The sequence below is a fragment of the Emys orbicularis genome, chromosome 9 (assembly GCF_028017835.1).
Source record: "Emys orbicularis isolate rEmyOrb1 chromosome 9, rEmyOrb1.hap1, whole genome shotgun sequence".
NCBI classification, from domain to species: domain Eukaryota; kingdom Metazoa; phylum Chordata; order Testudines; family Emydidae; genus Emys; species Emys orbicularis.
The window spans coordinates 59740027-59812115 of NC_088691.1; positions in this window are offsets into that span (position 1 = coordinate 59740027).

Here is a 72089-nt window from a genome sequence, read left to right on the forward strand (position 1 = left end):
GGCTTACCATGGCTGCCTACAAGCCGAAATCTGTTGCCTGGCACTGCGTGAGTGATCTCTCACACCAAACCGGCAGGCCCTCAATATAAGAGGAAAAATGCGACCTTGTAACGAAAGCACATGTGCTGTGTAATGTGAACAGCAAAATTTAACGTGAAAGAGTGTACCCATTGTTCTCTAAAATGTGTCTTTTTTAACCACCTCTCCCTTCTCCTCCACCAGCTGCAAATGTTTCTCCTTCACAGAGGCTAGTGAAGATTAGAAGGAGAAAACGGCGGACTCGGGATGATATGTTCTCGGAGCTCCAGATGTCCTCCCACGCTGACAGAGCACAGCAGAATGCGTGGAGGCAGTCAATGTCAGACTACAGAAAAGCACAATATGAACGAGAGGAGAGGTGGCGGGCTGAATCGCGGGATGAACAGAGCAAGTGGCGGGCTGAAGATGATAGGTGGCGTCAGCTTGCAGACAGAAGGCAAGAGTCAATGCTCCGGCTGCTGGAGCATCAAACTGATATGCTCCAGCGTATGGTTGAGCTGCAGGAAAGGCAGCAGGAGCAGAGACCGCCGCTACAGCCCCTGTGTAACCAACAGCCCTCCTCCCCAAGTTCCATAGCCTCCTCACCCAGACGCCCAAGAACACGGTGGGGGGGCCTCCGGCCACCCAGTCACTCCACCCCAGATGATTGCCCGAGCATCAGAAGGCTGGCCTTCAATAAGAGTTAAAGTTTTAAACTGCAGTGTGTCCTTTTCCTTCCCTCCTCCCCCACCCCTCCCGGGCTACCTTGGCAATTATCCCACTAGTTGTGTGATGAATTAATAAAGAATGCATGAATGTGAAGTAACAATGACTTTATTGCCTCTGCAAGCGGTGCTCGAGGGGGGGAGGGGAGGGAGGGTGGTTGGTTTACAGGGAAGTAGAGTGAACCGGGTGGGGGGCGGGGGCGGAGGGTTCATCAAGGAGAAACAAACAGAAGTTTCACACCGTAGCCTGGCCAGTCACAAAACTCGTTTTCAAAGCTTCTCTGATGCGCACCGCGCCCTGCTGTGCTCTTCTAACCACCCTGGTGTCTGGCTGCGCGTAATCAGCAGCCAGGCGATTTGCCTCAACCTCCCACCCCGCCATAAATGTCTCCCCCTTACTCTCACAGATATTGTGGAGCGCACAGCAAGCAGCAATAACAATGGGGATATTCTTTTCGCTGAGGTCTGAGCGAGTCAGTAAGCTGTGCCAGCGACCTTTTAAACGGCCAAATGCACATTCTACCACCATTCTGCACTTCCTCAGCCTGTAGCTGAACAACTCCTGACTCCTGTCCAGGCTGCCTGTGTACGGCTTCATGAGACATGGCATTAAGGGGTAGGCTGGGTCCCCAAGGATCACGATAGGCATTTCAACATCCCCAACGGTTAGTTTCTGGTCCAGGAAGAAAGTCCCTTCCTCCAGCTTTCGAAACAGACCAGAGTGCCTGAAGACGCGAGCATCATGTACCTTTCCCGGCCATCCCACGTTGATGTTGGTGAAACGTCCCTTGTGATCCACCAGGGCTTGCAGCAGCATTGAAAAGTACCCCTTGCGGTTTATGTACTCGGTGGCTTGGTGATCCGGTGCCAAGATAGGGATATGGGTTCCGTCTATGGCCCCACCACAGTTTGGGAATCCCATTGCAGCAAAGCCATCCACTATGGCCTGCACGTTTCTCAGAGTCACCACCCTTGATATCACCAGGTCTTTCATTGCCCTGGCAACTTGGATCACAGCAGCCCCCACAGTAGATTTGCCCACTCCAAATTGATTCCCGACTGACCGGTAGCTGTCTGGCGTTGCAAGCTTCCACAGGGCTATCGCCACTCGCTTCTCAACTGTGAGGGCTGCTCTCATCCTGGTATTCTGGCGCTTCAGGGCAGGAGAAAGCAAGTCACAAAGTTCCATGAAAGTGCCCTTACGCATGCGAAAATTTCGCAGCCACTGGGAATCGTCCCACACCTGCAACACGATGCGGTCCCACCAGTCTGTGCTTGTTTCCCGGGCCCAGAATCGGCGTTCCACGGCATGAACCTGCCCCAGTAACACCATGATTTGCACATTGCTGGGGCCTGTGCCTTGTGAGAGGTCTATGTCTATGTCAATTTCCTCATCACTCTCGTCGCCGCGCTGCAATCGCCTCCTCGGCTGGTCCTGGTTTTGCTTTGGCATGTCCTGGCTCTGCATATACTCCAGGACAACGTGCGTGGTGTTCATAGTGCTCATAATTGCCGCGGTGATCTGAGCGGGCTCCATGAACCCAGTGCTATGGCGTCTGGTCTGAAAAAAGGCGCGAAACTAGTATCTGACGGACGGAGGGAGGGAGGGAGGGGCGAGTGACGACATGGCGTACCGGTACAGGGAATTAAAATCAACAAAGGTGGCTGTGCATCAGGGAGAAACACAAACAACTGTCACACAGAATGGCCCCCCCAAAGATTGAACTCAAAACCCTGGGTTTAGCAGGCTGTTGATTTCATGGAGGGAGGGGGAAGCAAATGAATACAGAACAAATCTATTTTTTACATCTTAAACTGGCAGACGACGGTGCAGCATGACTGATAGCCCTCGGCATCTTCTGGGTGCTTGGCAGAAAATACTGGGCGCTTGGCAGAAAATAGCGTACTACGACTGATAGCCATCATCATCGTTGGGAAGGCAGCGACTGGGGGACATACGGAGTTTCAGCCACTGCAGTACGACGACGACGGATACCAGTCGTAATACACCATCTTCTACCAAAAGGCAAGGGGCTGCTGCTGTGTAGCAATGCAGTCCCACATCTGCCAGCACCCAGATCACCGATGAAGGCTACCAGTCATACTGCACCGTCTACTGCCAAAAGGCAATTAGCTGCTGCTGTGTAGCAATTCAGTACCACATCTGCCGGCACCCAGATGACATATGGTGACGGTGAGCTGAGCTGAGCTGAGCGGGCTCCATGCTTGGCGTGGTATGTTGTCTGCACAGGTAACCCAGGTAAAAAGGCGCGAATCGATTGTCTGCCGTTGCTCTGACGGAGGGGGAGGTGCCTGACGACATGTACCCAGAACCCCCCGCTACACTGTTTTGCATCATTCAGGCATTGGGATCTCAACCCAGAATTCCAATGGGCGGCGGAGACTGCGGGAACTGTGGGATAGCTACCCATAGTGCAACGCTCCGGAAGTCGACGCTAGCCTCAGTACTGTGGACGCGGTCCGCCGACTTAATGCACTTAGAGCATTTTATGTGGGGACACACACAATCGGCTGTATACAACCGATTTCTATAAAACCGGCTTCTATAAATTCGACCTAATTTCGTAGTGTAGACATACCCTTAGAAAGGGGCTTTGCTGTGCAGATGATGATCAAATACATGTACAGGAGCTGGACAATGTACTGAGAGCAGCCAGGAGTGAATGGTCTCATTGTGACCTACAGAGTGCCTGAGTCAGGCCTTCTTATGCTTGTTCACAGAACTCCTTAAAGCAACAATTCCCAGTTCAGTGGTTTGGGATTTTCAGAATATTTCATCTGGTTATAAGATTTAGTAAACATGGCATCTAATCCGTCTCCCTCTGAAGCTGGAGCCTGCATTGGTCAGTGTGTTATGCCTGCCTCAGCCACAGAGCATGTGAGTCAGTTATGGTAACTGTCACAGGGTCCTGGGCCCTTTAAAGGAGTCAGAGCCAGCCTACCTGTGATGGGCTCCACTGAAGGGAGGGAGCCAACCCAACTCCACCTGGGGATAGTTAATTGCCTAAATAGCTTCTAGGCAGTTGATAAAGTAAGGAGAACCTGGGCCTGATAAAAGGCTTAGGAGAGCTCAGCTAACAGGAACTCTGGAGGAGAGGAGTTTCTAGGGAGCCTGAACTAGCCACAAGCTTTCCATGCAGGGAGGCCTGGGGCAAACCTTGAACAAAGAGGGGAAAGACCACATTGCTCTGTAGGCAGCAGCAGCGAAGCCTGAAGCTGTACAGCAGAAAGAGCTGCTGCTGGAACCTAGAGACTTCTGTTTTGGGACTGTTAAGTTTCACCCAGGCTCTGAGGTAAGAGCCTTTAACCCTCATTCTAGTGCTGCTTTCAGAAGGCTTTATTAAAGGGAGATAGACTGCTGTAGAGCATTTTGGCTTCTCCTTCACCAAGCTATTTGTGACCTCCTTGTTTTCCCATTAAGAAAGGGAAACTGATTCAGGCCATCGCAGAGCTGCACTCAGCTGTGAAAAGGGGTGTTTGGGAAGCTATGTTGCTTCTTCTACAATAACCTTGAGCTGGGTTTCTGTTGTATCATTGGGCAATGTGTGTCTGCATGACTCCTCCCACCTTGGCAAAGACTACCTATGACCCAAATAACATGATTGTCCTGTATTATTCCAGTCCAATGTTTTAAACAGACATGGGCATAATTTTCATCCAAGGAGCTTGTACAATGCTTTTAGATTCCAACAAACTCCTTCCTACTCCACCACACATAACCGCATATAGCCTTCTGTTAGTTAGAAAAATTATCATTCATGTGCATTATGTTCTAATTTCTTGATTTTAAAATGCCTCATCGAGTCTTCAGTGACCATTGTCTAGTTTTGCCCTTTGGAACTGGATGAGCTGGTCAGTGTATTCTAATGAGACTATTCATGTAAATTAAGGAGAGTTTCTGAGGCTAATATCCATGTGGCTTTCAGTTAGCAATCATGAATATAATTTTTGGAAATCCAAGCTGAGAATGATCAAGAGGAGCATCCGTTTTTTGAAAATGGCAATTTATATTTCAAGGAAGCTATTTATGTTTTAATAGCCCTATCCTCTAAAGGTTCCTGGGGTCTGATACTTCTGATTAGGAAAGTGATCTCTGGACCCACACTTTGTATTTGGTATTCATTACACTAACAGCCCTAATAAAGCTATCTGGTATTAAGATGAATGCACATGATATGCAATTCCACTGTCCTTTAGTAATGAACCAACAGAGCATTACTTTAAAGTTAGAAATTTCCCCAAAGCATGCACAGAACAGCAAGTATCTAAAATAATTCTCGGGAAAAGGAGCAAACTGGGAAATATTTCATTTGCTTCTCTTAATCAGAGGGAAACTCTTACTGTTTTCTGCCTGGTTGCCGCTGTTTTCTGCCTGATTGCCAATGTAAAGTTTGCATCAGCTAACTGTGCTGTATGGGCAACGTGTTCAAATAGCCTAAGTCCCACTTTCAAAAGTCAATGAGACTTAGGTGCCTAAGTGATGTAACCTGATTTAGGGTGTACTGATAATATTAATTTGGATAACATGGGAATTTAATTTATTAATTTAATTTTAATTGATTTTAATAATGCTATTAATAATTATTAGCATCAATATTAATTAGTATGGGTTTTAGGCTCGCCAATCTGTTTGATCAGAAGATAAAAGTTCTTGTCCTGAATCAGGCTCCACAGAATTTATAAAGGACCCTTGGGGGTATGACAGGAAGCTCACACTGAGACAGATATAGCTTTAAAGGCTTTTTATTAAAATTAATAATAGTAAGTAAATAGTAAAATACCCAGAGTTACAAAGTTACAATTGCATTACTGCTATTCAAAAGATACATATGATAATATAGTATTATATGCAACAAAGCTTTGGTTTATTATATGCAACAAAGCTTTGGTTAATATACTCACACCCTTCCTTGATAACCTGGTGATAAGAGACACAGGAACAGCCTTGCGGTTTAGGTTTCTCAATTCTTGAGTGAGGGATGCAGTGCTTAGAAAATGCTAAGAGCTATCAAAGCTGACTAGGGTTTACTTGACTAACTTAAACTTAAATCAAAACCTAATAAACAACCTAAGAATAAAACTTAGGGAAACCAAGCTTAGCCTAGTTCCTTTGAAACTTAAAGTTTAAGAAGAACAAGTATAGCCTACTAATAGTAGCAGTCATCGGAGACAGATAGAATAGATAGAGTGGAGGAAGTAAGTGAGAATAGAGTAGAGTGAGAATGGAGATGGAGTAAAGTGAGAACTGGAGTAAGTGAGAAATGGAGTACTCTATTGAGGTGGGTCACCTCTTTTATAGGGCAAATGCCGGAAATCCTTCCTCTAATGCCCAAATTTCATTCCTCACCCAGAGAAATGTTAGGGTACACTTACCCCATAGGCTAATATGTATGTGCGTATTGATGACAGGTATGTACGCACATCAGTCTCTTGTGGTGTACTTGTTAAGTCTGTGGGTACAACATTGAAAACCCCCCCTATGCCATTCTCCATTGTCTATTGGTCTAAATAAAAGGTCATGGACATAGGCGTGGGTACTCATCTATTTAGGTAACAAGATATAGGTCAACTTTGCCTTCTGAGTAAAAGGTCTTAATATAGATATGCTAACTTTGCCTTAGCTTAACATACAGGATGTGGCCTGTAGGTCTCTTGCATTACAGCCAAACTTACTTTAATATAAATTTATAAACCTATTACAATAAACCAAATACTTAAACTATAAGAAAAGATATATATATATATATATATATATATATGCAAGCAAGCAGGTTAGTCCTATAGGCTACAGTAACTTGGACCCATTTGAAATCTTTTCCCATGTGCATTTGTTCAGCATGATGTCAGAACATTTATCTTTTCATTATCAAGAGAGCTTTGAATTCTTCTTCAATCTTTTGGGGGAACAGGAGTGTGTCTTGAAGTGTGTATGAATGATCCGTCTGAATGTGTGTAAAATGTACAGTTCCTAATGCACTGCTAATTCATCCCTGTGACATATTATGGGCATGGCTGGTATTTTCCATTATAAGGCCCTATTTTTAGTTGCTTTATAACTTTTTATCAAACTTCAACTGTTTATGTTTAACTTTCCATGTTGGGTGCCTGCCTCAGGCTGAAGTTTTCTGCAAAGATTTGAGACACAAAAGCTTAACTGTTTCAGAGAATGAGACAAGGGAAAAATACACTTTTCTTGCCCATGTGGTTTTTTTTTTAATTATTCTGGCAATGTTTTATTTGAAAAGCTCTAGCTCATCCATGTCTGGAGCCTGGACATGAAATTTGGTAGGGAGAAGGCCTTTGTGGCAGGAATGTGCCTTTTGTTCGGCCCCTGTGAAAATTCACCCAAATTTGTGGCCTTTGAAAAACTTGCAGATTGCACATGCTCAGTCAAGACTTCTTAAATTTAGGAACTAAACTTTCCAATTTTCCATGTTCCAGCCTGGAGCTAAGTAGGACTTTTCCTTCAATTGCAGCTCTGGGCTGCTGTGCTGGGTCCAGGCACTTGAACTGAGAGCAGGGAACCTATTGGAACTGGGAATCAGTGGGAACAGGGAATAGGAATAGGGAATGGCTATTGGAATAGGGAACAGGGAACTGGGATTGACTGGGTGGTGATGCTGGTATGGGGAATCCAAAGAATTGAAAGCAGGACTTGCTTGGCAATAAGACTGGGACTGGCTAGGTGAGGAGAATTAGACTGGAACAAAAAGCCAGGGTTGGGGAAGAGACAGGACTAGGACATGGACAGGTTATAGGAGACTGGGAAGTAGGAATCAAGCTTCAGGGGAATGGACAGAAGATGGTATGCCCACTAGCGCATACTCCCATCCAGAGCCTGGAATGGAACCCAAGATGCCTGAGTCTCACCATTCCTCTTTTGTCAGCAAATATCTGTGAAACCCACTGTCAGCATGTCTCTCTCATCCCCCCTCTACTGCTGGTCGGCATAGAGGATTACACCTACTTTTGCTAAAAGTTACTCTATTAGATCAAGCGGTAGAGGTCTGTGCAGTGGGTCTAAAGGTTCCAACCCTTAAGCTTGCAAAGTCAGGCACTCAACAGTTAGGAAATGCCAGAATTAAGGTTGCCTGGGCAGCCTTAACTTGCTACCTTTGTGCAAATTAGGTCTGATTACATGATCACCTTCTATATTTTTCCATAGAACCCCTGCCTCATTCAGTGCACAAGATGGCTGCTGCTCACCCAATGAGCAGTTATTCAATATTTTGTTTTCTCCTCATTGTTCAATGTGTGTCCCCAGGCCTTACTTACTACACACTAGTCAAACCCTTTCTGATTAAGGTCGGGGGGGAGGGGGGAATGCACACGAGGGAATTTATCAATGGTGCTCATCACTAAAGTATGAGAGAAATTCACTTATTTGTGAAGCCATCTTCAGAGCACCTCTGTGAGGTGTGGGAGGGTGGTGGTAGACTGGGACTGATTTTTCAGAGTACTTAGCATTATATAGCACTTCATATGTTCAAAGCCCAGCTTCCAGTGACGTCTGTTGCTGCTATGAGTGCTCTGCACTCTTTCACAACTAGTGACCACCTGGGAAAAGTTTGGTTTAAGTGACATGCCCAACAACACATAAAAACTCTGTGGTGGAGGCAGCGGTGCCAGGATAGGGGGGGACAGAGGGCCATGCCCCCAGCCCCACTTTTTACCAGCCATAAGGGCAAGTGTCGGTGGGAAGGGGTGGAGAGGAGCAAGCAGGAGGTGGGGCCTTCGGGGAAGAGGTGGCACAGGAGCAGAGCCATGGTTCAGGTGCCAGTGCCCCCCCACACACACTTTTAGGGACCTTCTGCTGCTCCTAGGTGAAGCCGGGAAAGAATTCAGTTCCCCAGGGCAGCATTCAACTGCTTTAACCATGAGACTGCCCTCCTGCCTCATTTACTGCATGCTTTTCAACTTCTGCAACAAATGACACAGGCTACACAACACTGATTCTTACCTAAGGCAGGTCCATCCTATGCACTGAATGAGGCAGAGGTCCTGTGGGAAAAAATAGCATGTAAGCATGTAATTAATGACTGCATCCTAATACATACACACAAGGGGGCCAAATTAGGGCTGCCCAGGGAACCTTAATTCTGGCATTTCCTAACTCTTGAGTGCTTGACTTTGCTACCTTAATAAAGTTTTTTTTAACTTAGGTTTCAGTATACAATTACATATATAAATCATGGGCCTTGTTCTGTGACTGCCCTATAAAAGACAGTGCATCAAAAGTCATATGGGGGGAAGGATAACTCAGTGGTTTGCGCATTGGCCTGCTAAACCCAGGGTTGTGAGTTCAATCGTTGGGGGGGGGGCATTTAGGGATCTGGGACAAAAATCTGTCTGGGGATCGGTCCTGCTTTGAGCAGGGAGTTGAACTAGATGACCTTCTGAGGTCCCTGATATTCTATGATTATGTTTCTTTAGACTTATATTAGCAGTAGAATTTGACTTTATTCTAATTTTGAAATTCTGAAATTAAAAAATTCATGGAAAAATTTGTTTTCCCAAATCCACCCTCCACCCCAATCTTTCCACCCACTATAGTTCATAGAAATTTTCAATGTTTCCATTTTCAGATTTCAAAAAGAGGAATTTTGAAAAAAGTTTTCCCCAGCCCTAATTAATAGTGGGTAAAAGTACATGAAGAGCTCCTGCAAAATATGGATTTCATCCAATATAAGTATTACCCATATTCCATATTACTGAATGTTATTCATTTCAATTTTAATATCCTTAAACTCTTGGGCAGGATCCTTCCATGTGGATCCATGAGCGGAGAAGATCTAGTCACATCAGGACCAGCATGACAGGGATTAGTATTGTTTCTTCAGTCACATCACCCCAGTCCCTTATTCCTTGCCTATGCATGAACAGAGCTCAGTAAAGTTCAGGGTGGCAGGAGGGTAGAGGAGCAGGGCGTTTCTGTTCACTGCAGCTCCATCTCTTAATAGTTCAGGAATTTCTGTGACTGGGAGCCATGCTACATGCCAGCCGCAGATATTGAGGTCAACCACAGAAGCATCCAGCTCAGGGCAGTGTCCCTCTTATTGGAACCATGCTGCCAGATGTTAGGGGGCAGCAGTTGGGCAGGTTCTACAGATCCCCTTCCTGCAGGTCTGAGATCCACTGGGCTGGGAAGAGGTGTGCCTTCCAAATCTCATTACCCCCCTCCAGCCAGAGATGAAGGATCAAAGATCCTTCTTTCTTCCTTCTCCTCTTTGCTCCAGTGGTTTCTCCATATGAGTGATGTGTGTTGGCCTTACTTTCTGTAATAGACATAGATGAAAAAATTATGATGAAAAATGTCTTGCTTTTTTAGGAAGACAAAACTTTAAGAACATAAGAATGGCCATAGTAGGTCAGACCAATGGTTCAAATAGCCCAGTATCCTGTCTTCCGACAGTGACCAGTGCCAGGTGCTTCAGAGGGAGTGAACAGAACAGGGTAATTATCAAGTGATACATCCCCTGTTGTCCAGTCTCAGCATCTGACAGTCTGAGGTTTAGGGGTACCCAGAGCATGCAGTAATTAACTTTCATGTTAACTTTCTGAGACACAAGGGTAGGTGAAGTAATATCTCTTATTGGACCAACTCCTGTTGGTGACAGAGACAAACTTTCGAGCTTATGCAGAGTTCTTTGTCAGGTCTGAGAGAGGCACTCAGTATCACAGATACATTTCCCAGGCCTGAAGAAGAGCTCTGTGCAAGCTTGAAAGCTTGTCTGTCACCAACAGGAGTTGGTCCAGTCAAAGATATTACCTCACCAACCTTTTGTCTCTAATATTCTGGGACCAACATGGCTACAACAACACTGCATACAATCTTAGTGTTCTGTTTTTTTCTAATAAAAACAACAAAAGATAAAACTCTAAAATTGAAGTTCCTTTCTAAATGTTTCCATAGAAAACAATAAGTACTTTCTGACCAGCTCTAACAGTGCGTAGCTCTGATATGGGAGGACAGAGGCAAGGTGACTTGCCGGGCTGTCACAGCTGGTCTGTGGCAGAGCCAGGAGTACAGCCCAGGTCTGCTGATACCGAGCCCTGTTCTGTTAGCAACCAGGCCTAAATAACTACACCTCTACCCCGCTATAACGTGACCCAATATAACACGGGTTCGCATATAGCGCAGTAGCAGCGGGGCTCCGGCGGCGCTTTAAAGGGTCCGGGGCTCCGGCTGCTGTGGGGAGCCCCCAGTCCTTTAAATCACCACTGGAGCCCTGCCGCTGCTACCCCGGGGCTGCAACAGTGGGGCTCAGGCGGCGCTTTAAAGGGTCCGGGCTCCCCGCAGCGGCCAGAGCCAGGAGCTCTTTAAATCACCGCCAGAGCCCTGCCGCCGCTACCCCGGGGCTGTGGCAGCGGGGTTTGCCGGCGATTTAAAGGGCCCGGGCTCCCCGCAGCGGCCGGAGCCCGGAGCTCTTTAAATCACCGCCAGAGCCCTGCCGCCCCTACCCCGATATAACGGGGTTTCAGCTATAACACGGTAAGGATTTTTGGCTCCCCGTGACCGCGTTATATCGGGGTAGAGGTGTACTGTCAAAATATGAATGTTGCCATTTTAATGGCAATCACTGTAAGAAGATTAGGCAGCTGTTTGAAGTCAGAAAATCATATCTCTAATTCATCCAAAACCAAGTATTTAAATATAATATGTGGAATAATGTACTTTTGTCCCTCATTCATGAGTAGCATGAGATTTAAAAAAATCCATGTTATGCATATTAAACCTCTTCACTTCTGTGCTCTGCTATAGCCACTCAGCCTCCATAGAATGTGGCAGCATTCATTTAAGCACTGCCAAATGCTGGTACTTCACTAGGTATATGAGACAGCAGTGGAGGTGAATTTTGACCCATGCACCTGTTTTGATAGGCAGCAATGACATAACACTCTCCAACAGCAGGAAAATAAGCAACTACTGTACTTCTGTGCACTAATTTACCTATTTTCATCTATCAGCAATCTATCCACCACAATACACCACTATTTAAATATAAAACTATTTGTGTCTCATTTAAATTATTTAGTTGTGCTGTATTCTCGTAAATCTTACATCCGGCACCCTTCTCTTAATAGTGAAGTAAAAATAAGTATACAGTCAACAACTTTGTCTATCTTTAATAAAATGTTGGTAACTAAAACTAGGATTTTCAAATATGCCTAAGGAGGTAGGTGCCCACCTCCTATTGAAAGTCCTCAGGCAGCTGAGAAAATTCTATCCTAAATTCTTATAAATTCCAAAAACATGTAGTGATGTGTTTATGTACCTGAGTGGAAGAGAGAACATAATTATAGTTCTAGGAAGCATCATTACACAGCTCAGTGGGTTAAAGTACTTATTTCTTACCTTTATTAGGGCAGGTCTACACTACCGGTTAAGTTGATCTAACTTACATCGCTCAGGGGTGTGAAAAAGACACCCTCCCCCCCCCATGCAACGCAAGTTACAGCAACCTAAGCACTGACACTAATCAGTTGCACACATACAAAATGGGAAATGACTGCCTAGGAAGGAGTACTGCAGAAAGGGATCTGGGGGTCATAGTGGACCACGAGCTAAATATGAGTCAACAGTGTAACACTGTTGCAAAAAAAGCAAACATCATTCTGTGATGTATTAGCAGGAGGGTTGTAGGCAAGACACGAGAAGTAATTCTTCTGCTCTTCTCCACGCTGATTAGGCCTCAACTGGAGTGTTGTGTCCAGTTCTGGGCACTGCATTTCAGGAAAGATGTGGACAAATTGAAGAAAGTCCAGAGAAGAGCAACAAAAATGATTAAAGGTCTAGAAAACATGACCTCTGAGGAAAGATTGAAAAAATTGGGTTTGGTTTAGTCTGGAGAAGAGAAGACTGAGGGAGGATATAACAGTTTTCAAATATATGAAAGGTTGTTACAAGGAGGAGGGAGGAAAAATTATTCCACTTAATCTCTGAGGATAGGATAAGAAGCAATGGGCTTAAATTGCAGCAAGGGTGGTTTAGGTTGGACATTAGGAAAAACTTCCTAACTGTCAGGGTGGTTAAGCACTGGAATAAATTGCCTAGGAGGTTGTGGAATTGCCATCATTGGAGATTTGTAAGAGCAGGTTAGACAAACACCTGTGAGGGATGGTCTAGCTAATACTTAGTCTTGCGTTGAGTGCAGGAGACTGGGCTAGATGATCTCTTGAGGTCCCTTCCAGTCCTACAATTCTGTGATTCGGCGGGAGACGCTCTCCGACTGACACATCTTCTGCCTCTCACAGCGGTGGAGTAATTATGCCAACAGGAGAGCGCTTTCCCTTTGGCCTAGAGTGTCTTCACCAAAAGCACTACAGTGCCACAGCTGCACTGATGAATTTGTGCCAATGTAGTGCTTCTAGTGTACACCTGCCCTTAGATTTCAAAGCAGACTGTCATCAGTACATTGAGTTTGGCAGCTAGGCCCCAGTGAACTTTGGTTTATCACAAAACCACCTAAAACTCTTTGCATGCAACATTGCTGTTGACATTCTCTATAGAAGAAAGATTCAGGACTGGAACAGCCCCGGGGAAGTGTATTGGAAGAGATGTCTGTGGTGACTTACAATGTACCTGTTTGTGCTATGGCCGACACTAGTTGATGCTGTCGGCATATCATTTTCAAGAGCACTAAAGACATAACCACATAGCTTTTTTTAGAAAAAAACCAACCAAGCAATTTTTGTGAGGGGTTCCAGGAAGGGTGGGAAGAGGGTCATATAAGTACTTTGGCAGTTAGGCATCTAATTCCTTCACCATTTATAAAGGCAAGGAACCAGAAAAATATAGAATGTTGAGTATCTTTTTATAGAGTTTTCTATGGCATTCATCCCCATGCTGCCGAGGACCTTACAAATGTGAATCACTTTACCTTTTATCCTCTTAGTCATCATCGTAGTAGCCCCATGTTACAGTGAGGGAGCTGAGGAACAGAAGGCCTGATCCAAAGTCTGTTGGAGTTTTTCCCACTTTCTTCAGTGCCCTTTGGATCAGTCCAGAAAGTGGGTGGCTTGCCCAGAGTCACACAGGCAGTCTGTGTTGGAGTCAGAAACGCAATCCCAATCTCCTGGGTCCCAGTTCAATGCGTTAGCCTCAACATTGTTTCCCACCAGATTTGGATTTGAAAAGCATTCTGATCTGAGTTACATAGGTTAAATCCTGCGTGGCTCTATTGACTACAGGGGAGTGATTCCAGATCTGACACCAATGTAACAGATGACAGAATCTGACTCATTGACTTTCATTACACAACAACACCTACAATCTTATATTACAGAAAATCATTGACCCAAATCACTATGGGAGAAAGATCCAAGTCTGTGTTGATTTCCCCCAGCAAGAATAAGTCCTGAGGCCTGCCTTATAAACCTGGAGGACTCCTGCATAAACAGTCTGCGTCTGAACGCTCTCTGTTCCTGGATGATCTCTTCCCTCCTCCCCCCACCCCCCACCCCAAGTGAGGCTCCATTGAACACTGACTCTGATTTCATTTGCACCACTTTTGCTTTAGTTACTCCTGCTGTTACTGTACACCAGTGTAAATACGATCAAAACCAGACTCTAAATTTATGCTAAACAAATACAACGTACAATAGTATAATTCATATTTTTATTCAACTTTAGATATATTCTTTTGAAAAAAGAAGTAACTTTTGTCCCCGAATCAATGTCTGTGCAGGTAATGAACAGTAATTGTATTGTTACTTCAGAAAATAGAACCATCTAGGTATCAGGATGGTTTTGAAGGCATCCATTTAAATACTGTGCCACATGCACAGTTTGTCTCCTGTATAATGTGAATATACTGGTCACACTATCCTGCATGTGCAGTATGTATTCACATCTATAGTAGTGTAGATCTGAAACTTGTATCTAGGTATTTTTCATATTTACAAGCTGTGAATATATAGATGAGTTTCAGTCTTGCAGAATTGTTCAGCATTGTGGAAATAAGTAGGTGTTATCACAGCTAAATGGCATGAGATACCCTTATACTGTAAGACTTTTCCTGATGTACAAGCCAAAAGTGTAGCAATTACTCCAGGCACCATTAATCAATTTCAGACTGTGAAGAAAACAGGAATAGTTACCTCCACTGCTTTATACTCTCCCTAATCGCATGTATTGGAAATGGGGAAGACTAGCAGCTCCCGCTGAAATCAGAGCCCCATTGTGTTAGGCCCTGTATGTACACACAGTAAGACAGTCCCTGCCCTGAAGAGCCTTCAGTCTAAATAGTCAAGATAGACAAAGGGTTGGAGGGGAAACAGGCAGAGAAATGAAGAGACTTGGCCAAGGTCACAGAGTAGATTAAGTCAAACCTTGGAATAAAACCCAGGTCCTTTTGATTCAGTCAACATTACCCCTTTCAAAGAAACAAGGGTTTAAAATATAATTGACCAGATTCAATCCTATTCTAACTTCACTGAAGTCAATGCACTTTAATACTATGAGAAGATTTAGACCCAGTGTAATTAGACTACAAGTTTAAATTCAACTTATATTTTGCATACTGAGGCCAGGCAGTTTTAACATGATGTTCTCTAACCCATCGTTTAAGGGTTATCTTAAAAAGGTTGGGCCAGATTCTCAGCTGATGCATATTGGCTACAGCTGGTCAGGAAATGGATTTCCTGTCCTGTGAAAAACATTTTTTTAAAAATGTATTGTCCTGAATTAGAACAAAAAGAAAAAATCTCAGTTTTTCACAAATGGAAAATCTGAAATTTCATTTGGGGTTAATTGAAATGTTTCTTTGTGACACATTTGAAATGTGTTTCTATTTTAATGTGGGAGAGGGAATGAATATGTTGAAATGGTCTGTTTTGAAGTTTTGGAACTTTTTCATTTGTTTTTTGAAATAAAATATCCATGAATCACACTGCATTCCTGTAGGAAGCCTTGGGTTTGACAAATTGGAATTTTCCAGTGACACAACCTTTTGTCAAAATTCCTGACCAGCTCTAGTATTGGCAACCCTCCACTCACTTCAGCAGAACTACATAATTTACATGGGCAGAGACTGTGGGCTGGTACTTCTGTCCCATTTCTTCAAAGGTCAGTTAGTCACTCTCCATCAATTTGCCACAGGACGGAAAAGTGAAGCAGCATTGTCTTTTCTGCACCTCAATATTTATAAGGAACTTCAATCTTTCCCGCCATGATCCATGCAGAAAATGGGGATGGGTGGACTCTGGAGGCCAGCCCTCTATCCTCCTACCCTCAAAGAACTCTCTAGTGTTGAAGGGATAGCCAGATGGATATGCATTGTTCCATCTCAACTTATGCTCAGGAAATCAATACAGCACTTTCTTGGGAGCTGGCCCAAGGCCATAGAATGAACTCCCCACAGGATCTAAGGATCTTCACAAGTCTCACCATCTTCCCCTCTAAATGCAAGGGGCATTTCTTTGACCGGGCCTTCTCTAACATAAACCTAGCAAATAAGAACACTCCCCTGCACACATTTCTTCCCCTGTGGAAGGATGAAAGAACAAACAGGTGACAGATGTTAGTCACGTTGCTTAATGCATTCCCGGAAGGTGCTCAGATTCTACAGTCATGAGAGTTATATAAGAACCTATACAGAACAGAATAAGATAGCCACAGCCTGTAGAATGTTTTACCCAGATCCTCCTCTGCTCTGTTGATGACTGCTTCATGGGTTCCCAGGTGTAGCTGCCTCTGCCTTTGGGACCCAATAAGTCTGTGCCCCTCCCCTTTCCTCCCCCTCCCACACAATATGGGTTCCTAGAAATGTAAATGTTAATATTCACTTTGATTAAAATACAAGTAAATTTCCAGCTGATGGCTCTTGCTCTTTACACAACAAATGTAATATGAAGGACCAGGCACAGTGGGGTGCATATAACTGTGCGCATTAACTACGCACAACAGGCAAGGCCTAGCTATGGGAGGACACTGCTGCTCTGGCAGACTTGCAAGGAACCACTAAATAGTTTTTCTGTTACTACCCAATTCCTGTGTACAAAACCAACCCTTTTTATTGTAAAGTGACTTTTGGACAAAATTAAACTGATGACTAGACAACGAAAGTTTGCCACTGACTCTTCCTAAAGATCACAATTACTTGTACCCTGTCCATAAAGGCTTTTATAAGACCACCCATCACCCTGGTATGAGAGTGCCTTTGAAAACCATGGACATGAGTATTGCTGTTTTGGGGAAGGCCTCAGGTTAGCTTATGATGGGGAGGGACAGCATTACCCAGGCTGCCAGTGATGGTGTCAGGTACACCACAGTCTCCCTACCATCTGAATGCCAACAGCTGAGCCAGCTGTTTTGCCAGAGAGGGCCTGATACAAAGTCAATTGAAGTCAATTACACCCTATGGGTTTTAATGTGCTTTGCATCAGACCCAGAGTGAGTCTGGTAGCTACCTTGGTTTCTGTGTTACTAATAAGGAACATCATTCCATAAAAATGGAGGCTGGCTGATGTCTGAAGTGCTATCCACCTCTTTAGGGAGTATAAGCTTTTGAACTATAATTGTTATGGGGATGTATTAGCACAGTTCCTCTTGTATGCAGTCTATCAGTAAATACACTTCATTTGAGATGCTCAGTTGCTGTTTTTAACTAAATATCCATATAATGTCTACACTGGAAAAGATTAGGTGGGCAAGCGTCCCCATTCCATGTTATTCAGAGTTTCAGCTTGTCTTTAATTAAGATGAATATTATGTTATGTTCTTCATTTTCAGCTCTGTTAATTTTTCATTAAGTTCCTATTCATAACTAAATCTGGTTCACATATTGCCTGGTGGTTTGCAGAGTGTATTGTATGTTTAAAATTTCATTTTGGAATGTTGTTGTCCCCTCCTCATTAGTCTGAGTGCATTTCTATGTCCTAAATAATCACAATCAGTAAATGTGAAGAATTGGAACTGGCCTTCTTTCAAACCATTGCTAATCAAGTTCAGATTATCAACGTACACACATGAATATATCAAAGCCAAGGTAGGAACTCATAGCATGCAAAGTAAGTCAGCAATTAAACTAACTAGGCTTATCTTGAATTCTGTGGGAGGCAACATTTTTTTTTATTTGAGGACAACTTATATATTCCAAATATTGTTTTAATTAAGCAGCTGTTCTGCAGATGTACCTGATCTGTTAAGCTATTTACACTTGTAAATGTTAAAGTTTGACTGTATTAGTAAAATTATATTCATTAATGCAAATTGGATGCAGTGAAAACTCAGTCTTTACTGTATTTATGTAAACAGTGTTCTTCGTTGTTCATATGCCATGCAGTTATTATGGATGAATTTGGGGTTTGACGCTTAATGCAATCTACGCTACCAATTGTTTGAACACTTCTAACTTTCCCACTTATTGGGAGAAAAACCTGTTCCTAGAGCACTTTAATGTGATATGTTTGGGCATTTTCTTTCTTTTTGGAGCTTCTGGCAGTCACTAAATTTCTCCTTTTTGGTGAATTATTCTGTGTTGGCCTAACTCAGTTTCTACTGAACGGGTAAAACTCCCATTGTCTTCAATGGAAGCAGAATTAGGATGACACTGAGTGGTTTTGAAAATCCCTATCCTCTTTATTTGGTTTTGATATTCTTATATGCATAAAGTGTGACAAATCTAGCCTAATATTTAACTATGCAGTTGGTGTTATAGTATTGCTGGGGTTTGCCTGTTAGAATATTTATGATATGTCTAAGTAGTCTATAACTCAGGTGTAATCAAAAAAATCCACATTCTGGTTCTGATGACTCTGCAAATCCCAAGAGTTTTTTCCACATAGTTTATGATTGATGCTTATCTGCTGCAAATCCTACCATGACTCCTACCATGACGCCTCAATGTGGCGCAGCAGTGAACCTGGCTGTTCGACAGCGATGGTAGCGGAGTGCATTCTCCGGCAAGTCTAACCATGCTATCAAGGTGTCGGACTCTCAGCCCAGAGAGGGGGTTGCTTCCTCTGTGAAGGGACGTATAATCCTTCTTTCCAAGGCTGTAAGCTAGCTAAATTGAGGAGGTAAATGCACCACTGACAGCCCAGCCAGTGGGTCGCTGAAAATAATGGCTAAAACAACATGGAAAACCAAGTCTCAGTTCTCGGCGTGTCCCTCGATCCCCACTCCGGAGGCAGTGAGGCATTCAAACAACGAGAGGCTGCAAAGAATCTCAGGTGCCAGGTCACCAAAAGGAAACCAGACAACTCTCTCAGTGTGCACTTATAACTGCAGAACACTGACAAGGGAGGAATCAATAAACCATCTCATGGAGGAAAAGGCAAAACCAGCCTGCGATGTGCTGGGTGTTTGCGAAACATGACGAAAGAAGGAGATGGAGGTCAGCTGGAGGGGTGGAAGCATGGTCATTTTATGAAAACGAGAAGGCACAAGGATAGTTGGAGGAGTCGGATTCATCATAAACAAGGAATGGTCTTCGAAAATTGTCTCATGCCATTTGAAGTCATCGTGTATCGGGGTGCTTTACCTCCGATTGAACCAAAATAGTACCCTCAAAATCATCCAGATCTATGCTCCCACAAGTGCATGCGAAAATGATGATGTGGAAGGATTCTATCAGGAACTGCAGGAAACCCTCGTTCAAAGTTCCACATATACGATTGTGATGGGAGATTTTAACGCCAAGGTTGGAACAGGGAGAGAGGGCGAAAAGTTCATAGGAAGGTACGGTATCGGAGGCTGAAACACGCGAGGAGAACGACTAGCTATATTGGCAGAGACGAGGAGAATGTTCATTGGTAACACCTGGTTCCGAAAGAAGGCCAACAGAAGATGGATCTGGATCGCACCAAACACGAAGACAAAAAATGAAATCGATTACTTTCTGATTGATAGACGATGCATCATGCAGGATATTTCAGTAGTGCCATCATTCAATATTGGTAGCGATCATCACCTACTGAGAACTAGACTCATGTTCACTATGAAGGTGGAGAAAAAGGCGCTGTGTATGGCGAACAGAAGGCACCAACCAGTAGCTTTTGATGAGGCAATCCTGAAGGAAAACATTTCTAGGGAAGGATTGGAGCCTCCTGGACGACTGTGATGACGATTATGAGAACTTCCGTAAGAGACTGAAATGGGGTGTGAAATCAGTTGAACGTGAAAGATCAAGAAGAGCTAGCAGAAGAATCTCGGAGAATACAAAGACTTTATTGGAGAAGAGGAGGAAAATGAACAGAAATGGTAGTGACAGGCTTGAGGACTCCCTTCTCTGCAAGCTCATACAAATGAAGTTGAAGGAAGACTTCGAGAAATTTCAAACCAAAAAGCTCCTAAAGGCTGCTGAAGATCATAAAAGTCTCAAAAAGTGCAAACGGGAACTGGCATTGTACAGGTCATCATTATCGGCTTTGAAGAACAGGGACGGAGAATCAGTAACCGATCGAACAGAGATGGAGGCAATCTGCAGGGATACCCAGCTGTTTGCATCCCGTATAGACGTCCCAATGCCATCACTTCAACAAACCGATGAACACATACTCCCGGTTCTCATTAGCGAAGTCCGCCACGCAGTCCATCAAATGAAAGAGGGGAAAGCTCCAGGTAAGGATGGTCTGACAGCAGAAGTGCTTAAGGTGGGAGGTAAGGAACTTTGGAAAGCTCTTGCCCAAAGGTTCAGCCGCTACCTGGAAATCCAGAAGATACAGTCCAGTTGGAAAGAATCCAATACCATCCTGTTGCATAAGAAAGGCGATCGAGAAAATCTAAAGAACTATTGCCCGATCTGCCTGCTTTCGCATATCTATAAATTGTTCACTAAAATAATAACAAATCGACTATTGCGAAACCTGGATGAATAGCAACCTAGAGAGCAGGCCGGCTTTCGAAGGAATTATAGCACAATAGACCACCTCCTCACTCTAAACCAACTACTAGAGTGTTCAAGGGAATATAAGTTCCCTTTGTGCATTGCCTTTGTGGTCTACGAGAAGGCGTTCGACAGCGTAGAGACTAACGCTGTTCTTGAAGCTCTTTCAGAACAGGGCATCAGCGTGAAATATATCACATTACTAAAGGAAGCGAACTCTGGCTGCAGCATGGACATATCGCTGTTCGATACTCGCCTCCGAATCCCCATTGAGAAAGGTGTGAAACAAGGAGATACAGTTTCACCAAAATTATTCACAGCCTGTCTTGAATTGGTTTTTCAACGAGCAGACTTGAAAGGTGGGATTAATATCAACGGCGAGTGGCTAAACCATCTCAGGTTCGCAGATTATATAGTGCTGATAGCCGAAAATACAGGCCAGCTTGAGAGAATGCTTAAAGAACTGAACGCGAAAGGTAGTCAAGTCGGATTAAAAATGAATCAGTCGAAAACGAAATACATGAGATCAGATGTTCTGCCAAGAACCCAAATAACTCTTGGAGCAGAGCAGATCCAAGAGGTTGATAAATATGTTTATTTGGGCCAGGAAGTCAACATATGCCACGATCAGAAAGGCGAACTGTCACGCAGGAAAAAAAGCTGGATGGTACGCATTCAATGACATCAAGGACATCCTCCAAGGAAAGATCAGCAAAACAACTCGTGCAAATCTTTATAATTCGACTGTACTTCCAGCGATTGTATATGGCAGCGAAACATGGTCGCTGACAAAGATTGAAGAACAGCAACTGTCTGTCACACAGAGGGCGATGGAATGAACATTTTTGGGCATTTCGCTCCGCAAAAACATCCCCAACGAAATAATTAGGCAGCAGTCTGGAGTGCGAGATGTTGTTGTTGAAAGCAGGCTCAGCAAAATGCAGTGGGCGGGACATGTGGCCTGACTCAGCGACAACAGATGGACCGCAGCTATATCCGAGTGGTATCCGTGAGAACAGAAATGGCCACGCGGTCGGCCTCCAAAGAGGTGGGATGATTTCCTAACAAGGAAATATGGATAAGCATGGCGAAGGATGGCCAGAGCGAGAGAAGATTGGAAGACATGTTGTGATCGGCTCAGTCCCAACTGGTGAAGGACCGACAGCCTACACAGTCTACGCTTATTTGTATTTATTTCTGGCAGCACCTACGATGTCCTAGGGACTTTCCAAACACTCAGTAAGGATGGACACTATCTAAGGACAGACAAGTGGATTAGGGTGTCACTAGAAACTTAAGGTGTCATCCTCATTATTCAGTTGCAGATCTAGTCTGCTTCCTTACTATCCAGTAGAGACTTTAAAATTGAGAAATTTGAGGGCAGGCAGTGGTTCATGTTTATCTTAGAAGCTAAATGGTTTCTAAATATGAAGTTTCTTCCTGTTCTTGTGTAACTTCCAGGACATGCCCCAATCCTGCAATGAGCACCATGTTGCCAGACCCCACATCTGCACAGAGTCCCGCTGGTTTGAGGGCCCCCCTATAGCAGAACAGTTTATCAGCAGGGTTGTCATGAATGTCGCCAGCGCTAACATTCTCAGTGCCTACCATCTGCATAGCGATTACTGTTTCCAGGTTAGTAACTGCTTGCCAATGCTGCCATCTCCTCTTTATTGCCTGTTGGATTCCTTACCCTGTAGCACCCTTCTCTACTCCTGACCAGGATTTAGGTATAACCAAAGAGGCTGCCCTCAGATAACCCTTCCCATATTTTACAGGGAGCCTGATGCATGCTGGAACAGGATTTTGGGGGAGGACAAATTCAGAGGCTTTGTGAAGTGGTGTAAGTTTTATGTTGGTATAAGCGGGTGTAAAGGAGAGAGTCTACATTGCCAGTGTAGTTTACATTGGGTCCGGCTGTGTCAGTCTGTATGTTGGGAGGGATGAGTCCAGAGGCATTCCCTCACAAATCCCAAGTGCAGGAACTGCTCCCTTGGAGGAGCAAACCACCCCAAGTGAGCTAGGGAGAAAGCAGGGCCATAGTTCTCTCAAGGGGATAGTTCACATCTCTTGGAGCTATTGCTTCACTCTCTGCAGACTCAGGTAGGCATCGGTTAGACTCTGCTCATGTGTTCAAGCTTTTGTTTTGCATCCATGAGGCTACACACCATTTTTCAAATGAGAGCTAAGATTTTGGCCTCATCATGGGACTCAGCAGCTGGGGCCTTATGCACAGGTCTCTAGTGCCAATGCTTTAATCCAGCCCTGCTTCTGCTGCTCCTCCTCCTCACAGCAGCTTTGGGTGCAGGAGGAGCAGGTGGCAACATCCTATTGAATGGTGCAGCCTGCATGCTCCCCCTCTGTATGGAGATGCCTTAATCCAGCCCTGCCAGAGATACAGCTGAGGTAATATGGCTCAACCCCATCCCGGTGCCTTAGAATCAGTCTCCTCCTTGCTGAGAGGCCAGAAAGGAGGATTGCGTCAGGAAATGCCGGAATTAAGGGGCTGCCCCCAGGTGCTGCTCATGGCGGTATTACTTTTGCTCAGTTTGCAGCAACTGCTCACCCAAGTCTCCCCCCACCCTTCTGGTGAGGCAAATCCCCCAAAAGAGGGTGCTGAGTAGGAACAAATACAGCTCTACCCTCCATCCACACTGGCCCTCAGAGCAGGGGGAGCACAAAAGAGGGGGGAGCAATCTGCTCCATTCCACTGCCTGTAGCAGGGGCTCTCCTGGCATGTGCAGGCACTAACTGTGGGAGGGAATGTGCCTCTCTGAGGCACAGATGCTGCAGTGTGCCTTTGGGGATGCTGTGCTCCGCAGTGGCCCCTGCTCAGGGATGGAGCTGACTAGCCACAATCTAGCTCTTGTCAGTCTCTTTTAGTTTCATCCAACTCTTCTTGAGACATGAGCCCGATTAGGCTGTTAAAAGCAGGACTGAGTGACTGGTCTGGCAAAGCACTTTAGACCTGCTCCTATAAAGGAGTCTGAATTTTCCATCCTTTCTGTGGCTCAGGATAGAGATTTTGATCATCAAAGGACTCCTCTGGCCCTTGAGAAATGCGGCATCTGGCTTTGAGATTTCCTTCCACCATTAGTCCTCTCCTGTAGTAGCATGCTAGCTGCTGTATTTTCAAAGCTGTATGCAGGGATACAACCACATGACTCCACTAATAACAGGAGAAGCAGCACAACTAACCCCACCCACTCCTTTGAAAACTTGCCCCTGGCTGTCTCAGGGTTATCGGTAGAAAAATAACATTTATTTTTAGCTGATCAAATTATCTTCTGCAAACTACTTCTGTATTGTCAGGAAAGTGACAATTCTGCTCTTCCCGCATGCCTCCAGTTGGATGATTTGTGGCTGTGAAATCTCTAAATTATCACTTATATCAATGAAACTTGCAGCTATGGAATAAATGAATGTTCTTGTCAGGATGTATTTGGATGTCGTTACAAACAGGCATTGGAAAACAGACCACTGAAATTAAAATGCAGAAGATGCCTGCTCTTTTTTGTGTGTATCCTCTGTCTGGGAAGCAAAGCACAATAAATGGATCTGCAGCCATACTTTCAAAACAGCACCCAGAGAGAAAAGTGAAATGGATGGCTGGGAATGAACCATAAAAAATTAAAGGCGAGTATTTGTGTTAGGATTTGTAAATCACTCGGCACTCTTGACAAGGTGTTAGCAATGTTGTCTGTAACAGTTTATGTTCTAGTCTGGAGGAAAGTCGAGAAGAATAGACACATGAGGAGAGAACAGAGCAGGAGTCTGGAAAGCACTTCAGGTGGCTCAGTGTAAGGCACCTTTTGAAGATGCAAGTTTAAATCTAACTGCATCTCAAATTAAGATAAATGTAGTGAGCTCATTGAGAATCTTAGTCTCTATTTACACACAAAGCCATCTCTCAGTTCTGCAGGAAAGCCAGGCCTTCCACTGTTCTCATTCTACGTGAGAAGCGAGTCAGGAAAGATTGAGATGCAGATCTGTGCGGAAGTTGGCATGCCATCCACCCACTTCAAAGGATTCTTGGTGTATTTCCAAAACAATGAAACATGCTCCCTGAAGTCCATATTTTCAAATGTGGCTGTGGGGGGGAAAGGAGGCAGTTTTCGAATGTGGCTGTGGGGGCAAGGAAGGTTGTTGGGTGCCTGGTGCCCAGTTTGAGACTTTAGGTCAATCAAAAACTTTAGCCAGTCTGTACATTTTGGACTAAACTACAGAAAACAGAGAAGGTTGCCCCCATACTTACACACCTCGATACTTCCTTCTAGTATTAGGTATGTTACTTATATGATGATGATAGTATGTGCAGTTACTAATAAACATTAAGGAGCTATCCTTTCTCATGCTCATGGTATGATCATCACCTGGGGACAGGTAGAGGTTTCAACATATGATATAGCATTCCATAATTGACCATCCATGTTATGTTCTGTTTTGTTTCAGGGTGTGTGAGGGGTTGTTTTTCTGGTTTTTTGTTGGGTTCCGCGCCCCCTTTCCCCCCCCCCCCAAAAAAAAAACTTCCGGTACAACTAACTCACTGGTGGAGACAGGTTATCAGCTTAGATGAACATCTAGAAGATGTATACAGAAATTATATGGCACCTGAATTTTGGCTATATCTGTTTCTATGTCTTTCTCCTGCTGTTCTCTGTATTTGATATACAGGGTGTGGTATACGTTTAACTAAAACTTTGCAAAGAAACAGGCTTGTGATGTGAGCTCAATAGCTGTGTCCTCAGGGACTTAACCGAAGCACCTGCCAGTTCTAAAGGGTTTAGATCGTGCTAAAAATGGTTTTATTATTCCTGGATGTAGTAAAACTGCATTCTCACTAGGCTGCCTAATTTCATCTTACTTCTGGGGCTCCATCTCTCTTTAGGTTGACTTAGGAGTTTTCCAGTGCTGTTTTTTTTTTTTTTATATATATACCTCAAGCCCCCAAGTGGTGGAGGATTGAGGAGGAAATAGATGAGAACTTTTTCTTTCCTTTTCAATGTTGGTTTGACTCCAGTTTCACCTCTCTGGCTAACTCTGCATTCAGCCCCACACCAGGTTTTATCTCTTCCCCGATCTCTCTAGACTGAGCATGGAGGCTGCCTTACAGTCCTGCCTTCTTGCTAAGAGCTTCAACAAGGAAGCCATTTGCAGAGCATAACTAACTTTATTGGTCATACAAACTTAAGAACAATGCTACGTGTTCATAAGTGCTGTTTGAGGGTGCTCTATATATGAACAATCTACACACATCATTGTATTGTTTTTATATGAAAGTCCCATAACAGACCCAACCCTGACTCTGGGCCAAAATCAGGACCAAGCTGTGCTGAGCCCCATCCACTTTTGCATGGGTCAGCAAAGCTAGAGTATTGCAATTGTGGGAAAGCCTATTAAACTCCCTGGAGGTGTGCAGCAGCAGAAGTCTCCAGAGCTCACTGTGCCTGAATCAGATGCAGTGCCACCTGGAGCTCTGGCTCGAGTGGTGCAGCTCCTCACCCCTCCAGTGCCAGCTGGTGCCTTAACAGCACATTGGAGCCCTCAGTCACTTTGCAGGAGCACAATTCTATCTGCTTCTGGAATCTCTACTTTAAAGTTGCTCATAAGGATGTTTGGGGCACAAAGAGAATAATGAGAAACCTGTTGCCTCATTGTAATGCATTATGACTAGAAGAACTTGCGTGCAGAGATGAGGGCTCAGAGGTGGACAGAAAAGTCATTTCCTGTGATAAATGAAGGGGCGGGGGTAGCTCACTTTTATGGACACCTAGCCAGCCAGTAGCTATAAAATCCCTCTTAGGGTATGTCTTCACTACCTGCTGGATCAGCGGACAGCGATCGATCCAGCAGGGATCGATTTATCGCATCTAGCCTAGACACGATAAATCGACCCCCGAGTGCTCTCCCATCGATTCCTGTACTCCAGCTCGGCGAGAGGTGCAAGCAGAGTCGACGGGGGAGCGGCAGCAGTCGACTCACCATGGTGAAGACACCACAGTAAGTTGATCTAAGTACGTCGACTTCAGAGGTCTTAAGAGGTTTGTGCATGTTGTTTAATTAGCTGGTAGCAACAGCTGATTGATTGATTTATTTCTCAGCTCTTCCCCAGAGGGGGGGTGAAAGGGCTTGAGGGTACCCCACAGGAAGAAATTCCCGAGTGCACCTTCCTTGGCTCTCAAAGGGGTTCTGCACGCGGGTCAGAGAGAAGCTGTAACCTTGGGAGTTTAATACAAGCCTGGAGTTTGGCCACTATTAATTTTTAGAATCCTTGCAGGCCCCCACCTTCTGCACTCAAAGTGCCAGAGCGGGGAATCAGCCTTGACACTTACAAACTAGGATCATTGCTCCTAAACAGACAACTGGCATGTTTGGATTATGCCATTCTAGGCTACAGCATGCTGTTTGCTATAGGTATGGCTGTGCTAGCAGCGGCATTGCTGATTTATTCAGGGCTGTTGATGGCCTTCCTGTTTCACCCCTTCCCCCTCCCCCCTCCCCATATAAACTTTTCATAACAGTAAAGAAGTCTTATTTCTAGAGCATCTGATCCCATCCCTTCAGGTCAACCCTAAAAATATTTCACCTCTTCACAATGTGTGTAGAATTAGTCACGCCGTGGGGGTAAGAAGGAGGAAAGGCGGGAGACTGGTGCAGCTCTAGACAAAATCTGTATTCATTTATCTTGTATGGACATCATGGTAAAGACAAGGACAATGAGATTTATAACCAAAAGTAATAGAAACTTAGGAAGCAGAATCCAAAATTGATTCTAATACACTTCCTGATTAGATATAATCAAAACTGCATTGCAGCTCCATGTGAATATTTCATTTTTCTCTAAGGAAGAGAGATTTTTGGAATACAAACGATGCTTATAGATGAACTGTCATCATGCACAACTAAACTCTAGAAGCAGATTTGGACCAAAGGCAATTTATGGCTTGTATACTTATTGCTATTTCCATCTCTAAATGTTATTGCTACTGAAGATAAATGTTTGTACACAGCAGATGTCTTCCTCAAATTCCCTTTCATGCTAGTTTGTCTGAATAAGTCAACACTTTCTCCTTTAGCCTTTAGATGCAGGACACTGCTGTGTAACTGATTTAGCTCTCTGATCAGAGCAGGAGAAAGTTACATTTTTTCCACAGAAACAGCATCAGAGGAATAACTTACAGCCAGAAGGGCCAGTGTTGCAATCCTTCCACATACATCATTGTATTGATATCTATGGGAGGTCTGTGGGCAGGATCAGGTCGGAAACTCTGTGGATTTGGACCTGCATATAATATTAAAAATTGGCTTGAGAACAAATACTTGAATTGTGTGTCATGGGTGACCCAGAGAACTCAGCCTGCCTCCAGATAAATAAAGATGGCCTTGCTTAAAACCTGTATCTTCCTCCCTTGCCACAAGATGACCTTACTCTCCATTGATAAAGTGTTAATCTGAATCATTGTAAGTTTCACTTTAACTTAAGAAGCTATCTCGAACATACATCTATAAATTAATCCCTCCCACTTTCCATTTACTTCTCTATATTATAGGCATGATATGTAAAGAAGTCACGGATGTATGGTCCTGTGCCGCTATCTACGAATGCGGGCACTTTATCTGTCCATTTCAATGATCACTTATAGTTTGAAGACTTCCCCTCCCCCCTCCGAAGATCAATGATGAGCAAAATGGAAGGAGGCCAGTGTCCTGAACAAAGACCTCATTAAGGATCCAACCAAAGAACCCAGTTGTTTTTCCCACAGGAAATACGGTCCACTTTGAACCACATCTGCACATCACATAGCAGATGTGCCTATTGTTGTTAAGTGCTGTGGAATGTTGTTGCTGCGGCAGTGCTGTGCAGGCTACTAAGCTGTTACAGCTGATCAATGCTCCTGTTCTTGGAGCTCTGGTGTTATCACCACTACCAGAGAGTGCAGCCTGCTAGTTCAGCAGACCTGGATGTTTCTTCTAAAGAAAGACCACAAGCTCAGTGCGGTGGTGAAGGCGCTTGGCCAGCTTTATTGTCGATGAAGCACAGTCCTAGCACCCTGGCTCTGGGGTTACAGGCACACTAACACATGTATGCCTGTGACAATAGACCAGCTCAGTCAGTAGTGGAGTTTCTGCTGCCCCCTAGGCTGGACAAAGGTGCCCCTCCTATGCCTTCTCCTTTTATACATTGATACAAACAAGTTACCTATAACACTGTGATGTGATTAGTTACCAACCCTACACCTTGTACCTGCTGGCTTGAACAAAACATCCCCATTCATTATTCTGTCCTCCCATCCTTATCTTATTGGGGGCAATGTAATATCTCCTGTAATATCTCCAAGGATTGTGTTCATGCCTTTACTTGAGAACTTTAGGTTGGGGTGTACCTGTGCTAGCCTTCCAGAATGTGTTCATATGAATACTCAGTATCTAGTACATCTTAGGAGTGCCTATGTTTTAGCAACACTAGCCATATCTTTGCCAAGTTCATATACCAGACAGTGAACCTGTAAGCAAGCTTCTGCTTTATGACAGGGCCTGACTTTTGCACATAGCATAGCCAGGCTTTGCTAACTGTGGCTCAGGCCTCAGGCCTTTGCACCAGGCCCCGGGGCTCCAAGCTCTCTCTCTACTATACCTACCTTCTGCATAAATGGGGACTGAGACACAATGCTCATTAACTAATGTCCCAAATGATCATATCCTGGTGATATTTCTGCTTTCCATTCTGTGTCTCTGAAGCAATCAATTGTATCTCTGACGTACACTTGGATATCTAACATTGCTGATCTTTAGCCATACAAAAGAAGTGATCATCTGCATAACCTGCACTGGACTGGTGCAGAATTTCTTCGTGGGAATCACATCACCTTACATTTTTTTTAGGAATTCTGCTAAGTGTTGTGATCCCAAATACACCAAAATATTCATTGTTGTATGACATATATATGGGTGTATGTCTCTTTCTGCGTATTTGCATCTGAGAGCGTCAGTAATAGCATGGATCAAGGCGCTTCAAGGATGGTGTGGGCCGAATTCTTCTGGGCCGCAATGGGGTAACTGAGAGCAGAATTTGGCTTGCACAAATATGCACTAACATATGGCTATGGCTTTGTAATTCTTATCTTATCTTGTCCAATATAATTTGAAAAGTTTATGGACAAAAACCAAAATGCTGACTACTTGTAAACAAGGATCCCTCAAGGTGTGAAAAGTGTCTTAGCATTAATAATTTGAATCTCCAGCAAGCACAGGATGTTTATCCACCTCCTCTCAGGACCTCTTGCAATATTAATACAAATGAAAAGGAGAATATATGAAACCAGCAACATAATAAAATGGGAAATCAAATGTGCCAAGTTGCTGAAGACTCTTGTAAGCATCAAAAGCTAGATAACTTGAAGGGGTAGAAGGCAATCAGCATCCAGAGACAGCGAGTTTATTAAGGACAGCACACTTCCTTGTTAAGCTGGAAAGATCACAGCTTGATCCTGCTGTGCTCATTAATTTTCCAGTTTTTCTTGTGGGGAAGTATTTTCTTTAAAAGAAAAATGAGATCAGAAGGTGGCTGAGCAATAGAGTTTATGGTAAGGAAGGATGTCTTATACTGTAATCAGCATGTGTAGATACACCCAAGCTAGCTTTGATCTAGCTACCTCAAATAATAATGACAGTGAAGCCACAGCAGCATGGGCTGTACAAGGCACCCTGATACCCTTCATATGTACTCAACCAGCTAGCCTAGGATGCCACAGCTTGACTGCTATTGTTGGAGCTAACTAGATCAAAGCTAGTTTGTGTAAGTCTACTGGTGCTGCAGTCACGCCTCTGATTGCAGCGTAGACCTATCCAATGTGGGCCACACCTTAATCAGGTGTCTCACTGAGACATTTCCCTCCTATTTGTGATCACACAGGCCAGGCTATCCCTAGTTCAATCTCATATCTTCCTGTGGCAACTACAGTAATCGCTTCTATGGAAAAATGGTAGTGGGGAAAGTATTCAATGGGCTAGTGTTTTAGTGATCTGTAGTAGCTGGGAATGAGGAGGAGCAGCCTGTGCCATGTGACCAGCCGTCTCTACAAACCAGTGATCCATGGATCACAACTGGTACCGCATGGGACATTTGTGGTAAGGTCTCACCGTGTTCGTTAAATTACCGTATTAAGAGGAGCTGGTCAGAAAATGGAGGAAATAATTCTCAAAGTCAAACTTTCGTTTGTTTCAAATTTCCTTTTGTCAAAGTTTTTCCTGTTAGCCCCAACTGACTGACAGCCCTCTTGCAAACTTGCCTCTCCATCTTCTGAGCAGGGACATGCCAAGTGTGCCCGCACTTTGCTTGAATGCATTCGCTACCTGCTTCCTGTTATGAAACGCTGCCTCGGTCACAACATGGCTTTAGTTTTAAGCAAGAATGATTTCTGGAGTTTTAACAGCTCCAGTGGGAGGGAAATAATCAGCTGTTGGAAAACAAAAATAGAGCCCTAAGGGGAAAAAAGCCAATAGGTGTCAGCTGAAGAAAATATTCATGTTGCATATGTGTAGATGACATAACTCATGCTTTCTTCTGGAAGCCAAAGCATGTGATCTACTGAGTTCTGTGAGGGGGTCTTATGAAATCATATTGCTGATGATTCTAAAATAATACATACACTCTTCAGTGACCTGTTTCCAGATCTATGAATGTATTTTACCTAGATGAATTATTTTGTAAATCTATGCTGACAGGAATGTGGTCAGATGCTTGAGACACGGATTACAAAGAGGGATGGGGTGCAAGGTTTGGATACATTTCTGTACTTCCAAAACATTGTATGTGTTTGGGATCTGGTATTTTGGCTTCAACATGGTAAAAAGAGGGACCCACTGCAAAGTGCTCATCCAAGCTTCCCCAGGATTCAGGGGGGTACTTGGAGCTGGGAGTGTGGTTTAAACCCACTTCTAATTCAGACTGAAATTCTTCATGTGTCTGGGGTGATGGTGCAGATAGGCTGATAGCTAGTTGAAGGACACGTTTCCAAACTCTCTAGCTTCATACTCTTTGCTATGCTGAGTTATTGAATTTATTTATTGGAAATGTTACTCGCCGAAATAGCTGCATAAGAAACCTAATTTCTGTGAGAGTCCCAGGAGGATGGCAGTCAGATAATCCTATTCTATTATACTTCAGACAACACGAACAATGAAATGCAGGACACTCAGATAGGACTCCAATTTTATAATTTATTCATCAGTTTGCATTTAGTAGTAATGGTGAGGAGCTGTGCTCTAAGTTTTAGTCATTCAGGGGATTCTTATTTGTATCTAGTGTCAGTCTAGCAAAAAACCCCACCATAAATTGGATGCATCATTTCATCTTGATGTACAAATACACAGCCACATCCTAGCCCATTACAGGTACTCATAGGAGTGGGATAGAGGGACCAGGAAGCTCCACAAGGTTCATATCTGGGTTTTTTTGGCTGTAGAGGAGATAGATAATTGTGTGACCTCCAGTCCTTGCATGTCCTGGGGATCCACAGAGATAGGAAGCTGCAGCATGCAGTCTTCTCTCCATATACAGAGCCTGATCTCTTTTCTCCTTGGCGGCGTGGCTGTTAGCTGCCATTTGACTTCTCATTTGGCATCTGCCCTGGCTGCAGTTCCAAGAACAGAGTAAATATTAATGCTGCTTGGACAAGTATTAATTCATACACATCTACTGGGATGTCTGCAGTTTGAAGACAGTACGCCATATGAATTCAGCTGCTCATCTGATCCCAACTCATCCCATTGGGACCAGAAGCCCCAACCCTGCAGGAGAGGGGTGGGACTGTATGAGACCAGCGAAGGAGAGTCTCCTGGGGTACTGCTGATTCCCCTCAGGCCAGTCCTGCTAGCTTTGTCCCCGCCCCTCACATTAGTGCAGGGCAGCAATGGACAAGTGAGTGGTCAAGGAACCAGGTAACCACAGGGTGCTTTCAGGTACCAGACAATACAAGTGTTATGGATGATTTTCCAGCCTTGGATGCACGTTATACAGATGATGCATCCAAGGCTTCTGGACTTTCTCAGGAGGATTCTGTATTCCGAGTTTTAAAAGGGCATGGTCATTTCATTCTTTCTTATTAAATCTTGGGAATTGGTGTGTTTTGTTTTAAAGAGATAGAAATGATCTGCTGGGGGAGAGCAATGCCACACTAGTGATTCACTAAGTGGTATATTTTGGAGTATATTTAATAGCTGGAGTGTTTCCCTCCAGGAGGATGGAGCAACTTCTACAAATATTGCTCCTCTTCCACTCAGTGCTTGGAGCTGAGGCACCCTTAGAGAAAAAGAGCCCTGCTGTGACCTGGCCATCAAAGGACTAGGACCTGTGTAATACATAGCGTGGCCACTCCCTAGGCACTTGCTCTGACCGGGCACTGCTGTTTGTCCTTTGTAAGGGGGTATGCCCTCTTACCTCCCACCCCTTACAGTGGACTTGCTGGTACAGACTGGACAGTCACTATAGAGGGTGAACTCGGCTGTCTGGATTCAACACAGCAATTAGCCCCAGTGAGAAGCCTTCACCTATTACTCACATGAGGTATGAGGGGGGGTCAGGGCCGGCTCTGGCTTTTTTGCCGCCCCAGGCAAAAAAGCCTCCCGCCGCCCGCCCCCCCCAGCGCGGCAGGGGAGGGCGCCGAGCCCGGCCGCGGGCCGCTCTCCCCGACCGGCTGGAGCGCCGGGGGGAGGGTGGCGAGCCCGCCGCGGCTCCGCTGGCGGCTGGAGCCCCGGGAGGAGGGCGGAGAGCCCGGCCGGGGCTCCGCTCTCCCCGGCGTCCAGAGCGCCGGGAGGAGGGCGGCGAGCCGGCTGGGGCTCCGCTCTCCCCGGCGGCCAGAGCACCGGGGGGAGGGCGGCGAGCCCACTGCGGCTCCGCTTTCCCCGGCGGCCGGAGCCGGAGGGCCGCGCCGCGCCGCCCCCCTCCAGGTGCCGCCCCAAGCACAAGCTTGGTGGGCTGGTGCCTGGAGCCGGCCCTGGGGGGGGGGTTACCCACAGAACTCAGCCTTTGCCTACTATTTTTACTTTCAGTCTCTTGTGCAAGAGAATTTGGAGAGTCAGGAAATCCAGTGTTGCTTGTAGTTGATTACAATTAAGAATTTTTTTGTTGTCAGCTCAAGTTAATTTTACTCACTCTGGGAATTTCTATAGGATGCTTCCGCCCAGGGTTTTCTGTGGGCTTGGACTCAGCTAGGATCTGTTCCCTCCACTCCCCCAGGGTCTCTGTCTCATAACTGCGTAAGGATAGAATATAGCTTTCTTCAGGTTGGAAGGAGCTCTAATTCCTGCGTCATGGCTGGAAGGGGAGCTCTGAGCAATGTGACTGTGAGATGCAGAGGCTTAGCGGAACACTAGGAGACTTAGTCAAGCTCCGAACATGACCTGTGCCATTACCCACTATCCCACCCCTTAAAAAAATCCAACAGTGAATTCCCTGCTCCCTCTGGAAAGGCATTAGGCTTCATCTCTCACTGAGGCACAGCGCTGACCTCAGTGCTGACCTCCGAGGCTTTGTGCTGTGGGTTGACATCACCATCAGAGCTGAGAGGCTCTCGGCCATCTTGCCTTTCAGATTTAGGCAATAGTGAGCATAGGGACTGGATTAACAGTCTGTGTCTCCCTTTCCTGCCTTTGGGTGGTATTCCTTAGACTTGGAATAGCCATACCACTACTAGTAGTAATGTCTTCAGCTTTTAAACTGCAGCCACTGTACAATCTCAGACCAGTGGTGGTGATCCAGGTCTCTCAAAGGATTGATTCATGCTTTTTTGGCTTCACATGGTTTTGCTATGAGGAGACAGCTTGCACCTGATTCTGCTTTAGGGTGTCCAGATGTCCTGATTTTATAGGGACAGTCCCGATTTTGGGGTCTTTTTCTTATATAGGCTCCTATTACGCCCCCCCACCCCCATCCCGATTTTTTACATTTGCTGTCTGGTCACCCTATTCTGCTTTCATTTTCTCTGGTGTAAATGCAGAAGTAATTCTGGAATGGTATGAAATTCACGTGATGGAAGAATCAGGCTTATAATATTTATATTTAAATCTAGCATTAGATGCAAGCTGAATAGTTACAAAATCAGACCTATAGTAGAGGGGCACTTTTGTTGTCCTTTTCATAGCTTTGCAGACAGAAATAAGATGTTGATGAGATGAGCCATGTGATGGTAAAGACTGAATACCTGGGAAGGGCATGACAGTGATATCTGTTGCCCTTAATGAAATTGGGGGGGGGGGTGTTAATTTCCAACCCCCTACCTGTAGGAATCAACAACCTTAATTCTGCCCATTCATGACCCCATGTATTTAACCACACAATTATGACTAAGACATTTAAATGTTTGTGGTCCCATATTGGAAGAAAATTGACTGTTAAAGATGCATATGATTTTCATATTTTTTCCCTTGTGGTGTCACTACAGGGCAGAGTTCAGGTTGGTTGGTGCCTCAACTGTACATTTTCATACCATAACATGGATTTCTTTTCAGTGTAATTTTAATTCTGATTTTCCTTTGTTTATAATACTTAGGTTTAGGATAATTACGGCAGCCCTGTAATGTGTTTTACCCCTACGATACTGATATGTACTTTCACGCTTAACTCCATTTTAATGTAAAGACTATAGAAGGGACAGACCATTGTCTGCTGTGGAAGATAGTTTATTTGGGTTTTCTTTATACTGCAGAAGGGGCAATCTTTGTGACTTAGCTGAAGTGCCAGCAAAGCATTAAAAAAATCCTGTAAAAGCACATCATGGCAGCTCCCAAGCACATGGAAGACACCTCAAGGGAAACCGAGGCAGTAGGTGCTCAGGAGGCAAGAACACGTTGTAATAATGTTGTGATGTTAATGAAATAATCAGTAGTTCTTTGTTTTTCATCGTAATGGTCAGACTACATAAACCATAACACATTCAGTGGGCGTAATTCTGCCCTTAACTTCATCCTGCTGTCCATGTCTATTGAAACCAGTGGAATAGGTTGTGTAGGGCTCCAGATCCGGATATGACTAACAGGGATGACACTATACTGGGTAATTGAAATAGGGCCAGAGTGGCATTCTGGTCAGCTGCTGTCACCAAATGGAACAAAATGACTCATGGCCCCTCTGAAAGCATCTTCCATAGAGGACTAATTTATGTCTCATGCATGAAGGAGCTGTGAGCACTGGAGGGAGAGAGGCCCATGCCTACCACCATACAGACTGGAAGCTGCTACTGAAGAGGGTGACCAAAGCTATGAGGGGGATGGTTCAGTGAGGGTTTATCACAAATAGTCAAGGACAGTGTGCTACCAGGCAGAGGGCTGCAGAAGGGTTAACAACTTTTGATAAAACCTCACCCCAAAAAAAAAAAATGTTTGGTTTAAGGTTCAGATAGGTGCCTACCCTTTTATATGCTAACTCAAAGCAAGGTCCTGATAGGACTACTCACATGTTTAAGATAGACATGTACTGAAGTATCTTGCTGAATCAAGGCCCAGACCTTTGCTAGCTATAGTGGAATTACCTGTTAACACCTTCAACACAATGCTGTGAAGCCATTATGGACTCTCAACTTCATTTTCTGTCGCAGTGCAGATAACTGGACAGAAACTGCTGGAGGCTTCATGCCAAGCACAGATAATTTCAGTCATTACCACTGTAATCAAAATAGACCAGTCTTCACAGGAATCTTCTTTTCAGACTGCAACTCAAGCACTGTTCTGGGAGAAGGTGGCCTCTGGCCCTCTTTATGGAGTTTCCATCCTGTCATATTAGAACCCTACTGCTTCTTTCAAGCCACTTTGACCACCAGATAATACTAATAGCAGAAAAAAATATACTATGGTTGAGCCATTAAAAAGTCCCAAGCACAACTGTCATTAGTGTGCCTATATAAATGGCTTATCTCAGGAAATGCAGCACTAAATTGCTCTAATAAAAACTTTAGGACCCCAGATGGCACTGGGGTTTGCTGACAAATACGGACCAGTGCTTGTCTTATTGAATCTTTAGCATCAATTTTCACTTATCTAATTTATGTAGTTGGATATTTAAAACTCATTTACCCCTAAATTACAAAATTAAGGCTGCAGAAAACATTTGCATCCATTAGAACTATGTGAAACACCAACATTTGGGTTTGCAGGAGTTAATGCAAATTGATTAATAGTTTCCAAAGAACATGGTGTTTTACAAAAGACTCTTTAAAAGGCTCTGCCTCTGTGCCTCCTACAAGATAATTCAGAGATACATGTTTTGTTAACCATCCAAATACACACAAGAAGGCATGGAGACATCACTGCTGTGAACAATGTAGAAAAGCTCTGCAAAAAAGTGTGTTTTAAAGGCCCTTGAAAGAGGAGCAGAAAGGCAGTCAGCTCTCATAAAGAACAGGAATCATAAATGAAAGCACAAAGCTGGAAAGGGGACCAAAGAAGCAGTTCGAGTAGAATAAGGTCTCACTGAGCCATTGAAGCCCATTGAATTCAATAGCAATCTTCCAGCTGACTTAATTAAGCTTGGATCAGGCCCATACAGAAGAGAGCAATCTGAGAAGTAATGTAGAACATGGTGATGCCAGAAGTGGAGTTGTGCAGCACTTTGAAGATGAGGGTGAGAGGCTGGAATTGTGGAAAGGCTGATGTTGCAGGAGCTTCAGGGGAAGATGATGAGGAATTTAGTGTGTTCTTGCACCCACTGAATTTTGCTTTGAGTTTGGTTGAACCCAGATACAGTGAAGCTTGCCTACAAGCTCCAAATTTTTGTCTGATACCTCAGATCAAATTGCAGGCAGTTGTGCTCCAGTGTTGCAGGGTTGGCAGATGGAAACCTAAGCCAACAAGTTGTTGCAAGTTGTTGCATGCAGGGAGGGATACATAAAGGATGAGGCCAACTGCTCCCCTCCTGTGCTGATTTTTGGCTATGTAGTTTGAATGATCCCACTGGACAAGACCCTAACATATCCACTGATCTTCTCTCCATGCTGCATGCTAGAGAGATTCCACTGAGATCTAATCTACAGGGCTCATGGAGGTTTGGAGTTCTTGCAGGGAAAGACTGTTGTCCTGCTATCGTCTCTGGTATCATTGGTGAATGGACTGGTCTCTTTCAGTGTATTCAGGCAGATATGCTGTCTCTTTTCTGTCCTTTAGAGACCTTCAGAAGGGTAATAAGTGTGTCAAGAGCCAAAACAAAGTTGCTCCCTATCACCAACCATTTTTTTTCTTATTTGGCCATTCCTTAGCAAATGAGTCATGGTTTGTGGCAACAATTCTAACTGTATGAGGCAGGGCTAACCAGTCAGGAAACCAGAGCCATTACCATGTGACATGCTACTAAATCCAATTAACCGAGCTAGACACTTAAAAATTAATGGGAACCTTTTGCCACTATGTTTGGGGTGAAGGAAAACCACACACACTTTCACTGACTATCAGATTTTCCGAACATTGCCTCCTGCTCTGCAATCTCAAGCACAAGCATATTTTAGGGGATGGAGGGAATTGTGAATATTTTCCCCAGTTCTACTGGAAATGCAAGTGCACAAGGAAAGGTGACATGCTGCCAGGTCTTCTTAGAAGAATTCCTGTTCATTCATATCCTGAGAGTGCTGGAAGTGTAAAGCTGAGCCTCATTATGCTCCTAATTCTAACATGATTAATAAACACACTTTCCCATAGGAATCCCAAGCCCATTCGGTATCCATACATCCACTGTCATTGAGACTGTTATAATAAGAGGTGTACTTTCAGAAATCAATCCCACGGCACCCCAAGCTTGTTCAGTCACTGTCTCCAATAACATTTAAAGGAGGTAGTAATAATAGGGGCACTTCCAGAAATCAGTCTCACTCCTCAGAAGGATTACAACGCTAATGAATTATACATAAGAAAAGCAGCTCTGTTTCAGTACTGCAGATGGCTGTATAATTGATTGACTATATTGGTGTTAGAGTAGGGTCTGATACAAAGCCTATTAGTCAATGGAAATCTTTCACTGACTGGAATGGGCTTTGGATCAGACTTTTAGACTCTTACTTTTTCATTGTGACGTTTACCTGGAGAAAGCCTCTTGATGGAAATGTCATTCTGTAGTGTTCCTCATCTATATGGGTTCTCAATTACGCAGGAATTCTAATAAAAAAACCTAGCTCTTCTCATCAGTACTTTTCATCCAGAGACTTCAACGTGATTCCCAGGAGAGGTAAGCATCATTATGCCCATTTTACAGATGGGAGAAACTGAGGCACAGGAAGGCAAAGACTCTTGCACCAGGTTACTCAGGAGTAGACAAGCTTGGAATAGAACCCAGGTTTCCTGATTCCTAGTCCAGTGCTCTATCCACTAGGCATCGCTGCCTCTGAACCTTTAAAATGGTTATATTCAGACATCCAAGGATCAGATGCCTTTCATCTCCCTGGCAGATGAGTAATGACTGAAAAGTGTCATCATCTGATAGCTCTTCAGTAGTCTATCTAAAGTGAGCTGTAGTCTGAATCTTGTTCCTAACAGACAGGTATCCACATTACAGCTAGGTCTGATTTGCATCCTTTTGGCAGCTTCAGTGGAGAAATTAAAAAATGCCTGGGTATGAGGCCTGACCAACCATGAGCCATAAAGCTATTCCTGGGTTGAGGTCTGTTAGTGGGATAGTATAGGGAGCCTCTTACTGTTACTGCCTGTGCTGCACCTGGGATATAGGGACTTAGTCAGCAGGGCACCTTATAGAAGCACTATATTCACTTTAGAAATACAGTATAGCTCGTAATGTTGCTCAAATATTTGCTATCCAGGGTACTTCATGAAGGACCGCGGCCCCGGTAGGTTGTGATTCATATTCTTATGCATTTCATCCAGGGATAACAGAGCAGGACACACCTGAGAATGTAAAATCCTGGGGAAATGATCAAGATCAAGGCAGGAGTGCACATTTAAACCCACCTGCTCTTTTACAAAGACACTCTTGATGTAGACTGCCCGAGTTTGCATGTGGTTATTGGCTCTTTTATATGGGTTGCCATATCACCTTATGTTGCTAAGCACCTTCATTTTCATTCACTAGTGAATATTTAGAATAAACTTCGTGCTGGACCACTCTTGCAAGTGTAATAAATCATTTACTCTTCCCTACAGAGGCCATACGGCAGGAGCAATATGATAACACCAAGTAACTTAAGTACATGACAAAGCATTTCTCCTGGTATTCTGAAATCACTAGTCTCTCTGCTCCCAAACAGGACAGATGCCTGCTTCAAGTGCAAACGGAAACATGGGGAGAAAAAGCCCAGTGCTTTGTCATTTAGAAAAGCAATGAAAGTAAAATTCATTCAGCTTAAAATTATGGCATAACAAGCTGGGGACAGTTCAACACAGTTGCTCTTTTACCACACTGTATATTCCCGGGTTCTCGGTAGTGAATGCCCAAGAGAATTAAGGGTGAGATTCAGGGCTGTGCCTCTAAGAAGCAATAGCACAGAATTTCAGAGAAGGTGTGGGAGGGAGCGGTTGGTAAAGTGACTTCAAGCCACCTTTGCACTCTGCTGTTCCCAGCATAATTTAGACTGCCCTGAGGGCCTATCTAAGAGTATGTCTATAGTGCAGTCATGGGGTGTGACTGCAGCTCAGGCTGATGTATCTATATAGGGTTGCCAATTTTGGTTGGACGTATTCCTGGAGGTTTCATCACATGACATTCCTGGAGACTCCCGGACAATCCTGGAGGGTTGGCAAGACAACCCTAATATCTGAGCTAGCTTTAGTCTAGCTAGCTTGGGTACTGGAGAAGTCAAGCTGCAGCAGCAAATGCTTCAATGCTGATTACTCCCGTGAGTGACTACCCAGCGTTCTGGGCGGGCTCATACACGTTGAAGCATGTGCACTCAGCTTCACTGCTGTGGTATCAGAGTGAGCTAGATTTACAGCCAGGGCTGGCTCCAGCTTTTTTGCCGCCCCAAGCGGCGAAGAGGAAAAAAATAAATAAATAAAGCCGCGATCGGCGGCACTTCGGCAGCAGCTCTCCCGCGCCACTTCATTCTTTGGTGGCAATTCGGCGACCGGTCCTTCCCTCCGAGAGGGACTGAGGGACCCGCCGCTGAATAGCTGCTGAAGACCCGGACGTGGCGCCCCCTTCCACTGGCCGCCCCAAGCACCTGCTTCCTGCACTGGTGCCTGGAGCCGGCCATGTTTATAGCTAGTTTGGGGAGCTGCAGTCACATCCCATGATTGCAGTATAGATATGCCCTAAATTGTGACAGCCTGTCCACAGCTGTTTATGGGCTACAGTGTTGCCCTGTATCTCCACAGCACTGCATAATAGGGCCCTGCTCTGCAAACACCCCCCTACAGTAAGGCTTTTGAGGGGGTCCTCAGAAGGAGGATTTATGGCTATCTTCCTCAGTTCCTGGGCCAGTGAAACTCTTATCTAGATAAAGGGGCCGACCTGGTGAGGAGGATCCAACTTAAGTGGTGAACAAAAACCTCTCCATGGATGTCTCTTTGAATTCAATAGGAGTCATTTATGTTACGTAGCAACAGCAAATGGCTGATATATGGAGCCATGTCACACAATAGGTTGAAAGAGCCTGGGGAGAGAAAGAATTGAAATAAAGCTGATGACTCCTCTCCCCCATGAGAGTAGCATACAAACAGCTCAGAGAAACCTTTGTAACTCTGGGCCCAGGACAGAGCTCACTGGATTCCTTTAATTGACTTCACTGGGGTTGGACCAGGTTCTATATATTAAGTTTGAAGGTAATCTGAAATATCTGACCCAACAGCCCCTTTCAGTATTCCCACTTCCAAGCAACCTTACATTTTCCCAACCAAATGCTTCCATTATAATTTTTTTATGCCCACATATCTTTACACTGTGTGTCTGACTGTAGTTATGTGCTAGAAAACAAACCACCAACACTGTTGCAAAAAAAGTGAACATTGTTCTGGGATGTATTACCAGGAGTGTTGTAAGCAACACACAAGATGTAATTCTTCTGCTCTACCCTGCACAGATAGGGCTTCAGCTGGCATATTGTGTCCAGTTCTGGGCACCACATTTCAGAAAAGATGTGGACAAATTGGAGAAAGTCCAAAGAAGAGCAACAGAAATGACTAAAGGTCTAGAAAACATGACCTATGAGGGAAGATTTTTTTTAAATGGTTTATTTAGTCAGGAGAAGAGAAAACTGAGGGTGGACATGGCAACAATTTTCAAGTATATAAAAGGTTGTTACAAGGAGGAGGATGAAAAATTGTTCTTATTAACCTCTGAGAATAAGACAAGAAGCAGTGGGCTTAAATTGCAGCAAGGGTGGTTTAGGTTGGACATTAGGAAAAACTTCCTAAATGTCAAGGTAGTTAAGAACTGGAACAAATTGCCTAGGGAGGTTGTGGGATCTCCATCATTGGTGGTTTTTAAGAACAGGTTAGACAAACACCTGTCAGGAATGGTTTAGTTATTATGTAGTTCCCCTGTGAATGCAGGTGGCTGGATGACCTACTGAGGTCCCTTCCAGTCCTATACGCCTATCGTTCTGTGATTTGTGATTACTGCCATTGAAAGTTGCAGTTCAAAACACTGACCAAATTTAATCAAAAATGCCAGCTTCAGAAAATTTTGAACAGCTCTAACAGTAAGTAAATGCAGCTTTATGAAGAAGTGGTTTTTAAGTAACCTAAGATGCAATTCAGCATTTCCAGTTTCATAAGACAAAAGCTCATCTTAAATATGCTCATCAAAAGAGTACTCATAAGTATGGTAAAATGTGACCACATGGTAGGCTTATTCTCATGTTTGATCCTAAAACTATACTGCATTTGCACCTTTCCTCTCACCCCCATCTCATCTTTGGCCCCAAAGAACTTCCGGTACTTTTGATAAAGATGTTGATGGCTGAAGATGTTGGACAGACTTATTTTTGCTGGGAGTGCTCCGGAGTGTACTTAAGTATCAGTTATTTCAAAGGTCTAGCATTATGACTGTCTGTAATAATTGCAATATTTTCCACTGAAAATGACAGTGGCAGACCTGCTGTTATTATAAGCATTCGTAGCGGAGTTAGAGGTGTGACAGTCCGCTTGCTCGAGGCAAGAACTATTGTCACTGGATTCAGAAAAAGGCACTCTGAAACCAACAGAGCTGCTATTGATGTTGATGCCAATTATTTAGCTTCCATCTGGCATTCGTTGCCTCCTGCTCTGAAAGGGGAGGGTGTCTGCGTTCCGCTCCACAGCTTTGGTGTTATAGGGAATCAAGCTGTCAATTCTTCCTTTTCATAGACTATTCTTCACTTCCTATAGGTGAAGGGTTTTCTTTTTCCCCCCAGGTCGTCTTTGGGAGATTGCCTGTTCATTTTGTATAACGAAAATTGAGGTGGGAGTCAAAGTATAAACGTTAACTTCAGTGATAATTGTGGAGGGGAAAAAAGCAACCATTGCCGACAATTGCTATGACCACATCTAATGACAGCAGTGCCTTGCCTGCCCTCTGCTTACAACAGGAAATTACTGCTATCAGAGATAATACAGGCAGGAAACTTTTGATAAATATAAACTTCTCGGTAGACTTTTGTGCTAATTGGACAAAAATATTTTCACTCTTCATTTACATGAGTGTCATAGTTTTATCAAATATTTTGGTTTGGTAAACAGAAAAAAAAAAGTGAGCTAAACAAATGGTATTTCTCCAACAGAGCAATTTCCCAGTGTATTCCTAACAACATTTAGGGGCCTGGTTTTTAGAAGGGCCAAGGACCTGCAACCCTCATTGGCTTCAGCAGGGGCTCAGCGCTTCTGAAAATCAAGGCTTAACTGCACCAGAGATATATTCTTAACAAGTTTATCCACTTATCAGGTGTTCATTTTTAAGAGATTCATGCTTTGGTTTGATGAAGAGAAATGTTCTAATTAGCATCTTGCTGGATATTCTTGAAGTGGTCTCAAGTGGAAGCAGTAGCAGAAGGCAAGAGCCATAGAGACTGAAATACGGAAGAGAACTTGTCTTCTATAGATTGAACAGGAGTTGGCATGGCTGGCTGCTTACCAATTCAGTTGACACAGTGGATTGTGAGCAGCTTTGCTACTGAAGCTGTTTGCTTGTCATTCAGAAGTAACTGTTGGTCAGCTTGAGGTTAGGATTTATCCATGTTAGGAAAATAAACTGATGTACAGGGCTCCCACTTGAATGCCAGAGATAAAGTATGAGATGGCCTGACTGGCTGTGATGCCGGCATGCTTGAATCCTGAAGCAGTGAACAACTTGACTGTAAATAGTAAAGGTTTAACTCAAGAGCAAAAGGGAAGAAAACCTTTTGCAAGTTTCCCTTCTCACCAAGTTTCAGGCTAGGTAAGGCAATCTGAGTAGAATGTGTGTATCGCTTCTTGCGCCATAACATAGCCCATAGCCCACTATCTTCAAATCAGTGTATATACCTGAGCTGACTGATGGCTGCACTGAACTAATGGTGTGCTTTTCAAAATGTACTCATTTGGGTTAATTTCTTCAAAGATTGGGAGCAGTCTCCTGGCCTACAGTAAACGGAGCCTTCTGTCAGCATGCCTCAGGCATGAGCTGTACCTTTCTGACTAGTGAGCAATGGGAGAAATGTATGAAAAATAAAATTGAAAGTTGAATTGGTGCATCCTATGCATGCAATAGATGTAGAAAATAAATATTAATGACGCTAGGGTTCAAGTTCATTGATGAGCATAAACAGTTCTCCAAAAATTGAAAGAAAACTTCCCTAAAGTGGTATTTTGGCATTTAAAAAATGGTAATATTTATCCAAAGACAAAAGGAATTCAAATGAACTGACAAACTCAACAGACACTATGAAATGTTGCACTTTATGTAAACTATATGTAAAAATGTCACTTCAATACTCAGTGGATTTGCTCCTGTGTGTAATCAGACATGTCTGCTGACCTTTGCGGTGAAGCTTTTACTGGTCTCTATGCCTCTGAGTACTGCACAGACAATACAGCTAAGGCAGAGGAGTTGGATTCTATCCCATCTTGCACATTAGCAACCAAACCTGCTAAGTTCCAGTTGATTACCCCGGGCAAGGCCACTGGAGACAGCTGGTTTGCAGAAGTGTAACTGAGTGAATAGTTTAGCCTGCAGAACCTTTTATCATAGATGATGTCACGAGATGGGGAAAAAACTAACCTGTGTTTCAGCCCAGGCTGAGTTTGCAGGGCTGGTGGCTGGGCTAAAATACCTTGTAAACTGAGTACACTTGATCTGGAAATCAATGAGGAATAATAAACATGGAACCCCATATTGTCATTTTTTGAGTCCCTTTTCAAAGTAGAACTACACTTTAAATGTTCGATTCTACTCTCAGTTATACCCAGACATTTCCCCCTGCAATCTGTTCTATTCTATACATGTTTCTAAACTATACTCATCACTGAAGCATCTGAGCGCCTTCCAGTAGTACATTAAGGTATGTCTACACTACAAAATTAGGTCGATTTTATAGAAGTTGATTTTTAGAAATTGATTTTATACAGTCGATTGTGTATGTCCCCACTAAGCGCATTAAGTTGGCGGACTGCATCATCTCTACCATGGCTAGCATTGACTCACGGAGCAGTGAACTGTGGGAAGCTATCCCACAGTTCCCGCAGTCTCCGTTGCCCATTGGAATTATGGGTTAAGCTCCCAATGCCTGATGGGGCAAAAACATTGTCGCAGGTGGTTTTGGGTACATGTCATCACTGTCCCCTCCCTCCCTCTGTCAAAGCAACTACAGACAATCATTTCGTGCCTTTTTGCCTGGGTTACCCATACAGATGCCATAGCATGGCAAGCACGGAGTCCACTCAGCTCACTGCTGCTGTTGCGAGCATTGTAAACACCTCGCGCATTATACTGCAGTATGTGCAGAACATGGCTAGGAGACGCCAGCACGAGGACAATTGTGAGGAGGACATGGACACAGACGTTCCTGAACCACAGGCTGTGGCAATTGGGATATCATGGCAGCAGTGGGGCAGGTTGATACAGTGGAATGCCGATTCTGGGCACAGCAAACAAGCACAGACTGGTGGGACCGCATAGTGTTGCAGGTATGGGATGATTCACAGTGGCTGCGAAACTTTCGCATGCGTAAGGCCACTTTCCTGGAACTCTGTGAGTTGCTTTCCCCCACCCTGTAGCGCAGGAATACCAAGATGAGAGCTGCCCTGACAGTTGAGAAGCGAGTGGCGATAGTCCTGTGGAAGCTTGCAACACCTGACTGCTACTGGTCAGTCGGGAATCAATTTGGAGTGGGCAAATCTACTCTGGGGACTGCTGTGATCCAAGTAGCCAATGGAATCACTGACGTTCTGCTATCAAGGGTAGTGACTCTGGGAAATGTGCAGGTCATACTGGATGGCTTTGCTGCAATGGGTTTCCCTAACTGTGGTGGGGCGATAGATGGAACCCATATCCCTATCTTGGCACCGGACCACCTTGCCAACCAATACATAAACCGCACGGGGTACTTCTCAATGGTGCTGCAAGCACTGGTGGATCACAAGGGATGTTTCACCAACATCAACGTGGGATGGTTGGGAAAGGTGCATGACGCTTGCATCTTTAGGAACTCCAGGCTGTTCGAGCAGCTGCAAGAAAGGACTTACTTCCCAGACCAGAAAATTACTGTTTGGGATGTTGAAATGCCAATAGTTATCCTTGGAGACCTAGCCTACCCCTTGCTCCCATGGCTCATGAAGCCATACACAGGCAGCCTGGACAGTAGTAAGGAGCAGTTCAACTATAAGCTGAGCAAGTGCAGAATGGTGGTAGAATGCGTCTTTGGACATTTAAAAGCTCGCTGGCACTGTTTGCTGACTAGGTTAGACATCAGGGCAACCAATATTCCCATTGTTATTACTGCTTGCTGTGTGCTCCATAATATCTGTGAGAGTAAGGGGGAGACGTTTATGGCGGGGTGGGAGGTTGAGGCAAATCGCCTGGCTGCCAATTTTGAACAGCCAGACACCAGGGTGATTAGAAGAGCACAGGTAGGCGCGCTGCACATCAGAGAGGCTTTGAAAACCAGTTTCATGACTGGCCAGGCTATGGTGTGACAGTTGTGTGTGTTTCTCCTTGATGCAAACCCGCCCTCTTTGTTGATTTTAACTCCTGTAAGCCAACCACCCTCCCCCCTTCGATCACAGCTGGCAAAGGAAATAAAGTCACTATTGTTTTGAAACCATGCATTCATTCTTTATTAATTAAAAAAAAGGGAGATAACTGATAAGGTATGGGGCAGGGTGGGGTGGGGGAGGAGGGAAGGACAAGGCCACATTGCTTATTGTAGCCACACTACAAATCAAAACTGTTTGAATGACAGCCTTCTGTTGCTTGGGCCATCCTTTGGAGTGCAGTGGTTGGGTGCCCGGAGCCTCCCCACCCACGTTCTTGGACGTCTGGGTGAGGAGGATATGAAACTTGGGGGGGAAGGTAGGCGGTTGTACAGTGGATGCAGCAGAGGTCTGTGCTCTTGTTGGCTTTCCTGCAGCTCCACCAGACACCTGAGCATGTTCGTTTTCTCCCCTATTAGCCTCAGCATTGCATCCTGCCTCTTCTCATCGCGGCCACTTAATGCTTTCCTGGACTCTGCCGCTGAATGCCTCCATGCATTCAGCTGTACCCTATCAGTGCGGGCGGACTGCATGAGCTCGGAAAACATGTCATCGCGAGTGCATTTTTTTTTCACCTTCTAATCTGCGATAACCTCAGGGATGGAGATGATAGGGGGAGCATAGAAACATTTGCACCTGCGGGGGGATAAAAAGGGAGAGTAAACTTTAGGATGATACATTTCTGAGAACAAAAGGGAGACTCTTTCACAGTGAATCAAGCAATTCACAGCAGACAGCACATGTGCTTTAGGTACAAGGTCGCATTTAGCCTTTTATATTGAGTGCCTGACGGTATGGTAACATCACACATGGCTGGGCAACAGAATTCGGTTTCCAGGCAGCCATGGTAAGCCAAATGGTATGCGGGTTTGGCTTCTAACGCCTTCATAATGTTTTCAAACTGCAGCACGCTCCTTTCCCATAGCAAGCAATGCCGGTTGGGTTTGCCATTTAAAAGGAGGGGCTGTGGTTTTTGGGTGGATGTGCAGCACACACCTCCACCCACCCCGCCGCGTGGCTATTTGGAATGAGCCCTTCACCCCTCCCCCCGATGCGTGGCTATTCTCAGGAATGATCCCTTTTAGCCAAGCGCGAACAGCCCAGCATGAACGGGGTCCTTTTACTGTTCCCTTACAAAAATTCCCCTATTTCAACCTGGTGACCATGAATGATATCACTCTCCTGAGGCTAACACAGAAAGTTATAGACCGAATGTTGCTTGAATTTGACCAAAACCCAGGACCATTCACTGCCATGCTTCGTGCTGCAATGATTCCAGACTACTTGCTACTGGCCTGGCGTGGTAAAGTGTCCTATCGTGGAGGACGAAATAAGGCAGCCCTCCCCAGAAACCTTCTGCAAAGGCTTTCAGAGTACCTCTAGGAGAGCTTCACGGCGATGTCCCTGGAGGATTCCCGCTCCATCCCCAGATACATTAACAGACTTTTCCAGTAGCTGTACTGGCCACGAATGCATCCCAAGTCTTCAGGGCAAATCAAACATTAAACACTATTGCTTTTAAACCCTGTACTGTAGTTACAAATGTGCACTCACCAGAGGGGCCTTCTCTGCCTTCAGGATCCTGCCTTGGGAGGGTATTGGCTCCAGGGTGATGAAAAGGTCCTGGCTGCTGGGGAGAATGGATTCACCGCTTGCCTGCTGCGCATTCTCCTCCTCCTCCTCTTTCTCATCCAAAAAATCCTCCTCCGTGTTGCATGAGACTCCCCCCTTGCAGGTGTCCACGGACAGTGGTGGGGTAGTGGTAGGGTCCCCCCCTAGAATGCCATGCAGCTGATCATAGAAGTGGCAGGTATGGGGCTCTGACCCAGAGTGACTGTTTGCCTCCTATGTCTTTTGGTAGGCTTGCCTGAGCTCCTTGACTTTCACGCGGCACTCCTGTGTATCCCTGTTGTAGCCTCTGTCCATCATCCCCCGTGCGATTTTGGCATATATATTAGCATTTCTTCTTTTTGATCAGAGTTCTGCCTGCACAGATTCTTCTCCCCATACAGTAATCAGATCCAGTGTCTCCCATTCGCTCCATGCTGGAGCTCGTTTACGATCCTGGGGGGACTGCATGGTCACCTGTGCTGCTGAGTTTGCCACGCTGACCAAACAGGAAATTAAATTCAAAAGTTCCCGGGGCTTTTCCTGTGTACCTGGCTAGTGCATCGGAGTTGAAAGTGCTGTCCAGAGTGATCACATTGGAGCACTCTGGGATAGCTCCCGGAGGCCAATAACATCGATTTGCGTCCGCACTACCCCAAATTCGACCCAGCAAGGTCGATTTTAGCGCTACTCCCCTGGTCGGGGAGGAGTACAGAAGTCAGTTTTAAGAGCCCTTTAGGTCGACGGAACGGGGTTGTTTGTGTAGATGCATTCATTATAAAATTGACCTAACGCAGCTAAATTCGACCTAACCCTGTAGTGTAGACCAGGGCCAAGTGACGTGACTAACTTCTGTCATTTTGTTTGTTTGTTCTCTGATCCTCTCCCCAGTGGGAGAAGTTTAGGCAGCAAAGTGTTTTATTTTCGGAGGAGGTTTTTTAACATATATACACATGTGGCTATGTATTTATTTTAGAGAAAGCCAGGGCAAAGAAGTGCTCCTGGCACTTGGAGTGGAAGGTAGGTAGGTTTGTGATCACCCTTAGTTCCCAGGGCAGTTCATTCTACTGCTTGTGACCGGCCCCCAAGAAAGTTCTGTCTTCTGCACAGATGAGCTTTACCCTTAGTGTCGAGAGTTCCATTGTGCCACAGGAATGAAATCATCAACCTGGTCTTCATCCCGAAGCTTCACGACCTCTTTTAGATCATAGAATCGTGGAAGATTAGGGTTGGAAGGGATCTAGGTCTACACTGCAGCGGGGGTCCGACCTAAGATACGCAACTTCAGCTATGTGAATACCGTAGCTGAAGTTGCGTATTTTAGGTCGGCTTACCTGGCGGTGAGGACGCGGGAAAGTCGACCGCTGCAGCGCTGCCGCCGACTCCGCTGCCGCCTCTTGCCGAGGTGGATTTCCGGAGTCGACGGCAGAGCGATCAGGGATCGATTTTACCGCGTCTTCACTAGACGCGGTAAGTCGATCCCCGATAGACCGATTGCTACCTGCCGGATCGGCGGGTAGTGAAGACAAAGCCTCAGGAGGTCATCTAGTCCAACCCCCTGCTCAAAGCAGGACCAACCCCAACTAAATCATCCCAGCCAGGGATTTGTCAAGCCAGGCCTTAAAAACCTCTAAGGATGGAGATTCCACCACCTCCCTAGGTAACCCATTCCAGTGCTTCTCCACCCTCCTAGTGAAACAGTGTTTCCTAATATCCAACCTAGACCTCCCCCACTGTAACTTGAGACCATTGCTCCTAGTTCTGTCATCTGCCACCACCGAGAACAGCCTAGCTCCATCCTTTTTTGGAACCACCCTTCAGGTAGTTTGAAGGCTGCTATCAAATCCCCCCTGACTTTTCTCTTCTGCAGACTAAATAAGCCCAGTTCCCTCAGCCTCGCCTCGTAAGTCATGTGCCCCAGCCACCTAATCATTTTTGTTGCCCTCCGCTGGACTCTCTCCAATTTGTCCACATCCTTTCTGTAGTGGGGGCCCACAACTGGGAATAGAGGGGAATAATCACTTCCCTTGATCTGCTGACAATGCTCCTACTAATGCAGCCCAATATGCTGTTAGCCTTCTTAGCAACAAGGGCAAGCTGTTGACTCATATCTAGCTTCTCGTCCACTATAAACCCCAGGTCCTTTTCTGCAGAACTGTTACTTAGCCAGTCGGTCCTCTGTCTGTAGCATTACATGGGATACTTCCATCCTAAGTGCAGGACTCTGCACTTGCAGGGCCGGCTCCAGCATTTCTGCCGCCCCAAGCAAAAAAAAAAATTTAAAAGCCGCGATCGCGATGGCGGCGGCAATTCGATGGCAGGTCCTTCGCTCCTAGAGGGAGTGAGGGACCTGCCGCCGCCGAATTGCCGCAGGTGCCGCCCCTCTCCCTTGGCCACCCCAAGCACCTGCTTGTTAAACTGGTGCCTGGAGCCGGCCCTGTGCACTTGTCCTTGTTGAACCTCATCAGATTGCTTTTGGCCCAATCCTCCAATTTGTCTAGGTCACTCTGGACCCTATCCCTACCCTCCAGCATTGCTACCTCTCCCCCCAACTTAGTGTCATCCGCAAACTTGCTGAGGGTGCAATCCATCCCATCATCCAGATCACTAGATATCCTCGGCCAGGTCATGGAGTGAGTGCCTTGACTTTGATTCAGTATTGGAAAACGGTTGTAGAGAACAGAGGACAGCTTTGATGTGCTCATGGTAGCCTGTGGTTTTTGAGAAGATGTGCTAGTTGTGCTGTACTAGTGGATGTTTCCTAAGCGCTGAAGATTTCATGCCCAGGTATATTACATTGCTGTATTCCAGCTGAGAGGTGATGAAGTTGTGAATAACTGAGACTAGGTCATCATCCACCAGGATGGGACAGCATCTTCTCGCCAATTGGACAGGATAGCAGCATCTGCAAGTAACACTCTCTGAGAGCTAAGCATCAGCAAACAATCCAAGAGTACTCCTAAACTCTGGACTGAATTGACTAGTTGTGGGTGTGTACCTTCAACCAAAGCAGTTAGGCATAGGTGAGCACAGACATTGTCAAACATAGGAGCCTAACTTGTGTCTGTAAAATCTGTTCATGCAAACAGATACCCAAAATAAGTATGTTTACAAAAACAGTACTTATTTATGCATGCCAATGCATTTTAAGTCTCAGATAGCTCGGGGTATGAGGAACAAGTGAGTTGACGTGCTGCAGGCAGACAATCATGAATTACACACACAGAGTTGGGACCTGAGGCTTGACCCTTCTGGGCTAAAAGATGAGCCATCTGCCATTTGAGCTATGGGAGAGCTTCTTTATCTTACATTTGCAGTTGGTAGCCTTTCTGTAGGCTAGCCACTAGAAGGCAGCCCCCCTCATTCATGCACTCTGAGTCAATGTATTACATAATTTCTTCTCCATTGGGCCAGGTTCACCCGAGTATCTAAGTTCCCTGGAGCTGGAAACCAGTCTGTAAAGAAGTCCATCTCCATCTATTGTTAAGAGTGTTACTATTTGGGAGCTAGCCTGTAAGATACATCTGCTGCAGACAACAACCACACATTCTGTGCACAAGGAGCTAGGACTCAGCACCTAGTTCAGCTCCAAAATCACAGGCCTGTACAACCTGAGCTGAAGGAGAACTCTTGACCACCTATTATTACAAGCATTGTGCCAGATTAGAGAATCCCAAAGGCTGCTCTAACTTGTGCAGGTTGCCAGTGGGCTACTACGATGGATTGGAATTGCCCTCTTCCCCGTTGCCATGTCCCCTACGGTAGCTAATCTTCCTGTGACTGGAGAAGTGGGCTTAGGGCAGCTTTACAGTGATGAAGTTTAGAACTTAGGCCTGGTCTACACTACGACTTTAATTCGGATTTAGCAGCGTTAAATCGAATTAACCCTGCACCCGTCCACACAACGGAGCCATTTAGTTCGAAATAAAGGGCGCTTAAAATCGATTTCTGTACTCCACCCCGACGAGCGGAGTAGCGCCAAAATCGATTTTGTCATTTCGAATTAGGGGTAGTGTGGCCGCAATTCGATGGTATTGGCCTCCGGGAGCTATCCCACAGTGCACCATTGTGACCGCTCTGGACAGCAATCTGACCTCGGATGCACTGGCCAGGTAGACAGGAAAAGCCCCGCGAACATTTGAATTTCATTTCCTGTTTGCCCAGCGTGGAGAGCACAGGTGACCACAGATAGCTCATCAGCACAGGTAACCATGCAGGCCGATAATCGAAAAAGAGCACCAGCATGGACCGTACGGGAGGTACTGGATCTGATTGCTATATGGGGAGAGGATTCAGTGCTAGCAGAACTTCGTTCAAAGAGACGAAATGCCAAAACTTTTGAAAAAATCTCCAAGGGCATGATGGAGAGAGGCCACAATAGGGACTCAGATCAGTGCCGCGTGAAAGTCAAGGAGCTCAGACAAGCCTATCAAAAAACAAAGGAGGCAAACGGTCGCTCCGGGTCAGAGCCGCGGACATGCTGCTTCTACGCCGAGCTGCATGCAATTCTAGGGGGGGCCGCCACCACTACCCCACCTCTGACCGTGGATTCCGAGGCGGGGATAATCTCATCAGCTACACCTGAGGATTCTGCAGAGTGGGAAGAGGAGGAGGAGGACGAGCTTGCGGAGAGCACCCAGCACTCCGTTCTCCCCAACAGCCAGGATCTTTTTCTCAGCCTGACTGAAGTACCCTCCCAACCCTCCCAAGCCAGTATCCAAGACCACGACCCCATGGAAGGGACCTCAGGTGAGTTTACCTTTTAAAATATAAAACTTGTTTTAAAAGCAAGGTTTTTTAATGATTACTTTGCCCTGAGGACTTGGGATGCATTCGCAGCCAGTACAGCTACTGGAAAAGTCTGTTAACGTGTCTGGGGATGGAGCGGAAATCCTCCAGGGACATCTCCATGAAGCTCTTCTGGAGGTACTCCAAAAGCCTTGCCACAAGGTTTCTGGGCAGTGCAGTCTTATTCCGTCCTCCATGGTAGGACACTTGACCGCGCCATGCTTGCAGCAAGTAATCTGGTATCATTGCATGACAAAGCCTGGCAGCGTATGGTCCCGGTGTTTGCTGGCATTCAAGCAACATCAGTTCTTTACCTTGCTGTGTAATCCTCAGGAGAGTGATATCGCTCATCGTAACCTGGTTGAAATACGGGAATTTAATTAAGGGGACAGAGGTGGCCGTTCCTACTGGGCTGTTTGCCTGTGGCTGAAAAGAAATCCTTCCCTGCAGTTAGGCGAGCGCGGGGGGGGGGAGGATTGGCCCAGAGCTTTTCGCGTTTGGCTAGCAGGGATCTTCCCTGATACCAGCCACGCGGTGGGGGGAGGGGTAAAGCGATCATCCCAGAGAATTCATGGCGGGGTGGGGGGTGTTAGTTTGGTTCCTGCAGGGATCTTCCCTGATACCAGCCACGCGGTGGGGGGAGGGATAAAGCGATCATCCAGAGAATTGGATGGGGGGGGGGTTAGTTTGTTTTCTGCTGCTGAAGGTTAACAGGAAAACCGCAGCACTCAACAGGCTTTGCTTGGTATGTGGGAAAGGAGGGCGCAGGAGCTGAAAGACAATGGCTTACCATGGCTGCATGCAAGCCGAATTCTGTTGCCCGGACCTGCGTCTGTGATCTCTAGCAGCAAAGCCATAGGCACTCAATATTAAGAGGCAAAATGCGACCTTGCATAGAAATCACATGTGCTATGTAATGTGAATAGTGTTGGTCACCGTGAAAGAGTATAAGCATTGTTCTGCAAAATGTATCTTTTTAAAAAATTCTCTCCTTTTTTCCCTCCCTCCAGCAGCTGCAAATTCTTCAAGCCTCCCTCCTCCATCCCGAAGGCTATCACAGATAAGGCGTCAGAAGAAGAAGACGCGAGACGACATGTTCGCAGAAATCATGGAATCCACCCGCAGTGACAGAGCTCATCTGAATGAGTGGAAGGACACGGTTTCAAAGTATAGGAAAGAAGCCAGTGAACGTGAGGACAGGAGGGACCAACGTGAGGACATGAGGGACCAACGTGAGGACAGGAGGGACCAACGTGAGGAGAGGAGAGACGCTCGAGATGAGAGGTGGCGTCAGGAAGATCAGAGGAGGCAGGATGCAACGCTGGGGCTGCTGCGTGAGCAAACAGACATGCTCCGGCGTCTGGTGGAGCTTCAGGAACGGCAGCAGGATAACAGAGTGCCGCTACAGCCCCTGTATAACCCCCCTCCCCCCTCACCATGTTCCATAGCCTCCTCACCCAGACGTGTAAGAACGCGGGGGGAGGGGAGGCTCCGTACACCTTCCCATTCCACCCCAGTGGACAGCCCAAGCAAAAGGCTGTCATTTTTTTAACGATTTTTTAATGGCCTTTTCCTTCCCTCCTCCCAAACCCCACCCGGGTTCCCTCCCTCTTTTTATAATCTATGAATAAAGAATAAATGATTTTTAAACGATAGTGACTTTATTTGGTTTGAAAGCAAGCTGGGGGAAGGGGGAGGGTGGGTTCCTTACAGAGAATGATTCAATAAAGGGGGCGTGTTTTCATGAAGGAGAAACAAACTGAAATTTCACACTGTAGCTTGGCTAGTCATGAAACTGGTTTTCAAAGCTTCTCTGATGCACACTGCTTCCTGGTGTGCTCTTCTAATCGCCCTGGTGTCTGGCTGCGCGTAATCAGCAGCCAGGCGATTTGCCTCAGCCTCCCACCCTGCCAGGTCTCCCCCTTACTTTCACAGAGATTGTGGAGCACACAGCAAGCAGAAATAACAATGGGGAGATTTCTTTGGCTGAGGTCAGAGCGAGTCAGTAAGCTGCGCCAGCGCGCTTTTAAACGTCCAAATGCACATTCCACCACCATTCGGCACTTGCTCAGCCTGTAGTTGACTCCTGTCCAGGCTGCCTGTGTATGGCTTCATGAGCCATGGCATTAAGGGGTAGGCTGGGTCCCCAAGAATAACTATTGGCATTTCAACATCCCCAACGGTTATTTTCTGGTCCGGGAAGTAAGTCCCTTGCTGCAGCCCTTTAAACAGAATAGTGTTCCTGAAGACGCGAGCATCATGAACCCTTCCCGGCCAGCCCGCATTGATGTTGGTGAAACGTCCCTTGTGATCCACAAGTGCTTGCAGCACCATTGAAAAGTACCCCTTGCGGTTTATGTACTGGGTACCCTGGTGCTCCGGTGCCAAGATAGGGATATGGGTTCCATCTATCGCCCCACCACAGTTAGGGAATCCCATTGCAGCAAAGCCATCCACTATGACCTGCACATTTCCCAGAGTCACTACCTTTCGTAGCAGCACCTCAATGATTGCTTTGGCTACTTGCATCACAGCAGCCCCCACAATAGATTTGCCCACTCCAAATTGATTCCCGACTGACCGGTAGCTGTCTGGCGTTGCAAGCTTCCACAGGGCTATCGCCACTCACTTCTCAACTGTGAGGGCTGCTCTCATCTTGGTATTCTGGCGCTTCAGGGCAGGGGACAGCAAGTCACAAAGTTCCATGAAAGTGCCCTTACGCATGCGAAAGTTCCGCAGCCACTGGGAATCATCCCACACCTGCAACACGATGCGGTCCCACCAGTCTGTGCTTGTTTCCCTTGCCCAGAATCGGCGTTCCATGGATAGAACCTGCCCCATTAACAACATGATCTCCAAAGCACCGGGGCCCGCGGTTTGAGAGAATTCTGTGTCCATGTCCATGTCCTCATCACGCTTGTCGCTGCGCTCGCGCTGCCGCCGCCTCCTCGCCTCGTTTTTCTGGTCCTGGCTCAGTATAAACTCCACGAGAACGCGCGAGGTGTTTACAATGTTCATGACTGCTGTCTGGAGCTGAGCGGGCTCCATGCTTGCCGTGGTATGGAGTCTGCAGTGTTCACCCAGGAAAAAAGGTGCGAAATGGTTGTCTGCCGTCCGTTGCTTTCATGCAGGGAGGGAGGGAGGGAGAGAGGGGTGAGGCTGTATCCAGAACCACCTGCGACAATGTTTTTTGTCCCATCAGGCACTGGGATCTCAACCCAGAATTCCAATGGGCGGGGGAGACTGTGGGAACTATGGGATAGCTATGGGATAGCTACCCACAGTGCAACACTCCAGAAATCGACGCTAGCCCCGGTACATGGACGCACACCGCCGAATTAATGTGCTTAGTGTGGCCGCATACATTTGACTTTATACAATCTGTTTCCCAAATTCGAATTATATAAATTCGGATTAATCCCGTAGTGTAGACGTACCCTTAGTTATTAGCCGAACTCACTACGTTAAATAACTTTTGTAGCCTCCTCTTTCTCCTTGAAGTTTTCTCCACCCCTATTTCTTTTAATTTCTGTCCTGGCATCAGAATGTGGCTCATGGGAGGAGGAAGGCAATTTCACAGCAGGAAACTATAAAATTCACACCTGCATAAGTGTCTGCAGTTATCTGATCCGCATTTGTTAAAGCCTTAGGGGCGACATATTGCTCCCGCTATCTCTGAGTCAATTCCTCTTGGTAGGTACAGTCATTTTAATGTCAAGCAGGGTGCTATTCAACTGTCGACAGTGACACCGCTCTGAAAGATCAGCATCCCTTAAACAAATCTTTGTTTTCCTTCCCTTCCCCTTGTACATGCTACCTCTCAAATATTAGAAACACCAGGGAATAATTGTCACTCAACTTTATTAATAGTTTTTTCCGCATGTTCTAATAAACTGTTCAGTAATTCAACGTGGATGGTTGTCAAAAATCCCCAACGCTTTTGGTTGTCAAAGCCCCAAAAAGTTCCAGGAAAAACTTTTGATGAAAACAACAAGGGTTAAGTTTTGTGGGGTTTTGACAGCCCCTGCCCAAAAAATTCCACAAACTTTTGATAAAAACAAACTTTACTTTTCTTTTAAACTTTTACTGAAAAATAAAATACATTTCCCAACCAACTTTAATCCAGAATTTGACCATCAATGTTAATGATGAGTGAAATCTACCCATTACAAGTGTGATCGTCCTCCCATTAAAGTCTGTGACAAAATACCATGGCAGGATCTGGGTCTATAGCAGAGGCAGCCGATGACTTCTAATATAGGAGAATTGCCATGGTTCGACTTCATGGGGTAGGGGATGAAGAACAGACCTCTCCACTGCTTGTATACGAATTGGGATGAATACACACAAATACAGGTGCTTGCTTACAGGTTGTGTTCGCATTTACGGTGGTGTGTAGGGTACAGACACTGCCTGCCTGGCTAGCATGGGTATAAATAGCAATGTAGACAGTGAGACACCTCTTAGGTGAGTAGAGTACGGACACGCCAGAACCTTAGGGTATATAACCTCCACAGCGCTCTACACGCCCAAGCAGTGCCTCCCACAGCTACACTGCTATTTTTCGCAGAGTAGTGTCCCACTGCAGGTAAAAGCTCCAGCAATGGGGAAAGTGCCCCTGTCAGAGCCTTTCACTGCAGCATGTAGCTACATGTACCTCTCACATGTAGAGGAGGCTAGGCTGCTGTATTGTCTGCTCTGGTCCAGGCTGGTGGAACCAATTCAAGGATCAGGTTACAAGTGCGATGCAACACTTAACTGCTTAGTATCCTGATACTTTGCAGGCAGATTGGGGAAAGAATCGCTTGTGGGAGACACAACTGTGCAAGGATTGTAGTCCTTATTGCAACCTAAGCTTTGGAGTAGTGGCTGCAGAGCTGCTCCATATGCTGCCTTGAGATTGGGGTGGGGGTTTCCATTAACCCCAGGCCCTGTTTATTTCTCAGCAAAAAGCTTAAACTCTCTGACCCTGTTCCTCAAACCACATGCTTAACTTTAACACATGAGTAGGCCTATTGATTTCAATGGGACTTCTCACATGCTTAAAGCTGAAGCACATACCTAAATGTTTGCAAGAGCAGGTTCTTTGTGGGTGGGTGAATGAATTCCATCTCTGTAAACGTCTGCAGAAATGCGTTCACACAACAGTGTAGCAAATATGCTTTTAACGGCTGTGCCCGGTTTGTAATTTCAGTATTGAACTGGTTGCTTAAAGGGAATAAAAGCGTAACACACTGCAAAGAAGCATTTTAATAATTCCCATAATTTAACAAATTATCAACTATTTATAAAGTGCAAGTGCAGCCAGAAGTGCAACCTTTTCCAGATGATATGAGCTTTTAATTAACTTAATTAATGAAATTCATATGCCAAACAGTTTATCTTGGGCAAGCAAGACAATTCATCAATTTTATCTTTAAAAAAACCAATTAAATGAATAAGAAAGTATAACTCTAAGCCCATTTCTTATTTATAGAGACTATTCTCGCTTGTTACTAATGAGTCTGTTTCCCTACGGATCTTCCTCCACTCAAATATATTCCTCTTGGAGGCCACTTCATAAGACAGGGATCCCCTTGTGCCCTGATCCCTCACCTTCCCTGTGGAAACTAGAGTGGAATGGTTTGGGTTGTTTGATTAGATCCGCTCCCCACCGAGTACCTGGGCTATTTAGTTCCTCTCCCTAGTTGTGGAAGTTTATATTGAACTAGTAATGAGTTTCCCCTCATTCCCTGGTCTTGATTCCTGGCACCGCTTGAAGCGCTGACCTAAGAGGGATGCTTTCCTGAGGTGGGGCTTTTGGCTGGGACTCTCAACGCCTAAGGTAGTTAGGTGCCCGAATCACATTAAAGTTCCATGGTGAGTTGGGCACGTAACCCCCAGAAGCTCTTCAGGAAAGCTCAGCTTTTGTGAGCAGGCCCCCATTGTTCAAATCTCTCCAGGTCATTTTGTACTGCAGTGTTCGCTACCCCTCCCGTTTTGATGTTACCTGCAAAGTTGAACACAACTGAACTGCACCAAATTCTTCATCAGGCAAAAAGACATGAGGCAGCCACGCAAATTCAGAGGGTTGTCTGGTTTTAGTTTAATAGGTCAACTAGCCCCTGGGCACTCTGAAAGAGTCCTGGATGGGGCTTTAACATGGGCTAAATCTGTTAAAATTGAATGTTGGGACAGTTAAAATGAGAAATGCAGATAAGCAATGGGACGGCAAGAGGCACCTGTGAAATGGTGTCCCTTGGACACTGCATTCCTGCAGGAGCATGAGGAAAAAGCTTTCGCTTCTTTGGGGCTGCCTGATCTTGTGTACGGGAGTAAGCAGGTTTCAGAGTAGCAGCCATGTTAGTCTGTATCCACAAAAAGAACAGGAGTACTTGTGGCACCTTAGAGACTAACAAATTTATTAGAGCATAAGCTTTCGTGGGCTACAGCCCACTTCTTCGGATGCATATAGAGTGAAACATATATTGAGGAGCTATATATACACACATACAGAGAGCATGAACAGGTGGGAGTTGTCTTACCAACTCTGGGAGGCCAATTAAGTAAGAGAAAAAAACTTTTGAAGTGATAATCAAGATAGCTCAGTACAGACAGTTTGATAAGTGTGAGAATACTTACAAGGGGAGATAGATTCAATGTTTGTAATGGCTCAGCCATTCCCAGTCCTTATTCAATCCTGAGCTGATTGTGTCTAGTTTGCATATCAATTCCAGCTCAGCAGTCTCTCATTGGAGTCTGTTTTTGAAGTTTTTCTGTTGTAAGATAGCCACCCGCAGGGCTGTCATTGAATGGCCAGACAGGTTAAAGTGTTCTCCCACTGGTTTTTGAGTATTATGATTCCTGATGTCAGCTTTGTGTCCATTAATTCTTTTGCGTAGAGACTGTCCGGTTTGGCCAATGTACATGGCAGAGGGGCATTGCTGGCACATGATGGCATATATCACATTGGTAGATGTGCAGGTGAACGAGCCCCTGATGGTATGGCTGATGTGATTAGGCCCTATGATGATGTCACTTGAATAGATATGTGGACAGAGTTGGCATCGGGCTTTGTTACAAGGATAGGTTCCTGGGTCAGTGTTTTTGTTCAGTGATGTGTGGTTGCTGGTGAGTATTTGCTTTAGGTTGGGGGGTTGTCTGTAAGCGAGGACAGGTCTGTCTCCCAAGATCTGTGAGAGTAAAGGATCATCTTTCAGGATAGGTTGTAGATCTCTGATGATGCGCTGGAGAGGTTTTAGTTGGGGGCTGAAGGTGACAGCTAGTGGTGTTCTGTTATTTTCTTTGTTGGGCCTGTCTTGTAGGAGGTGACTTCTGGGTACTCGTCTGGCTCTGTCAATCTGTTTTTTCACTTCAGCAGGTGGGTATTGTAGTTTTAAGAATGCTTGATAGAGATCTTGTAGGTGCTTGTCTCTATCTGAGGGATTGGAGCAAATGCGGTTATATCTTAGAGCTTGGCTGTAGACAATGGATCGTGTGGTGTGTCCTGGATGGAAGCTGGAGGCATGTAGGTAAGTGTAGCGGTCAGTAGGTTTCCGGTATAGGGTGGTATTTATGTGACCATCGCTTATTAGCAGAGTAGTGTCCAGGAAATGGACCGCTTGTGTGGATTGATCTAGGCTGAGGTTGATGGTGGGATGGAAATTATTGAAATCATGGTGGAATTCCTCAAGGGCTTCTTTTCCATGGGTCCAGATGATGAAGATGTCATCAATGTAGCGCAAGTAGAGTAGGGGCGTTAGGGGACGAGAGCTAAGGAAGCGTTGTTCTAAGTCAGCCATAAAAATGTTGGCATACTGTGGGGCCATGCGGGTACCCATAGCAGTGCCGCTGACTTGAAAGTATATATTGTCCCCAAATGTGAAATAGTTGTGGGTGAGGACAAAGTCACAAAGTTCAGTAAGCAGGCACTCTTATGATTGCCCTGAGAACAAGGGGGAAATTGTGCCCCCTAGAGGTACAGGTCCCTTCCCAGCTCCATGGAGCTACACACCTCCCCTTACACTGGGCTTGTGGCAAAGCCACAATTTAGCTGACGATCCATTAATTATTTATCTGTCTATAATTATTTTACAATAAAGATGATCTTTTTCTGACAAGATTTTTTCTATGAATGCATGATTTATGGATATTAAGAAGTGTTCTTCTAATTGGCCCTTCTAGAGTGCAGAATGTGATGGTGAAGTTAAACAATGTGTTTCTAACAAAAATCGTCAGTTTTCCCCCCATGCCTGTATTAGTGACAGACTGAGTTGGGAGCCTGAGCTGTCATGCTTGCAAATATCTCCAAACATTTTTCAAATTTATTTTTTATTAAAGAAACATGTCATGTCACCCACATCCCATAAAAAGGGCCATAAACCGCACACAGGAGAAATAAAATGTAATATCTAAGCCTATACATAATTTTCAACAAGACTGTGAAGCTAGCCAGAGTCTGCCACTGGGTCAAATGAGTCTGGGGCAGATTTCCAGATGCAAGTGGGGAAAATCCCCTAAGGGTGGCTAGATGCCTTAAGAGTCTGCTAGGGCTGTCTGAGACGCTACTGTACGTATCTGAGGCCCCTATCCTGCCATCACTTAATGCACATGCCTGACTGGCTTTTGACTTCTCAGTGAAGCTTTTTAAGGCCTCATCCCTCTATTGCTCCCTTCCTTCCTGCTAGAAGTTCCCTATGCCACCACCCACACGTCTCTTTTCCATCTGCGCAGCTCCCCATGCCTTTCCACCCACTCCTGCTGCTGGAGGAGCAAATGGGTAGATACCCCTCCTGTCTTCCCGCAATCCTAGGTACCCAGATGCTGGCTTTGCTCAGGGCCCTGGAGGCGCTGGCTGCCACTTTGTCTTTGCGGCATGTGATCCTGAGCCCCAACTACTAGTATCGCCTCATTCTGCCCTTGTCCAGTGCCCAGCTTCGTCCAATCCCATGATTCCCTATGTTTCCATGACGAACTCTGCCAACCAACTCCCAGCTACTCATAGCTTCCTGCTACCCTAATAGTCTCCAAGACCACAATTTCCCCAACCTCCCTTCTTGATCCCAGCTAACCCAACCCATCTGTACAGTTCCTGCCTAGACCCCAAAACTTAGTTAGAGCTAGTGTTTGCTGCAGTAGGGAGTGGAGTCAACCAGTACTTACTGCCCTGTGTGTGAATGCAGAGACAGGTAGGAGGCCACCTATCACATCATCCGTACGTCCCTAAGCAGTGGGAGTAACAGACCTCTCTAGCAGTGCCCCATCTCCAAAAACCTCATACCTGGGAGAGGCCATCTGGCATTACCCCAGAATAGCTCAAGAAGGGAGGCAGCGATGGGCACCAAACCCCCATTCATCAACACATCTCTCGTTCTTATGTTACACTGCTCTACAGCCAAAATGCTTCTGAAATAAATGTAGTCAAACTTTACTAATTCTGGGTCACTGAGAACGAAAATGATGCTTAAAATTGTTGATTGGCTCTAGTTTTCAAGATATGCTATTGGGTCAGTATATACGACCCTTGACTTGGGAATGGTGGAGGATAGGTGAGTTATAAAGGGAAGGGATCTCAATTTAAACCAGAGATTACTAAAATACATCTTTGACTGGATCTATGAATAAATCTATGACTGGGTTTGGACAGTACTTGCTTTTTAGGCAAAACAATGAATGATGCAATCTGAAGCTGGTATTGCGTCATACATGATATTAATTGCATCATGTTATTCCTAGAAGTCATGGATGATGCAATCATAACGAAGCTTACATCGCTCTGCTGAACAAATTGCCCTATATCAGCTCCAGAAATCATACAGTGTCGTGCTCTCTTATTTGTCAGTGTTTGATTTTGCAAAAGGACACATTTCTGTTTAGTCAAAGTGAGCAGAGATTCCTCGTACTTGTGTGAACAGTGCAGATAACTTCTGCTATGTTTGTGGTGAAGTGACTTTTGCATCACAAAAGTGCAGTATAATCACTATGGTTAAGAAAGCCTATCACCTTTATTTTGGCTGCAAAATTGGAGATCAGGACAAGAGGTGGGCCCCACACATATGCTGCAACACTTGTGCAACAAATCTTCGCCAGTGGTTGAACAGGAAAAGGAAATCTATGCCTTTTGCAGTGCCAATGATTTGGAGAGAGCCAACAGATCATACCAGCAATTGTTACTTCTGCATGGTGCCTCCAGTTGGGAAAGGTGTGTCAAAGAAGAAAAAGTGGACTGTGCATTATCCAAACATTCCATCAGCTATACGCCCAGTACCCCACGGAGAAGGACTGCCGGTTCCTGATGCACCAGAATCATTCTCACTTGAGTCAGACGAGGAAGAGGAAGAGGATGAAACTTCTGGTCCTGAACCATCAATGTCACAGGACCCACATTTTCTCCCATCCTCCTCCTCTGAACCACACCTCATAACACAAGGTGAACTGAATGACCTTGTCAGGGATTTGGAACTACCCAAGAGTAAGGCAGAGCTGTTGGGCTCCAGACTACAGCAGTGGAATCTCCTGGCAGGTGATGTTAGGGTTTCCATGTTCCGTGACCATCAAAAGGATCTTGTCCCATTCTTCTTCATGGAAGGTGATCTTGTAGCCTGCAACAACATCGATGATGTGATGGCAGCCCTCGACATCATTCACGATCCAGATGAGTGGAGACTGTTCATTGATTCATCGAAGACGAGTCTTAAAGCTGTTTTACTGCATAATGGCCATGTTTTGCCATCAATTCCAGTGGGTCATGCAGTCCATATGAAGGAAACCTATGACAACATGAAACAACTTTTGAGGTGCATAAACTATGACCAACATCAGTGGCAGCTTTGTGGCGATTTGAAGGTTGTTGCTCTCTTGCTTGGTCTGCAGACTGGATACACAAAGTACTGCTGTTTTCTCTGCGAATGGGATAGTCGTGCAAGAGATTCTCACTACATCAAGAAAGATTGGCCACTCGATAGTCATTGGAGCCTGGGAGGAAAAGTGTTCAGCATCCACCACTTGTTGAATCAAGGAAGATTTTGTTACCACCCTTACACATCAAGCTGGGTCTGATGAAGAACTTTGTCAAGGCCATTGACAAAACACAAGCAGCTTTCAAGTACCTCCGTGGAAAATTTCCAAGGTTAAGTGAAGCTAAGATAAAGGAAGGTGTCTTTGTTGGTCCTCAGATTCGTGAACTTCTTCGAGATGATGCATTTGACCATGCACTGCGTGGCAAAGAAAAGACGGCATGGAAAGCCTTCCTGTTAGTGGCAATAAATTTTCTCGGAAACAACAAGGCAGACAACTACAGGTTGTTGGTGGAAAACCTCCTCAAGGCATACAAAAGCCTTGGTTGCAACATGTCACTAAAGATACATTTTTTGCACTCTCATCTAGATTTTTTTCCACCGAACTGCGGAGCAGTGAGCGACGAGCACGGCGAGCGATTTCATCAGGACATTGCAACAATGGAGAAACACTATCAGGGTAAATGGAGCGCATCAATGCTTGCAGACTATTGCTGGACAGTGACAAGAGATGCTCCATTTCATGAATAGAGACAAGCCAAGAAGCGCCGAGTAGACACTGAATAGGACTAAACTATGTACATAATAGTTTTTTGCCTTTTGTTTCATAATAAATTTTATTTATATAACCCTTTTGCTGATTTTTAAAGTGTTACATAAACAGGACAGGTGAAATATTATCATGTAAAGCAACCATAAACACATGAAAAGACCTAGGTTTACAATTTATGATTAAAACTCTACTATCTACACAATATACATAGACATAAAATGTAAAAACTTAAATATCTTAGAAACAGTAGCCAATCAGTTGTTTTAATTGTCATATTTGAATTCAGCACATCAAAATACATAATAAATAGCACATTTTATCTCTGAAGCAGACGACTTCTCAAAAATTGTAGACCAGTGTTATTGCTTTATGCCAAATCTACAGAGTACCTTGAATGTTTGTTTCATAGTGTCCCGTTCACAGATGATCCAAAATAAAACCACTCACCATAGCTTTGTTGTTGCATGTCCCAGAGCAAGAAACAAAGATGAGACGCCCTATAATAGAAATAGCAGTAAGCCTCATGGCACCATATAGATTTGTAATAGCTATGAGAAGTCTAGGTCTTTCCTATTGAAATCCCTCCATTTTAACTCTGTCTTCGCCCTCCCTGTGGAATCTATTCACAGAATTTATTTTTATAGCCTTTTCCACATTGAGGTTCTCGGAGAAATGTTTATTTCATTCCAAGAGGGATATAAAGTAGATAGAATTTCTTCCTCCCAGCTGCCCCAGTCACAATGCTGTAGTTAAGAGTCTGATCGCATTTCCATTACAAACCTCTGATTTCAAGGATTTATATAATGTCCTGAAAAGACTTGGCATAAAAACATTCACGCAGAAGATATTTATTTATTTAACAAAACCGGTGGTATGCTTTGTTAGTTATCAGAGATGCAAAAAAAAGTAGCAGTTGTGGCTTTTCAAATGCATCTTTATTTTGTTCCTAAAAGCCCTAAACCTTATGTGCCAAAAAACACTAATAACCAGAACCTTTTTCTCTTTAGTTCAGTAATCCCTTTCCAATTATAAGCAACAGTGCTGAGATCTCTTGTGTCCCATCCAGCCCCCCCGGCCCATTCCTATTTGTTCCTTGTTTATATTTCCTTTCTTTTTATATTTTTCATCTTTTTTTTCTACTTGTTTACTATAATCAGTGACAGATTAAAAACTGATGGCAACCAAAGGATTAAATCATTGTGAGAAGAAACGCAGCATAATGGTGTATTGTTTTGTTTGCTTCCATGTTGATGCAATGTACTTTAACTAGACAGTAAATTTAGATGATCTAGCAGCGTCAGTGTACTCTAGGCACAGATTATTTAGATGTTAAGATCTTGATGCATATGCTTGTGGATGCAAACATAAACCTATATAACCTGTCACAATTCAGAGTAAAATTTCCTTCAAGCTATTTATAATTAAGGGCAAGATTCCAAACCTCGCAATGCCCCTGCCTGTGCAATTTATGTGAGGTGCTCACTTACTTCCCTGCACTAGTTACCCAGGCCATGGGTACTAGCATGGGGAAAGTTTTGCCACTTCACCTCCTGTGGCGATAGACAGGGAGTGGGCAGGCACAGGTTGGGAATGGGCAGAGCTTTGGCTCCACCCTCCCTGTTGCGCCAGCCAGGGCTGCTGAGCCAGTTGGGGAAGTAGCCTGCACCAAGTATGCAGCTGATACATCTTCTCTCCTTGATACAAGGGGCAACCAGACACAGCTCTGAGTCCAATCTGGTTCCTGGTCCGGTCCTGAGGCAGCACAGCTACATGCTGCTCCATAGTCAGGGCTTGTGATAAAGCCAAAATTGAGCTCTAATTCTGGAACAAAGTCAGAGAAGATGGATAGAAGAAAAGAAGTAAATGGAGGACAAAATAGAAAACAGAAATAATGAGCTGAGCTCTTCCCCTGGTTATTGAGCATTCCTTCATTCCCCATCCCTCTTTAGTGACTAGTGAATCCAGTTAGTGGGCCCGAAGGACAAATATCTAATCTCTCCTTAGGCCCAATCCAGTACCTAGTGAGGTCTATGGGAATCTTTCCATTGTATTCAATGGTCTTTCGATTAGGTCCTTCCAAACTATTCCAAAGGGACTGAGTTAATAATCTTTCAGGAGTGTAAACTTAATGCGCTTAGTAAGTCTACTTAACTCAGCTAGATGTTCTAAGTCCCTGACTATGAGATAATGTTGAAAGATCTCGAGGCTGTAAGTCTGGCTTCTTATTGAATAAACAGAGAGAAATTAAAGAGACACTCCTGAGAATGTCTTCAAGAAATAAGAGGGTAGAGAAACCTAGAAATCCAGGCAGTCAAAATGTGACTACAACTATTGCTTATTTGCTTATACAGTTTAAGTTCCTGGTCCTGCAAAGTGCTAGCGTCTCTTGTGAGTCAAATAGCATCCTCTACTCCCATTTATTTCAGCTCTTTGCCTCATTCAGAGCAGCACAGATGGTTCTGTGCCTAGAGAATTTTGATAGACACAGATGGAAACAAATCTAAATAAAACCATTTAAAAGAGACACAATCACAAAAACTGAACTTTCCATAGTTCCACTGAAGATAACGACTCCCAGCAGAGAGAACCATCAAATCGATCCAACAATGGTGAATAATCTCAATATCTGAAATAGGGCTGGATGAATATGACCATGAAATGAATTCACATTGACTGTGTTCATGCCCTATTTGAGTTCAGTTTCCATGAATATTTTAATGAACAAACTTTATTAAACTGAATACCTGTGAGAGGACAATTTTAAGCTCAAATATTCACTAAGGGTCTGTCTTCACTCTAGAGTTAATTCAGGCTCTTCGGTGTTGTTTTTATCCCTCTTCCCATCTACCCACAACTTTCCCACCTGAGTTTGGTGGTGCTTTAAACCTGGGCTAGCTGGCCCAGCTGAGATATAGACTAGAGTCTGTGTGACACTTTCACTTGGGCTGGTAACTTGCCCACTTTGCAGTGAGGATGCAGCAAAATCACTCAAGTGCTGATACTCCTCTTGCGCCTTCCCACAATTCTCCCCAGGTGCCGAGCAATTGACTGGGAAAGAATCAGAGCAGCTCTGCTTACCACAACCCAAAGAACCATGGTGCCTCGTACAGGTGAACACAGCACCGGTGAGGGCCCAGTGACTCAGGTAGGGTTTCGCCATTTGGCTGTTCTTGCCTGGCTAGGCTAACCCAGGTGCTGAATCCTGGGTGCTGATCACCTGAGTTAATTCTGCAGCGAAGACATACCGAGGGTATAAATTCCCCTGTGCAGAAGGCCCTCGCAAGACATATGTCCTGTTTAAAACCAACTTAACCTCAAAGTCGAGTTTTAGTGAAACGAAAGGGTGCATAGGCATTGTGCTGGCCCATTGCACTTGGTGAATTTAACCAAAAATCCAATTTTGAATTGCATCAATAACTGACCCTGTTTTTCAAATGACAGATTTTACACTTGACTATAGCATTTGAAATTCTCATTGCTTTTGGTTAGTTATGCAAGTCATACAACACAAAAGAGCAACCATATGACGTAACTTGTGTAAGCAACTAACACATTGCACGTTTGAAATTTGGAATATTTTCAGTGAATTGTTTTTGGGTGATCACAAACTGCTTGTAAACACAACAAACAGTAAACAAGGGAAGTTAGTTGCTGAGCTTTGCATTATTAAAGAATCTCTTTAAGGTAGGTATGGTAACACATTTGCAGTATTGCATGCCTAAAATAACTAATAATTTCTGCTCAGGTATTTTCTGAACATTTAGGCCTTGATTCGGGAAAGCAGCTCTGTAGTGAAGAGGAACTGGGTAATATATTGTAGTCATAGATTGTAAGGCCAGAAGGAACTAATGTCATCAACTAGTTTGTCCTCCTATATAATGCAGGCCATAGGACTTCCCTGTATTAATTTCTGTTAGAAAAACATCTAATATTGATTTAAAAATTGCCAGTGATAAAGAATCCACCACAACCCTTGGTTAATTGTTCCTATGGTTAATTACCTTCACTGTTAAAAATGTGCACTTTATTTCTAGTCTCAGCTTGTGTAGGTTCAACTTCCAGCCATTGGATCTTGTTAAATCTTTTCCTGCTAGACTGAAGAGTCCTTGGTTTCCAGATTTTTGTTCCTTTTGTAGATGCTTTTTAGACTGTGATCAAGTCACCCCTTCACCTTTTCTTTGTTAAGTGAGTTTGTGAGCTCTGTAGTGGGATCCCTGTCTTCCATTGTGGAAGCCTGCAGAATCTAAAAAGCACAAGTGTATATGTAGCTAGGCCTGGTAGGTTTATATATAGTGAGTAAATATGGTTATTTAGAACACTGGCATGTTCCTGAGGTTTCCTCATATTCTTAATGTTGTGAAAAGAGCAAAGATGCAAACATTCCTATTTATGAAAGCATTTATAGCACAAGCTTAAAGGTAAGCATGTGCGTAAGTGTTTTCCTAAATAGGGATAGACTTAAGTATGTGCTCATGTGCTTTCCTGAATTGGAGCCCTATGTATAAACAGCCCATTTATTTTCTGGCACAAATTAAACTTGACAATTTAGCCCCAAGTCTTTTCACTCTGTAACAATATAAGGAACACATTACTTTGTTTGTTCTGCAAAGGGGAGGAAGTTGTTTTTAGCACAGCAGTGACACATGATTAGTTTTCCAAAGGCAACAAACTGAAATTAACTACATTGGCAAATACTGAAAAGGAAGCTCCAAAAGCTACAGTTTTAGTGAAAGGTATTATTCGGAGTTCTATTTTGGGAGAGATGTTAAAAATCTTTCGGTAGAGAAGCATTATTCTGCCACAATGTGTCCTATATTTTAGAGGGCAATTAGAGCTCAAAGTCAGAACACTCTCATTCTAGTTAATGATGGGGCCAGATCCTCAGCTGCTGAAAATCAATGGAATTCCATGGACATCAGTGCATTGTCATCTAATTACACCAACTGAGTATCTGAATAAGAGCAGCCTTTTTTTAACCACTTGGACAAGGCATAGACCAGGGCTGAAATGTTTCCTGATTCGCTAGGCTACCAACTGGAAGTGATAGGTACATCTCAAACAGATAGTTCAGGATTTCCCCCAACTAAAATATGGGTTGGTTTGGGTTTGAGTTATACATATATAATAATGCATTGAACTCAGTGGGGAGGTTTGTATTGCCACATTGGGATCTGCCTAAGTGTGTGAACAGCTCAAAGAATAGCCTAAACAGCAGTGGATATGTGTAGCTAGACCTGTTGTGTAGTGTATAATTAGTAAGTCTGGTTATTTGGATGTCACTGTGGCCATGTGGTTCCTTGTGTAAAGAGCAAAAGCCACAACACCTGGTCTTTATGCTGGTCTTGTGCATGGAGTGAATTTCACCTGAGTGCATAAAAATATATAGGAGCAGAATGTAGGCTGTCATGACCACATTGTCTCACCTATTGTCTGAAAGGCAGAAGTTATTTCTAAACAAGTAAGCTAAAACAGATACAGTCTTCTTTTGTCAGGACAAAGTATAGGACCATTTGCAAGCTATAACCTTTATTCGACTTTTCCTCTCTAATAACCCTGCATAATAGAACACATACTTGTCAATAAGTTAGACAAGAAATAAAGTATCCCATGTTTGTGTTAACTTGTTCCTCTCCCCAGACAGGAAATAAACTAGTTTTGAAGCCCACTCATTTTATCCTGACCACTTGGAAGTTGGGATAAAACCAAGGATAGTCGTGTTGCATCTAAATGGAAAGTTTATTTGAAATATTAATTTCAGAGCTGTCAGACTCTAGATTAATAAATAAATGAGTTATTACATGAATAATTCAGTAGGTCTATGAGTTCCACCAAATTAAAATACATTTCACTCAGTCTTAAAATACCTCTTCAATATGCAAAACAGAGTCTGCAATACACACTGTATAAAATAAAACAATCTTCTTACTCACATGACAAATTGAAATCATTGCAGGAAAAGTGTTGTATGAAAGTAATATATCTCTAATCTATTATACCTGTTTTGCTAGGGCTGAAATTTTCTACTGAGCCTTTTCTCTTACAGTTGGAGTGTTTGGGTCACTCAGTGAAGTGGAACATTTGCACCATGTTCTATTATTAACCGATTATAAATTAACAAAAATAAAATGAGATGCTTGGCTTACATTTATTTATGAAGGTGTGGAGGAAAGGGGTTTGATAATCATATGTTACAAACATTGTTCCTTTCCAAAATGCTCAGTCATCTCATTTTGCTCACCCTCGGGTAAGAATGAAGCAAGATCTTATTCATTATACATTTCCCAGGCAGACTAAAGCAAGATGCATTATATTTTATAATATCTTTCAGTAGCACACTTGAATCCCTTCCTATAATCTGTTTTAAATATTATTTCCAGTTGTCTTGCTTGTTACAAATAAATGGACTTGGGAGAGTTTTATTTTATTTTTTTTTAAATAATTTCAACAGATAATATTGATGCTTATTTTTCAGCATTTTTTCAATTTTTATCAATTTACATTTCACAGTTGCACAAAATTATGGGTTTTAAGCTTCTACATTTTTATCTATTTAATGTTTCACACTTGCAGGAAACTTGGAGAAGATCAGGCAATAATTAATTATTTAATGATAATAGACACTGAGATTAAAAAAATTAAAGCTTTATAGCCGTTAAAACACAAATTGTCAATATCACATATCAAAATATACAGAGTACATATAGTAGAACCTCAGAGTTACAAACTGACCAGTCAACCACACACCTCAGTTGGAACTGGAAATACGCAATCAAGCAGCAGCAGAGACAAAACAAAAAAAAGCAAACACAGAACAGTACTGTATTAAATGTAAACTACTGAAAAAAAGCAGCATTTTTCTTCTGCATAATAAAGTTTCAAAGCTGTATTATGTCAATGTTCAGTTGTAAAGTTTTGAAAGAATAACCATAACGTTTTGTTCAAAGTTATGAACATTTCAGAGTTACGAACAACCTCCATTCCCAAGGTGTTCATAACTCTGAAGTTCCACTGTGTGTTTAAATCAAACTCTCATAAGTTCTCAAGCGGCATTTTTCTTACTTTGCCTATTTGTAAATTGTAATTGTTATTGATGGAGAATTTTTATGGGTTTGTGTGTGTATAGTAAAATCAACATTTACCAATAAAAATCAATTCCTTCTAAGCCTACAGATAAAGAGGTAGTCATTTAAAGCTATCTAGTCAGCAGAAGACAAGCTTATTGTTGTACAGTGCTAGGTTGAGAGACCTTGAAGGAAAATCCAGAGTGCTACAAGAAAGTGGTATTGGCGATTTTGAAGGTAATATTTTTCCTTCACAGCTGTTGATGAATGTATATCCCAGTATGGTATTGTATGCACTGTAGGAAGTGAATGGATTGTTAGAACCCTTAGGGTCTGATCCTTTCAATATTTGCTGCCAT